General features: G+C 40.0%; 3 protein-coding genes and 1 non-coding gene across 14 annotated transcripts; 3 read left to right on the top strand and 1 right to left on the bottom strand.

The window, feature by feature from the left end:
- Positions 1-14,614: 14,614 nt before the first annotated feature.
- Positions 14,615-26,246, top strand: atg9a (ATG9 autophagy related 9 homolog A (S. cerevisiae)). Of its 5 annotated transcripts, none has more exons than XM_035950344.2 (21): positions 14,615-14,815; positions 15,105-15,160; positions 15,233-15,330; positions 16,122-16,273; positions 16,383-16,426; positions 16,948-17,012; positions 17,145-17,321; positions 17,639-17,780; positions 17,911-18,051; positions 18,165-18,285; positions 18,447-18,622; positions 18,707-18,829; positions 19,156-19,343; positions 21,797-21,950; positions 22,526-22,705; positions 22,820-23,032; positions 23,138-23,358; positions 23,535-23,652; positions 23,758-24,028; positions 24,363-24,508; positions 24,598-26,246. In XM_035950344.2, the coding sequence occupies exons 4-21, from the start codon at positions 16,171-16,173 to the stop codon at positions 24,604-24,606; spliced, it is 2,592 nt and encodes an 863-aa protein (XP_035806237.1). In that variant the 5' UTR covers positions 14,615-14,815; positions 15,105-15,160; positions 15,233-15,330; positions 16,122-16,170; the 3' UTR covers positions 24,607-26,246. The 5 variants fall into 5 exon arrangements, with proteins under 5 accessions (XP_035806237.1, XP_035806236.1, XP_023130729.1 ...); XM_035950343.2 differs by having other exon boundaries at positions 14,615-14,963; XM_023274961.3 differs by lacking the exon at positions 15,233-15,330.
- A 371-nt stretch (positions 26,247-26,617) lies between these two features.
- On the top strand, positions 26,618-26,690 carry trnak-uuu (transfer RNA lysine (anticodon UUU)). The gene has a single exon. It is a non-coding gene; the product is annotated as a tRNA-Lys (tRNA).
- Positions 26,691-27,672: 982 nt separating this feature from the next.
- Positions 27,673-30,148, bottom strand: zgc:112416 (uncharacterized protein LOC550509 homolog). 2 transcript variants are annotated; one of them, XM_035950334.2, is made up of 8 exons: positions 30,014-30,148; positions 29,862-29,918; positions 29,697-29,754; positions 29,327-29,400; positions 28,954-29,154; positions 28,369-28,483; positions 28,131-28,276; positions 27,673-28,036 (listed from the first exon to the last, which is right to left on the bottom strand). In XM_035950334.2, exons 1-8 carry the CDS (start codon positions 30,026-30,028, stop codon positions 27,809-27,811), a joined length of 894 nt encoding a protein of 297 aa, XP_035806227.1. In that variant the 5' UTR covers positions 30,029-30,148; the 3' UTR covers positions 27,673-27,808. The 2 variants fall into 2 exon arrangements, with proteins under 2 accessions (XP_035806227.1, XP_035806228.1); XM_035950335.2 differs by lacking the exon at positions 29,697-29,754 and having other exon boundaries at positions 30,014-30,074.
- A 686-nt stretch (positions 30,149-30,834) lies between these two features.
- pcnt (pericentrin) lies at positions 30,835-69,583 on the top strand. Of its 6 annotated transcripts, none has more exons than XM_035950330.2 (61): positions 30,835-31,011; positions 32,096-32,125; positions 34,385-34,561; positions 34,957-35,100; positions 35,995-36,144; positions 36,273-37,222; positions 37,354-37,707; positions 38,325-38,739; positions 38,957-39,373; positions 39,481-39,687; positions 39,829-39,924; positions 40,046-40,189; positions 40,503-40,758; positions 40,976-41,055; positions 41,190-41,487; positions 41,794-41,894; positions 42,104-42,215; positions 42,422-42,548; positions 42,757-42,876; positions 42,969-43,041; positions 43,182-43,286; positions 43,377-43,488; positions 43,576-43,616; positions 43,709-43,843; positions 43,947-44,190; positions 44,329-44,479; positions 44,966-45,419; positions 46,026-46,223; positions 46,895-46,966; positions 47,609-47,713; positions 48,534-48,686; positions 49,407-49,553; positions 51,415-51,575; positions 51,954-52,126; positions 52,302-52,483; positions 52,599-52,761; positions 52,939-53,181; positions 53,630-53,862; positions 54,109-54,216; positions 54,647-54,667; positions 55,050-55,286; positions 55,371-55,544; positions 55,805-55,957; positions 56,378-56,557; positions 56,647-57,672; positions 58,870-59,040; positions 59,158-59,344; positions 59,632-59,966; positions 60,080-60,182; positions 60,688-60,860; positions 60,941-61,216; positions 61,448-61,605; positions 62,160-62,289; positions 62,418-63,209; positions 63,330-63,539; positions 63,681-63,896; positions 64,996-65,222; positions 65,305-65,384; positions 65,474-65,618; positions 66,050-66,177; positions 69,085-69,583. In XM_035950330.2, the coding sequence occupies exons 1-61, from the start codon at positions 30,964-30,966 to the stop codon at positions 69,114-69,116; spliced, it is 12,633 nt and encodes a 4,210-aa protein (XP_035806223.2). In that variant the 5' UTR covers positions 30,835-30,963; the 3' UTR covers positions 69,117-69,583. The 6 variants fall into 6 exon arrangements, with proteins under 6 accessions (XP_035806223.2, XP_054861916.1, XP_035806225.2 ...); XM_055005941.1 differs by having other exon boundaries at positions 42,419-42,548; XM_035950332.2 differs by lacking the exon at positions 32,096-32,125.
- Positions 69,584-70,434: the final 851 nt, after the last annotated feature.

Here is a 70,434-nt window from a genome sequence, read left to right as displayed (position 1 = left end):
TAATATGAGCTGTTCTTTAAAGGGAAAGGAAACCTGTGACTTGCACCTGTGTACAGCACCAACCATGAACATCAGGTTCATTGTTCACAGTCAGAAACATCATCTAGACACAAAGTGGCCACAGGGCTGCTGTATAAACATTATCCTGTATATTACTCCATAAACAGAAAGTCAAATGCTGCATTACGATGACTATTTGAATGGTGAAGGTGACAACAGCGGTGATTGTGTGTGATTGCTAAAAGTTATTATTGCCTATTAAACGGATTAAAACCCCAAAGCACCCTGCAAATAATCAACGAAGAGGGAAAGAAACAAAGAGGCGCTGAACAAAAACATGTTAAGGGTAACATCCCAATACAGAATCCAAACTTCATCATTTCTCAATCTGTGAACGAGCTGAAAAATGAGCCTGAAGAGACAATTTTTTGGTGTTTTTCGGTGATGCAATCCAGGTGCCATAACCAGTTTGTTGACACAGAGCTAACAGAGGTGACAACGCTCTCAGTTTGATTAGGTGGCCTGCAGCAGCGCTTACAAGTTATAATAGACTCTCAAACGATCTCTGTTGTTTTCTCAGAAGTGTTTCTTTTAAAATTTAATGAATCCCTGCTCTGAAGGACACCGACATCATTGGTCATTTTAATAAGACACGAGATGATTCATATTCTGCCTCTATTAAATGGACAGTGCATTTACTGCATGTGCCACCTGTGATATGGAACACATATATCCCAAATGCACTGAACTGTGTTTGAAAATACTTTAAGCATCAGTTTTACACCCAGTGAGTGGTGTTTGTCCCACCAGGACCATTAGGATAGTGTTAAGCAGAGCTGAAATGACTAATCAATTAGTCATTCAACACAAAATTAGCTGACAATTGCTTTAATAATCAACAATCAAAAGGAATTTATCAAGGAATTACCAAGATATGAGAGTTTTATACAGTTTTATATGAATTTAACTCAAGATCTCAATATTGGATTTTGAACTTTCCACTATTTATCAATTAATCATAAAACTTTACCAATAAAATAGGGGGGAAAAATCTGTATTTCCAATTTCCATTCTAATGTTAAGAACATATTACTTTAAGTAAATTATGGTTTATATGGTTACAACATTGGACATACATACACAGTCCTAAGAAAATGCAATACCAAGCATCTGAGGTTACACGACATAGTTGGCTACGTTTTCAGTTACACTTTACCTGATCTGCATTAAATCCCCCCTCAGTGGGACTGCACAGTGCTGAAAACAAATGCTCTGTTTTGGATCTAGGTCTGCATCAAAGTCAACAGACCAAAAGCAACAGCTACAAATTTGCACAGAGAAATCCCTGGAGTGGAAATGTGTGTGTGTGTGGGGGGGGTGTCGCTGCTGTCCGTGATTAAATGACTAAAAGCCATCAACCCAAGAGACCTCTCATCTGACATGCACATGTGTACAGGAGCACACATACACACACATACACACACACACATAGACTGAAATACCCAGACATTAGAAAGTGTGAGCTATTTAATTCTCATTACCATGACAACACCAGGACTGAGTGACCCTCAGCAGTGAATTGTGGGATGGATTTTGTTCCCTGCGAGTCAGGAGCAGAACTCTGCTTACTCATCTGACCACAGCAATCCGTCTCTCTCTCGCTTTCTCCTTGATGTCGCCTTCTCCTCTTACTGTTCCAGTGAATATGTATGTGTGTGTGTGTGTGTGTGTGTGTGTGTGTGTGTGTGTGTGTGTGTGTGAGATGTGGACAGATCATCAATAGATCCTGTGGTGAAAACACACACAGATTACTGAAGAGCTCAGAGCTGAGATCTCCCATCCGTGATGCCAAGTCTTCATCTGCATGCACATATTCATGGAATCATGCAGCCAAATGCGACTAACTAGAAGCATATCATTTAACACATGTATCTAAATGATGTGTGTGCAGGTCGTATGTTGCATGTGCTAATAGGCATCACTCACAATGTCACAGCCAATCAGTTTTACTGCCAGAGCATCCATAAATCTCTCTCCATTTATTACCCTCTTTCTCTTCCAGTCGCTTCTACCTCTGTGACCCTCCTCTCTCACTCCAGACACATCTGTTTATAGCTGTCTGAGAGGACACGCTAAATCAAAGAGATGCAGGGAAACTCAGTGTGAAAAGCCCCGATTGATCATCAACCTAACTTTGTAGGGAATGACTGGTAAAATGGGGCAATCCAAAAGGCCTGGGGGCTAAATTTGGTTCCCAACAGGCTCTGTAAATGTTCCCAGAGAGACAAAGAAGCCTTGTTTGTGCACATTTGGTCAAAACTGTTGCAATATTAGAACATATTTAAATACCAACATTGAAGGCCTAATGCCTTTTACTGTTTCCGTCTATGTAACCATTTCAACATACCTGTGTCTTGCAAAAAAATAAATAAATTTTAAAAAATCAACCAAGTCCCTCCTCTGGCACTCGCTATATTACAATCGATGTATATATTTTAAATAACGGTTTATATAGTTTACAACAATGCAGATGCATGCACCAGCTAACACTCCATCTCAAGGAAATGCAGCATTAAGCATCTGTGGTTACTTAGTCTCTCTAATTTGATTTATTTTGAATTACTTGTCAATATTAAACCTCTGCCCACAGAGGAAAAACACTCATTTCAACATTGATCACTCAGACACTCATCAGCACAACCAGACACACACAATTTATTCAAGATGAGACTAGAAAGAAACCTTGATCTAACTTGGCAAACCCTTTAAGGAACCAGGTTTTCGTTTGGCATCACCTTTTAAAAGAACCTCACCATTACTCCAGCCATGAACACACAGCCGGCTGAATACCTCAAATGGCAATTAGAGATCTCAAAGAATCTCTCCAGGAAAAACTAAGTTTACCTTGCTAACATGTACAGATGGTGATTTATATGCTTTTTATATGCTATATCCTAGAACACAACTGAACTGGTGTGCTTGAGCTGTAGCGAGTGGTGGAGGGGTGCACGGAGAGACTTCATATTCTAGTGTGGATCTAGGAGGTGTTTAGATTGATTCATACGGGAAAAGAGACATTTTCAGGGAATTCAGAAATGCCAGGAGATGGATTTTAAATACACTAAAACTACAAGGAGAATAGCAAAATTGATAAAAGGTTAAACTTAAAAGTGAAAATTGAAAAATGTTTGTTAGTACTTACTAAACTATGAGTATCTGTGAATTGCTCTGATCTGTACAAAGAGGCTTTACAAATAAAGTTTGATTGTTTGGCTGATATGTTATACAGTATTGTCCATTATTTTGTCCAAACTGTGTACAAACAGCCTTTGTCTGTATTCACATGCTACCATCCTTCCATTTCTTTTTATTTTATTGATTATTGACTTCACTGCTGGTGCTGGCCATTAACCTTTCTGTCTGAAGTACATTTGCATGTCTGGCTGCAGAGTATGAATGCATTTGTGTGTACAGCAGAGATAAGTATCTTGTGCAAAGACAAAACTGCACAGAAGAAATTTTGCAGAAAAAAGGCTAAATTTTAAATTGTATATTTTTAGTGAAAAAAGCCACTCTTTAAATGGCTAAGTGGAAGAGGTTAAGTGGAAAAAACTAAATACAAATAGGCTAAACCACTTTTGTAGTGTCTCTGAGGGACCATTTGTGCAGTCTGGTGTCAGAGCTTCGTCCTTGTAGACCACAACACTGGATGATACCACGATTCATGCATTCATGTCTAATGCATGCCTCCCCACAGACACAAACACATAGAGAGCGACATATATGATGTCACCTGATCTGGATGACTCATGCAGACGTGACATGATTCATACACAGTTTGTGGGAAATGAAATGACATTTCTGGTAATAAAGGACAATCAAAGAAGGTCATTTTGGATGGAACGTACCGACCAGGCTTCTTTTTAAATGAACAAAACGTAGGTGTTCAAGTTATAATTGCTATCAGCAGACCGTGTCGTACATTGCTGCTGTGCAGAGACAGCTGACTATTTTAAACAGTGCCATTATCAGCAAATTATAAATGAAAGCTTGACCTCCCTCTCATCTCTCTCCTCCTCTCAGCTGTAAGTCCAGTGTTACATAGATTTATTCCTTTAAATTTTATCTTGACAAATATGATTTTTTTTGGCCTTGTGTGATGTATACCTCTATCTTTCATCACAGCATGCCAGACAAAAAGGCGAATATAGCTCCCTCACTCATCCTCTGCATGGGAAGATGAAGGCAAAGATTAGTCTTGTCTTTGTTCAGGTTGTTTGCCATTATGCACACATACACAAAACAATCTAACCTTGTCAGCTTCCCTACATCACTCATGTAGCTAATCTTGAATAAAAACACAGACAGGAAATTAATATTTAACTGAGCCTTTCTCTGTGACAACACGTTTGTGTTATTTTGTGTCTTCAGGTCTTGTCAAGACAAATAAGGGGGGACATATGGAAATAAGTATGACTCACTAACCCAAAAGACCTCTTTTTAACATCAGCATGTGTCTCAATATTTAGGTTTGGATAACTGCTTGTAAAATTTAACTGATAATCACAGAAAGTTCACAAGTAATTTTACATTTTCATGGATGACTAACTGAGCAGAGCATTAGATAGCATTGATTACACTGAGGTCATATACTCAGCAGGACAGATGCAAAGACAAATGCAGAATGTTTGCATTTTTGCAATAGAAAACCTATATAAACATGTATTTTTTTTTTTAAACAAAAGTATATGAAACGACTAAATACATTAGCGTTAAATAAAAGATTTGCCTAAAATATATTACCTAAAGTTTGAAAATGTTCATAAATATGTAATCGGATGCAACCAGTCATGAATACCAACTTGTGCTATTCTTTAATACTGTTATTTTGTTGGTTTGGTTTGTTTTTTTCATTTCACTTGATTGTAAAGAACTTTATATTTCTTCACCTGAATGTCATTCCTGGCTTTTAGGATAAGGTGTGAAAGTGTTAAAGCCACATTTAAATCATCATTTTGGGAAAAATAATTCACAGAAAATATGACTGAGCAGTTGATTAAATAAAATTACATGAAAGAAATCAATTCAAGAAAAAAAATGAGGAGTGCACCGGAGAGACTCGATCATGATTTGCAATTTTAACAAATAATCTCTCACTATAGTGAAACCACTGGATGAAACCACTAATATTGACTGTATATCCAGCCAACCCCTTAGGGAGTAGGACAGTTATGCTGCCCCAGGGGAACCAGCAACCAGATGAACACAAGCTATGGTTTAAATTTTAAACAGAGATTTGGGGGTGTCATGGAGCCACTCATGTGAAAGCAGGTTTCATCCCTGCTGTGATGGGTTTACATGGGTGCCTGTACAGGAAGGAGCTCCATCTAATTAAGTTGCTCCAGAGAGATGACTTCATCCTGATTCCCCTTTTCCTTCCCCCAGCTCAGCCTCCCCACTCAGGGAGCCCCACCTGCCACACCCCGCCCCCCCGCCCCCACACACCACCCATGGGTTGCATGGCAGCACGTCATTGGACCAAATTAGCTGTCGTTGCCCCCCGTCTAATTCCCAGCAGACAGTGGGGGTAATTTAATCAGTCGGCTGTAGCCTGCAGCAGAGCACACATGATTACAGACACAATCAATCGAAATTATTTTTTTTTTATTAATAATCCATTGTGATCAGGAAAAAGGCAATAATGGTTGACATCTTTTCTATATCAGCTGGAAAAGGTAAAATGTTACCCTTAACTTTTTCTCTACAAATCAGTAAATGAAATAAAGTGAAATTAAGTAGTTGAATACAGTCTAAGCAGAAATTCATCAACATGGTTATGAGATTTTATTTTGAAATTCTCCGTATGCGTCTTCTGGATCTCAGTTACTGTTTGGTGTTCATCTGCACGAGAGCTACGTTGTCAGCAGACTTTTTCTCCTGGATTAAGTTGAATGAAGCCTAATCCTAGTCAGAACACATTAAATTACCCAGATCACTATAATAACTGGATTACACAGGCTCCCCCCTGACTCAAGACACCCCTGCCCCTTTTTAAAATCTCTCTTCATGGGAAATAAATTGAGAAAAGGGAGACTGAATGAGTGAGAATATTATGGTTGGAGATGTAAGGGAAGGAAAGAAGCTGAGATTTAATTTTTGGGGATCTTTCTGCTGTAACTCAACATGGTCCGACCATCCAAAACAGACCCTCACATAGTAATCAGATCCTGTGTGGGGAGTTTAGGTAATGAAATCATCATTACTGGATTTAATGCACCAGGGTACAGACAGACTCAGAGTCACTGGTGTTAACAGTGTAACTAAAGCAGTGACACAGTGAACAAAAGCACAGCTGTCACTCCAGAGGCTTAACAGTCACATTTGAATATTCATCACTGCTGAGAGCAACAGAAGGTGAGCTTGGCTTTGTAGTGTGGAGTCAGCTCCTGCACCTCATCCACTGTATGCTCACTGAAACACAACACGCAGCCAAATAGCAGCTTTAGGACAATATTACTCCCTCAGCATTATTAACAAAGCATATATGCTGCTCTGAGTCTCAGGGTTTGTTCATACTACTGAATCAATAGCAGTTTTTAAAGCCAGAATCTTAATGCATGGCCAAGGAAAGAGGAGAATCTTGCCCTGCTTCATTTAACATTATAGTAGTTGCATTTTCATATAAAAATGATAGTTTTTTGTATGCAGCACCTTTAAAACACTTTACAAAGTGTTTTACAGACCGTGCAAAAAAGCATAATCAAAGACCACTGAACGACAGAAGACTGTCAGTCAAAACATGGGGGAAAAAAGGGGGAAAAAAAGAAAGAAATACTCAAAGTAAATTTGTAGAACACCAGATAAAAGTGCCACATACAAGTAAGGGAAAGAACAAAAGAAAACCATAAACACAAGGCTAAAAAATTATAGTAGCAGTGATTGTAAATACGTAAAATGAATACATAGATAATTTAATAAAGGTGAAAAAATAAGATGAACAATGAATCAAAGTTTTTTTTTAAATTAGATGATACTGGATGACAAGACTAATAAAAAAAGAAATAGAAAATGATATCACATAAAAGGAAGCCTGTAAAAATGAGGTTTGAGAAGCGATTTAAAAGAAGATACTGATTCAGCAAACGGTAGTATGAAAATGTATAATTAAACAGGGGCTGCTTTCATTTTTGGATGACATCTTGTGAGGTCTGAGAAAAAAAAACTCTGAAACATAATCGTGGGAGGCTACACTGATTATAGTGCACTTGGAATTCCCTAATATGGAAATAATACAAAACAGAAAAAAACAATTTGCCAAAGCATCATGTTTAGTGTCTATTTATAATTAAGGTGGTTCTGTTGAGGCTTTTCTTAGATTGTGTTTGACTTGTTTAAGTGACTTAGATTGTTTATGCATTTACTGACGCTTGCCCAGAAGTCGACAGTCATATTCTTTTTACTCCATACCATTTGATACTGTTATGAGTTCAATAAATGAAGCAAAATGAAATGAAAAGGTCTTTCTGGAATGGAGGTTGTAAGAGCTCATACAAGATTTGATTTTTTTAAAACTCATTTTTGTAATTCTTTGGTTTAAGGGTTCACAATTTGTTTATAATGTCCTAATTTCTTTGCAATTCTCAAGCGTGATGGAGTAAAAAGGGCAGGAGAGGAGCTGGTTAGAGCTGTATCTGAACTACTGTACTACTGGACTGTCATCTTGATCAAACACAGGTCACACAAGTCTGTTAACTAAGACATGACCGATTTGGTTCAAATCAGAAGAAAGTAGATTTACTGACTAACTGATTGAATATGGAATGTCTGGAAGTTCCTCCACAGACAGTAGTCTAAAACAAATACAGGAGAACAAACTGAATCTGTGAAAATGTACTAAAAGATTTAATAAAATAATATCATTATGCTTAACAATGCATTTCTTTTAAAAGAAACCCTTCCTGCACAATAAAACAAAGGGAGACAAAGGGAGGGAAAATGGTCAGAAACCAGAAGTAGGGAGGTGGAAGTACCACAAATTACATAACATGATGAAGCAACTGTCAAACAAATGCACTTTAATCACTCTTTACATATGACTACACAAAATATTTAAACAATCCTGATTACTAGTGATGGTCCTCTGATACCCGAGGCTTCGACACATGCGCTGTAGCTCATGAAGCAAACGTATCGAGCCACTGTGCCGAGGCGTGGTTTGGTCACGTGACTTGTGACGTTTGAATCACTTCAGTGACGTTTGAAGCACTCAACTGCTTCGAATCACCTGATTGGTTCGGTTTGTTATGTGAATCACTCAGCGGGATCGAGTGTTCCGGGATAGGAGATCCCTATTTAGTGTTGTTCATTTGAATTGTTTTTCGCAGAATAGATTGTTTTTTTGCTGTTGTTTTTGCTTTGAGAGTTAGTAGTATGTCAGATTTCGTATTTCGTAGAGAATAGATAGATAGATAGATAGATAGATAGATAGATAGATAGATAGATTTTATATATAAATACATACATATATATATATATATATATATATATATATATATATATATATATATATATATATATATATATATATATATATATATATATATATATATATATATACCCCCATGCTACAACACCTGGCACAGAACCTTGTCAGGTGCTTAGCTGACAGACTACAAACTAAAGACTCTGGCTCTGCAGTTCAAAACTTTTGGATTCACCAATCAGAGTGGCAGCCAGTGTGAAAGAACGTTTAATAACAGAATGCACAACAATTAACATAAAGAATACCAAGCAGCAGTCATCTACGTCACAAGCACCACCACAGCCTCGTCCTCCACCACCAGCAGCACCTTCCACAGGTATTTTTTTTTCTCTTCTGAATAGGGAATGACTGACATTTCTGGTGATGATGATGATGATCTTCAATATTTTTCAGTTCAACTGTGGAGCCTATTAGATGAAGACGCAAGTAGAGCCTGGCAAATGCAAAGCGCCACAGCGAATGCAATTGTAGAAAGAACGGCAGACCCACTGGCTTACTGGACAACCCACAAAACCGTTTACCCAAACTTGTACAATGGAGCCAAACATTTCCTGTGTACCTCAGCCTCATCTGTGCTGTGTGAACAGGTTTTTTTTTTCTAAGGCTGGGGAGATAGTGAGTAAAAGAAGGAACTGCTTGAGTCCCAAACAATGTTCCCTGTAATTTTTCATGAGTCTGAGCAAACAGACAAACTCCCTGAGCGTCCCTTGGACCACTGTGAGCAACATCAGACGTGTCACTGTGGTCACACCAGCATCACATCCATTCAAGTTACATGGTTCATTAAAAGAATCAAATTACAGCATTTACATTTCTGTTAAAACACTTTGTCAACAGGAGCCAGTTGAAGGCTGCAGTGATTTTAGTGACACTACAATGTATAAGAGTGAAGTTATTGAATATTTGTCTCTCTTTACTGTTGCAGCGGTTTTGCAAATTGCAGACGGACCCTGTTCACTCCATAGACACCAATGTTATTCCTGTAGCTTGAAAGACAGCTACTTTTGATAAAACTGGGCTTGTAGCACATTGTCTGCCTTGCAACAATGGGAAAGAGGCACCATTTATGTTTTGACAACCTATGTCTAATGAGTTATTGATGCTGGAAGTCCAAATCTGTGAATATCTTTCCAACTTTACTGAACTTGGGGCCACTACCACCTAAGGAGTGATATATTTAATTCTGAAAAAAGCATTTAGCCATACTGAAAGCTTTAAGTGCTTTATTAACACGGACCTAAACATTTTGTATTGTTTTATTATCACAGGTTCTGTCTGAAAAGAGGTGGCATCATTTTAAACAGTGAAATCAAACTAATAAAATGTAATGACCAACCAGTGAGTAATACTGGATTCTGCAAAAACATAAACAACTTTTTTTAAAATCTAAATCTTATCTTAACACAGTTAATGTATTAACTTATTTTTGTGTGTATGCATGTATTTATTGATTTATTTAGTACTGTTAACATATCAGAGTTCTGAGTGAGTTTTTCGTAAGATAGACAAAGGCCATTTATTGATTACATATAGGCTCTTAAATGTTTATTAAAAACTGAAAAGCATTTAAAAAAAAAAAACAACTTAGGCATTTATTGAGTCACTAAAATACTGTAGAGTACAGACCACATCAGCATGATTATAAGCATCCTCTGGTAAATGAACAACCAGATACTGATGTCTCTCACCATATGGACTTCAGGAGATGACTGGGGGATGATAAACTGTGACCTACTGGTTGGATTCTCTCTGTTCTCATGTTTCTTACATGTTTGTCCCTGACAGCCGGGTCCTAATGTTTTTTGAGCAACACACCATACTATGACGTTTTTACAATGATGGTTCTACTATGGAACCAGTTTGACATGTTCAGGTGTTCTTTGTGTGAAAACACAGAGATTTCAGGTATCAGAAGGTGGTTTTCAACTTTCTTTGTTAACTTTCTGCCTCAACTTGAAACTAAATTTCCTTCACTAACCCAGCCCTCTGGACTTCCAGGAAGCTGTGTTCCTATTGGCTGTCCAGGTGGCTGCTTGGTGTTATCAGGAACACCTGAGCAGCTCAGTGTCTTCCTGCTTTATTTAGCTGCAGACAAACATTTCCTCTGCTTCTCTTCACCACTGAACCGGGTTTGGCTCCATTCCTTTAGTTTGTTCTTTAGGCGTCGGCTTGTAGCTTCCAGCAGTAAAATCGTCTTTAATGTGTTTCTTGGTGTGTTTTAGGGCTTTGTACTGGATAGTTGTCTTGGTAAATGTGGTTCTTTAGCCACAGTTAGCACATGGTGCTAATGTGTGCAGTGATTAGTGGATTTGGTGCAGCTGAGTTGTGTCTTTGTCTTGGCTGTAGTGAGTCTTTAGAGATTTTTGGTCAGACACATTCTGTATTCTTGTTTGAGAACAGATGTTGATTGTCCAGAAGGTAAGAGTTCCTGTCCTGATTCTCTGTTCTCAGAGGTTCTCTGGTAGGCTGCAGGAGACTTTAGCGTTTGGGTTGTGCTAGTTTGGTTTTTGTATGGTTTCATTTGGACGACTATCTTGAGGCCCCTCCATGTGGTTTAGTGAGGTTTTCTGCAACAGTTCTACAAAGCAACCTGCAGCAGAAGAGCCTTTGAGAGTTTTTAGGAAGTTCTGGAGACCAGCCTTTAGAGCAGCAGAAACATTTGTCAGCAGTTTGAGCAGGAGAAGGTGAGCTTCAGAGTAGAAATGAGACAGAAACCTTCTTGACCCGTGTGGTGAGGTCCTGTACCAAGAGTTTGAGCAGGTTGTGAAGAGTCTGTAGTTCTTTGGTCTGAAAGCACAAGAAGAGTCGACTCATTAAAGGAGAAAACAGGAGATATTGTTGGTTCTTCTGTCACTCTGCAGTTTCCTTAGACTGAATATCAAGTTTATATTTTAAATGATTTACCATGTGAGCCCAAGAAGACTTCAATAAACTCCCTCCATCCCCTGGACACAACATATTTTATTACCATGTTAAATGTTTTGTTTTTTTTTTTTTTTTAATGTTTTTGAGTTTTAGCATAGTTTTTTCTCTTTGCTTGTTTAGTTTTGTCATCTGTGTAAAAGGTGCTAAACAAATAAAGTTGAATTGATAAACTGAATAATTGACTAACTCATGATTGTGACAACAGAAGTATTTTCATTGTGATTTAAGGGTTTATTTCATTTTTAAGGTTGGGGTTAAAATCTTGACAGAAAAAGAAGATTAAAGAAATAAACTACATAACAAAAAGCAATTAAATCAAACAAAAAAAATTAATACAATAAAACTTTTAAAAAGTTTTATTGTTAAAAAGATTTAAGAAACTTAAGATATAATTTTCTAATTAAACATTTAATTTTTTAATTAAATGTTTTGTCTTTTTAAAGGTTTAATAATCTAATTAAATGTTTTGCATTTTTTAAATGTTTAATATTCTTGTTTAATTTTATTTTTTAAATGTTTAATTATGGAAAATATTTTATCTGTAATTTTTAATATTTGTATTTTTAAAATTTTGTTTAATTTCATAATGACATGTATTGTATGTTGTTGAATTATCCAATTCAATATTTTGTCTGTTTAATAAAGTTAAACATTAAATACAATTAAATTATATGTACATATACCACCTTTTAATGTTTAGTTTTCTTTTTAAATGCTTCATTGTATTTTCTGTTTAATTCCTATTTGAAGTTTTATTGTCTTTATGATGTAATTTTCTAATTAAATATTTAATTTTTTAATTAAATATTTTGTCTTTTTAAGGGTTTAATAATCTGATTAAATGTTTTGCATTTTTAAAAATGTTTAACATTCTTCTTGTTTAATTGTATTTTTTAAATGTTTAATGATGGAAAATACTTTATCTGTAATTTCTAATATTTGTATTTTAAAAATTATGTTTAATTTCATAATGACATGTATTGTATGTTGTTGAATGATCTCATTCAATATTTTGTCTGTTTAATATAATTTAATGTAATTTAATGTTTAACTCTATTAAACAGACAAAATATTGAATGAGATCATTCAACAACATACAATACATGTCATTATGAAATTAAACATAATTTTTAAAATACAAATATTAGAAATTACAGATAAAGTATTTTCCATCATTAAACATTTAAAAAATACAATTAAACAAGAAGAATGTTAAACATTTTTAAAAATGCAAAACATTTAATCAGATTATTAAACCCTTAAAAAGACAAAACATGGGAGCCCATATAGCTCAACGGGTTAAGCGGGTGATCCACGTACAGGGGCTGGTCACTGACGCAGTGTCCCGGGTTCGAGTCCCACTAGTGGCCCTTTGCTGCAAGTTTTCCCCCGACTCTTCTCCTCTGTTTCCTATCTGTCTCTTGCTACACCTATCCAATAAAAAGACAAAACATTTAATTAAAAAATTAAATGTTTAATTAGAAAATTATATCTTAAAGACAATAAAAGTTCAAATAGGAATTACACAGAAAATACAATGAAGGATTTAAAAAGAAAATTAAACATTAAAAGGTGGTAAAACATTTAAAAAGAAAAACCTTAAAGATTTAATCGAAACATTAACAGACTGTCTGAAGGTTCAAACTAACAGAGAACTACTCAAGAACTTTTAAGATTTCAGTCCTCAGACTGTGTGAAGGTTCAAACTAACAGAGAAGTACTCAGGAACTTAGAAGATATCAGTCCTTGGACTGTCTGGAAGTTCAATCTAACAGAGAACTACTGTAGGACTTAGAAAATTTCAGCCCTCAGACTGTGTGAAAGCTCAGGTCCTGAGGACTCGGGAGGTCTGGAGGCTTTGAAAGTCTTGGAACTGAGGGTTCAACCCTCCAGCACAAAGGCTAAAGTCCAACCTCCTGAGAAAAACGATCGAGTCGAGACTCAAGTTAAAAAAAACTCGAAAATGGCAAAAAAATAGATGATAAATGCGCAAAAAAAAAAAAAAAGTATCACGCGCAGCTTTGAGGGAACAGTGGTCCCAAAACTGTTGATAAATTATTTCTCAATAAAACCTCATAACCAGTTACATAAGCACACCCTCTTTACTGACCTCTTTACCAATAAACCCCAAGACATACTTTGCCAAAATCCATAATAATCCATAAAATCTTTATTTGCACCAGCCCCATGTGAAAATGACATCAGTCTGTATTTGTAGAGCATCTCATGAATGTAGCAGCACCGTTTAAATGTTTCATAACACAGAATATAAGCAGAGTATATAGGGATACAGACAAACATGGGAAATAAGAAACGTGCTCTTCAATAGTTATTGTCATTATTACTACTAGTAATATTATTTTTGTGTCCACTACAACCCATACAATCATCTAGTGTAGTCAAACAGGAATGTGTGCATGGCGAATCAAATCCAAAACAATCCATGAACCAACGACCACGTCTTGATTGCACTTCATATTATTGACCACTAGATGTCCTACTCGAGCACTGTGTGTCATTGAGGCCTCGAGTAATGAACCATGTTTTGAATGAAGTGTCGAAGCTTCAACAAAGCCTCGATCAGCCATCACTACTGATTACATCACCTACCTCAGAGTCACAGAGGAGCCCATGTGGCAACCAGGAAGCAAAGACAAAAGGCAGCCATGATGTCACAGGTGCTTTAAATACCTTCAACCATAGGCGGAGTCAACCCAGTTCAATATAGTGGTGTGTTCAGCAGCGACCAGCAAATACTGAATTCACCTGAGCACACATGTTTCTACTACACCAGGAAAGACTTTTGTATCTAATGCAGCACTAATTAGAGGGACAATAGAAAATCTTCTTGTTTTTACTGCACATGTAGAGTCAACATGTGGCAGTATTACTAGAAGTACACTATCAGCATATCAGAGCCTCAGAAAATCCTGTAGCATTTCCAAAAACGTCCAGGCGATGGTAGTAAACACCCATTTCATTAGACAGCTGAGTGGAAATGCAGAGTGGCCCTTCCTGAAGGCTCACACAGGGCGTGTCAGACTGCCCATATCTAAACAACACACCCTTAGAGCCCGCCTCTGCTAGCATATGATTGGCTACCGTTGTGGAAGTTGCCTTCTGATTGGATGCCTTCCCTGTCCCTCAGCGGTGACAGACGACGCTACATTGCTAGCTGTTTCGAAAATGAAACTGGGTGCTGTTTGACTGCGAGGGGAAGAAAAGAAAACGAAAATAAGACGGTTAACGGATAGAATTTCCGGGGCTTCACTGTTTCACACGGACACGGCGGAGGCGGAAGAAGCGGACGGTAACGACTGCGGAGATTTGAGGGGTGACATATTTTTGGTGAGGGAGGCAGGCCTGTGCTGTCAAACCACGACAACAACAACACCTGAATCAGTGCTCCTCGATTGGCTTCAAGCGTTGATTTATCACCGATAATTACCATATTTTAACCACCACCCATCAAGTGTCAGCTATTTGTAACATTTACGTGAGTTTGGCTCTTTCTTGTGTTGTCTCCGATAGGAAATATAATAGAAATCACCGTCATACAGTCGGTACATGAGTCAAGAAGCAGGCAGTTTAAAGGAAAACGGGTCTTCCTTTATCTTATTTTTTGTTGTTGTTACAGTTGGAAATGTTGAGTCAACACCAGAGCTGGATGGGACGTAGTGTACTGGAATGGAGGTAAGAACATTTCTGTAGTAGCTTTGTTTTCTTCAGGTTTCCCTTTATATTTTTCACAGTTTTCTTTTAAAGGGCCTCGTCCTATCTACAGTAGAACCATCTCTGCCTCTACACCACCATGTGTTGTTATTGGTTTGGATAAGCTAAAACCTACATGTACAATAAATAAGGTGTGTCTTCAGTTACTCTTGTTCATGTCAAGTGCTATTGTTTTGTTAAAATTCTGTTTATTTATGGTTCATTTAAGTCTAGAATCATATGCTTGTATGCACATCTACTGCACCTGGAACCTTTTGAATGTTTCTATCATTGCTGTAATAAGCTATGCAGATCTTGAATCTCAAAACTTTAACTTTACTGATGATTTCAATTAAGAACCACGTGGTTGTTTTATTTTCTACTTTGGGCATTTTGGAGGTTTCTATCATCACTGTAACTAAGTGGGCAGATTTTGCTTTTCCTTTCACTTCATTAGTCATTTGTAGTCTAGATTCACACTAGATTACATTACTGCAGAGGGTTTCCCAGGCCGTGTGTTGTCGCAGGAAACTGTGTGCGCTCATTTTATTTGTTGTGTTTACAGTTAAGTCATGTGAAGCTTGTTTAGTGTGTGCAGGCTTCAGCACTGAATAAGAAGAGTGCACTTTGACCAGGATATCTAGTTTGGAATCTCTTCTGTCAGCAAGAATCTGCACAGTTATTACTCTGTTGCTGTCTGTGTCCTTTGACCTCCCTCCAGAAGGGTCAGGCAAAATTGAATTTAACAGTAGAACCAATAATGATCAATAAGGAGTTACATGTAAGGTTGAAGTTGGAAGGCCTAGTGGATGCTTTATCTTGTAGAAGATGTCAAAATGAGTGGATCGTCAACATCTAAATATGTCACTCTCTCCCCCTTCTTCTCTCCATCATCTTTAACACTTTGAATCTCCAACCGTCTTCCATCCCCTCATCTCTCCAGTCTGTAGCAGCAGGTTCGGCTTCGTGGTGAGACTGAAGCGGCTGTCACTATGGCGCACTTTGACACAGAGTACCAGCGCCTGGAGGCGTCCTACAGCGACTCTCCACCTGGAGAGGAGAACCTGCTGATGCATGTGCCTGAAGGAGCCAAATGTATGACACACATACGCAAATCATAAACAAATCATGAACTTTTGCATAAAAACACCCTCTCATCATCTAATAACAGCGTCATTGCTAATGTGAAATTAATCTTTTGCAGCTCAATGGCACCACATAGAAAACCTGGACCTGTTTTTCCAGAGAATATCCTTTTAAACAGCTATCTTGTGTTTCATGTTTTGAATGTTGAAGTAACTAGGGCTGGGGCTGCACAGTGGTGTAGTGGTTAGCACTTTCGCCTTGCAGCGAGAAGATCCCTGGTTCGCGTCCCGGCTTTCCCGGGATCTTTCTGCATGGAGTTTGCATGTTCTCCCTGTGCATGCGTGGGTTCTCTCCGGGTACTCCGGCTTCCTCCCACAGTCCAAAAATATGCTGAGGTTAACTGATCATTCTAAATTGCCCGTAGGTGTGAATGTGTGAGTGCTTGTTTGTCTCTGTATGTAGCCCTGCGACAGACTGATAACCTGTCTAGGGTGTCCCCTGCCTTCACCTGAGTCAGCTGGGATAGACTCCAGCCCCCCGTGACCCTAGTGAGGATTAAGTGGTGTATAGATAATGGATGGATGGAAGTAACTAGGGCTTGTTTTAATATTGCAGTGAATATGTCAACACAAATACAGTTTCTAACCTCAGATGCATTTACAATATTCCTTAATGTCCATTACGTTTATAATCTGCACCAGAAGAATGGATTCACCTGTATGCTGCTGGGAGAAATCTTTGAGCTGGTGTATGTATCCTATCCATCATAAATAGCATTTTTTTAGGCAATCTGGTATCAAACCTCCATCTGTGAAGTTTAATGCGCCACATCTTTATCTCTCTCTCTGTTTTCCACCTGTCTTTTTATTTGTCTGTGCAGTCAGTTGCTGTTTGTGGTTGGCTTCACAGTGTTTCTAGCTAACTGTGTGAATTATGACGTCCTCTTTGCCAACAAGTTTGTACATCACAACAATTCATCTAACGTCACCTTGCCTGATGCGTCATCTAAAATCACCTTGCCTGATGCGTTCCTTGGAATGGAATGCTGCAGTGCCAAGTAAGTCTGAGACTTTGTTTAGTAAATGTACTTGATGGTAAGTTGTGTAGAGACACTACTACTGTAATTGCATTCCAAATGTGATTTAGTTGAGTTCTTAACAGGTTTTAAAACTTAAGAGAGTTAAGATGATAGAGGAAGAGAAATAACAAATTTAAGCAAAATCATATAAGTTTCCCTTTTAAGTCACTACTTTTTTACCCAGGTTAGGTCGTATATGTTTATTTTTCCAGTGAAGAAATATGAAATGCGTCAAGCAGTGACCTTAATACTGTTAAATGTATTGAAGTGATACAAGTAAATGTTTTCTCTTCCAGTATCCGACACAATGCGTTTGTGATCTTTTTGCTGATAATCTCTGGGGTGTTTTGGCTACATCGCCTGGTCAAATTCATCTACAATGTTTGCTGTTACTGGGAGATCCGATCCTTTTACATCAACGCCCTTAAGATGACCATGGTGAGACAAACTAAATTATGTGCTCCAAGGGATGTTGACCATATGAAAGTTACATCCAGTAATTTGTAATATAATATTCACAACGAGTAAAGTCGTACCTCCTTACATTTATTGGGCTTTTGTGCTTCAGTCAGAGCTCCCCTATGCAACATGGCAGGAGGTTCAGGCCCGGATCGTTGAGATCCAGAAGGAACACCAGATCTGCATCCACAAAAAAGAACTGACGGAGCTTGACATTTATCATCGCATCCTCCGTTTTAAAAACTACATGGTGTGGACATTTGTACAGAATTCTACAAATAACACTCTTTGGTAGCTGAACTCGCACAGCTGCATTCAAGCAATGTGACCTCATAATAGACCTGTCTTCCTGTACCTTTGTAGGTTGCCATGGTGAACAAATCACTCCTTCCTGTGCGATTTCGTCTTCCTGCTCTTGGCGAGTGTGTGTTTTACACCCGGGGTCTCAAATACAACTTTGAGCTCATCTTCTTTTGGGGACCAGGTGTGTTTGTAGTGTGTGCACCGATTTATACTTGTGATTGTTCTGCATGTGTAGATAAATTAATCTGTTTGCATATGTACACATGCAATTCCTCCTGTCTGTGTGCTTATGGTAAGAATTACAAAGTCTTGTTTTTGCCCCTGTTGTTTTTCATTCTTTAGGCTCTCTGTTTGAGAATGAGTGGAGTCTGAAACCAGAGTACAAGAGAGGAGGTAACAGGCTTGAGCTTGCTGACAGGCTAGCATCTCGTATTTTGTGGATTGGCATTGCCAATCTGCTGCTGTGTCCTGTCATTCTTGTGTGGCAAATTCTCTACGCCTTCTTCAGTTACACAGAGGTAAATAGTTCACACACACAAATGAAAACTCTAAACAGTTTTCCTTTTGCATCTAACCGTTATGACAGCAGTTATTGTTCCTAGGTGATCAAGCGAGAGCCCGGTTCTCTGGGAGCAAGATGTTGGTCTCTCTATGGTCGATGTTACCTTCGTCATTTCAATGAACTGGATCACGAGCTGATGTCACGCCTCAGCAAAGGATACAAGGTTAGTGCACCACCTCATCTCCTGCCCATTTTTGTTGATCCTAAGTTTTTTTCATCCTACAAAACGTGGTTTACAACAGCTAGACTATAAATCTGACTGTAAATCCTGCTTAACTCTCCAAATTTATTAACATGTGCAAAGAAAAAGATTATCATGTTGTAGGACATTCTGCATTGTACATTGCAGTGCAGAATTGGTTTTGTATTATTATCATGGTCTTAGTACTTACACTGGTGTTTCTCAATCACTGTTTGTAGAGTTAATAATTAAGCCTGTTTCCTCCTTTTGCTTTCCTGTTCTTGCTTCTCTATTTCTGTTTTATTCAGGCTGCATCCAAGTATATGAACTGTTTCCTTTCACCACTGCTGACAGTGGTTGCCAAAAATGTAGCGTTCTTCGCTGGGTCTCTTTTAGCCGTCCTCATCGCCCTGACCATCTATGATGAGGACGTTCTTGCAGTGGAGCATGTTCTCTCATCAATCACACTGCTCGGAGTGTGTGTCACAGTCTGCAGGTAGGCATTTGTTTAAAACATCAGCTATTGTCATCTATTTAAATTTGCATGTTCAAAATCAGTTCAGTGATGTACATAGAGATGAATCAGTTAATGATTCGTCAGAATAACACAACAAAGCCCAAAGGCAATAATAGTTCAGTGGAGTGGCAAAGCACAGGAAGGAGGTAGCATAGCCTGCAGTAGCAAGTCAGTGCAATTTAAAAGGAAAATAGCTAAAATACATAAGTAGTGCCCCTCTTATGCCTCTAATGTATTGCATTCATTGCTCTAAAACAGATGTTTGAATTGCAAATCTGAATTTAAAACACAAGTTTAAAACATCAGTCTCATCTACACACGTGGACAAAATTTTTCGTACCCCTCGGTTAATGAAAGAAAAACCCACAATGGTCACAGAAATAATTTGAATCTGACAAAAGTAATAATAAAGAAAAATTCTATGAAAATCAAGCAATGAATATCAGACATTGCTTTCGAACCCTGGTTTAACAGAATTATTTTAAAAAATAAACTCATGAAACAGGCCTGGACAAAAATGATGGTACCCCTAGAAAAGCCTGAAAATAATGTGACCATAGGGACATGTTCAATCAGGGTGTGTCCTCTAGCATCACAGGTGTCTACAAACTTGTAATCAGTCAGTCGGCCTATTTATAGGGTTACAAGTAGTCACTGTGCTGTTTGGTGACATGGTGTGTACCACACTAAACATGGACCAGAGGAAGCCAAGGAGAGAGTTGTCTCAGGAGAGTAGAAAGAAAATTATAGACAAGCATGTTAAAGGTAAAGGCTATAAGACCATCTCCAAGCAGCTTGATGTTCCTGTGACTACAGTTGCACATATTATTCAGAAATTTAAGATCCATGGGACTGCAGCCAACCTCCCTGGATGTGGCCGCAGGAGGAAAATTGATGACAAATGGAAGAGACGGATAATACGAATGGAAACAAAAGAGCCCAGAACAACCTCTAAAGACATTAAAGGTGAACTCCAAGGTCAAGGTACATCAGTGTCAGATCACACCATCCATCATTGTTTGAGTCAAAGTGGACTTCATGGGAGACGACCAAGGAGGACACCATTGTTGAAAACAAATCATAAAAAAGCCAGACTGGAATTTGCCAAACTGCATGTTGACAAGCCACAAAGCTTCTGGGAGAATGTCCTATGGACAGACGAGACCAAACTGGAACTTTTTGGCACATCAGCTCTATGTTCACAGATGCAAAAATGAAGCATATTAAGAAAAGAACACTGTCCCTACTGTGAAACATGGAGGAGGCTCTGTTATGTTCTGGGGCTGCTTTGCTGCATCTGGCACAGGGTGTCTGGAATCTGTGCAGGTACAATGAAATCTCATGACTATCAAAGTATTCTAGAGAGAAATGTGCTGCCCAGTGTCAGAAAGCTTGGTCTCAGTCGCAGGTCATGGGTCTTGCAACAGGATAATGAGTCAAAACACACAGCTAAAAACACCCAAGAATGGCTAAGAGGAAAACATTGGACTATTTTGAAGTGGCCTTCTATGAGCCCTGATCTAAATCCTACCGAACATCTGTGGAAGGAGCTGAAACATGCTGTCTGGAGAAGGAACCCTTCAAACCTGAGACAACTAGAGCAGTCTGCTCATGAGGAGTGGACCAGAATACCTGCTGAGAGGTGCAGAAGTCTCAGTGACAGTTAGAGAAATGGTTGGATTGCAGTGATTGCCTCAAAAGGTTGTGCAACTAAATATTAAAGGTACCATCATTTTTGTCCAGGCCTGTTTCATGAGTTTATTTTTTAAAATAATTTGTTAAACCATTGTTCAAAAGCAAAGTCTGATTTTCATTGGCTAATTTTCATAGAATTTTTATTTATTATTACTTTTGTCAGATTCAAATTATTTCTGTGACCATTGTGGGTTTTCCTTGCATTAACCGAGGGGTACCACCAATTTTGTCCACGTGTGTACAGGGAATGTTAATCATTAACCACGAGCATTTCTTAATTGCCCTTTTGAAGCTACGCAGGGCTTCTGCTATATATGTGATGCGTGTAAGAGGGTTTCCTTCAATACGCAGCCTGTGACTCCTTAAATCTGTGTTAGCTCCAACATTAAATTCTCAAAAATTGGGGAATATTCAGATGAACTCAGTTTGAACTGTATTAAAGACTAGAAAATCTTTAAAGAATTTCCTAGATTCTGAAGTAGTAGCATACCCTTAATATTACTTAGCAGGATTTCCCAACTTACAGCTGTTGCGTAAACATAATTCCAATGCAGTTAAATCCATTCCTCTGACTTTGTTGTCAGTACTTTCAATCAGGGTGCCTTTTAAGTTTTGTCTAACATAGCATCTGTTTTGCAAAGCTGGAATGGAAACTTGTTATTCTAAAAACATATTGCATTAGTCAGAGCTTTAGTTGTAAAATTAAGTTAATGTCCACCACTTCTTTCTCTCCACAGGTCATTTATTCCTGATAAGCATATGGTGTTCTGTCCTGAGCAGCTGTTGCGGGTCATCCTCGCTCATATCCACTACATGCCTGACCACTGGCAGGGCAATGCACACAGATACGAGACCCGAGACCAGTTCTCCCAGCTCTTCCAGTACAAAGCAGTGAGTACAAATACAGAACAAAGAATAAACGTCTAAATGGACTAACTTGTAGCTTATAAAAACTATGTTCTAAGGCCTTTTTAAAGATAGACATTTAACATGTCATTGCATGAAAATGTAAGGTGTAGTTAGCAAATATACATTGTGTCTGCATTCCATTTTTATATACCATGTATATACTGACTTAAAAAAATCTTGTTATATTGTCTTTTATTTTTTATTACATTTTCTTTAATTTAACTGTTATTTTTCAAGAAGATATTGTCTGAGTACACGCAGCATCTTCACACTCACAGTTATTTGCATTCATATCACATAAAGACTTCAAAAAATTTCTTCTTTCAAATATCCACTGAAGCAGTCTGGCTTTTAGTGTCACGCAGAGAAACAGCTAATTAGAAACAGGAATTTGCTCTACACTCACAGGTTTCTGCAGCTGATAGCAACTTTGAAGCTGAAATCTTGAAGTGTTTAATCAAAATGAATATTTAATTTTAAGTAAGACATTTTAACATGCCTTTGGTGTTCCTGTGAACACTACTCTGCTCTACAATGTACCTTTCATTTGCTTCCAGGTGTTTATTTTAGAGGAGCTCCTAAGTCCAGTGGTGACTCCCATCATCCTCATCTTCTGTCTGAGAAGAAAGTCTCTGGAGATCATTGATTTCTTCAGGAACTTCACTGTGGAGGTGGTCGGGGTGGGAGACACCTGCTCCTTTGCACAGATGGACATCAGGCAGCATGGACACCCTGCGGTGAGGATCTGCCATATCAGATGAAGACACACATGTAGACATGTCTTTAAAGTGCCCATGTACAAACTGTGTTACATGCATTAGACTAACTGATGATTCATCCTCCCTCTGCAGTGGATGTCAGAGGGGAAAACTGAGGCATCCATCTACCAGCAGGCAGAGGATGGGAAAACGGAATTATCTCTGATGCACTTCGCCATCACCAACCCCCAGTGGCAGCCTCCTCAAGAGACCACACACTTCATCAGCCAATTGAAAGAAAGAGTTCACAGAGAAGCCACAGGGGCTCCATGCGACACTCATCCACTGTCCTTGTCAGAGTCTGAAGTACGCTGATAAACTAACATTCATGCATAGGTACCACAGTGGTCATATCTTAGCTTTGAAGTGGTAAAAACTGATTTGCTCTCTTGCTCTTTCTCTCTCTTGTAGCCGAGGAGTCTTGTCGCAAACCTTTTGGCAGGCCCCTCTACATTAGCCTCTGTTCATTTTGGCCGGGACGCCTCTTTGACCAATCATGCAGCAGTTGGTATGAGCGATGGGGCATCTGCATTGCGTTCACTTTCGCCAATCAGCAGTAGTCTTCACCTGAGAGGCAGTTTGAGTGCAGCTCGGGTTGTTGGCCACACTATCAAAACAATGGCAGGCTCAGGGTAAGAAAATACTCCTTCCACATCATCTGAACACCTTTTCAGGCGGCGACTTTCTGATCTGACTTGAGCTGGTGAATAAAGTGTAAAATTTAGGTTCTGTCTTTGTCATTGTCTTTCCCTTATCCCATCCTCTTCATGTCCTATTTCCTCAACATTTTCGCTCTTTCCTTCTATAGGACTGATGCCCGAACTGTGAGTTCAGGCAGCAGTGCGTGGGAGGGTCAGCTTACCAGTCTGATCCTGTCAGAGTATGCCTCCACTGAGATGAGCATTCATGCACTTTACATGCATGAGGTAAATATAGATGTGCATCGATGTTGGGGGGTAACATAAATATTTCACAGAACCTTCTCCATCCAGGAGCCTGGTTCATCTTTGCCCTGTTTTTGTTTCCTTAAGCTCCACAAACAGCAGTCTCGCGGCGAGCTGTCCCGTCACACGTGGCACAGACAGGAGAGTGACGAAAGCAGCGACAGCGTCCCCGACGAAGTGAGGAGTGAACCCAACACTCACTCCAGAAATTTCCCTCGCTCACACACTTTCCCCACCACAGTTCCCAGTCCCAGTGCCATTCCCAGTTCAGCTTCAGCCACCAGCAGTACCACCATGGGCCAGGAGGGAGCGGCATCACAGAGCAGCAATCAGCGGCGCTATAGTGGCCCTCCCACCGGTATCTGTTTTTGATTAGTTTCTATTCTTTTTAACATGAAAATCATTTTAAGTTTATTACACTGAAGCACTCCTTATACACCATAAGAAAATGAATATATTTTTTAAACACATGATCAACTTTGGACAGAAAATACCTTATTCAAAGGCAAGATACAAAGTAAGAAAAGGTAAAAATGAGTAATTTGTCAAATCTGTCTCACTGGTTTAGTGTGAGAACTGCTAGCCTTCCATTATATTTCCTTATTTGTTACAACGGATTGCAGAGTGCAGCAGCTCTACAGGCGCTCGTAATGTCTTTTCAATTACACAATCTATGCCTTTCTGTTTTCCAGACACTTTCGGTGCAGCAGGAAGGGTTGTGAGGTCGGCCCGTGTGCCCATGGGAGGATGGGCAGAGGAGGGTCAAACAGCACAACGACACCATGAGCCACTACCAGAGGAGAGCTCAGAGGATGAGATGCCTCCTCGCATACATAAGGTGAAAGCTGCTTGTGTGGCACAGATAATGTTAAATTCTGTGTATTTGCTTCAAGTTAATCAATATTTCTGTTCTTTCTCTCACTTTAGGTTACATAATCAAGCCAAGTGAATAAGTGTCTGCGTCCTACCCTCTTTAGATACCCAAACACACGTCCTTATCCTTATCCAAACCTTTTACCAGGACTAATCATCTGATCTGACAGATGAAGATGGAAATGTGCAAGAAGGGCAGACCACAATTCATTCAAACTCTCAACTAGTGGAATTATCTGGACAAGTTTAGGCTGATGTCACCATTGCTGTTAAAAGACGCTCTCATAACATCCATGACTTTACTATAAGCCTAAACAGGCAGACAGGATAATCCTGTTTATCAGAAGAGGACTGAAAGGATCAAGTAATTTCTAATAGCCACTGATAACATCAGATTACACTACTGTACACAGTTTTACAATATCAAAAGATTACATAATGAAAGTGCGTGTGTTGTTATGACATGAACAATTTTGACACTCAGCACTGCTGGACGCATCCTTTGCACATTGCAAATTACTAACCAATTAGCCTAAAATGTGACCACAATAATCCAGATTGTGCATTCTGTATTGTTCCCGCTTTAACAAATCAGATGGCATGAGAAGGAAATTGAAGAATGTATGGTGTCTCTATAACAAGGCAAGCATTCACCAAAATGTGTTAACAAAAATGCTGGTAACATGCAGACTTTCACTGTGTATATCTGTTGTACAACTAGCAGGAGGCTGTGTTTTCAACCAAGTGTTCTGTATTTCAGCTTGCATTTTGCCTCTTTGCAAAGCATATGAAGGCCACAACTAGTTACCATCTGATATTTTTAATATGTTGTAGAATTTTTTCTGCATTTACAACAGATTTTTCTTAAGTGCTCGGAAACTTCTCCCAAAATCTGGCGTCATTTGCACAGACAGATGTTGGTTTAAAAGGTAAATTGTGCAGAGCGACACGGTAATCTGCATGCAGACAGGCACTGTGTAAATAAATGTTATCAGGTTACTTCACTGCAACCGTGAATATTGAATTCATTAGATTTACACAAGTGTCAGGCAAGCGTTGTGTGATGTGCAACTAGAAATACTGTATTTGAGCACATTGTAATCTGATGTCAACCAACTTTTGTTCCTTTACTGTTTGTCCATTTCACAACAGACTTGCTAAAGGGTTCAGCAAACAAACAAGGCTGCTTTAGGCATGTAATATTGAATTTTCTGGCATACAAATAGGACCCAGGCTCATGTGCATGAACATCACCCCACTTATTCATCAAGAGTTGAAAGTAGATCACCCCACAGCAAGCAAACTGTCCTATGTACCACATCTTGCTTAGTCACAGCATGGCAGTTTCCCTGTCATTAAGCCAATTCTGTAAATCAAGATTAATGCACTTTAATAATTTGTTAATGCAGAAGAGGGTGTCACTTAACTCGGATTGTGTGTTTGTGTCTATTTTCGTATGCATATTTTTAAATTATTTTATTTATCAAAGGGATGTGCCATTATGATCGACAGCTGTGAGTCCAGGTTGGGTTTTTTTCTGTTGGATCGGGATGAAGAAGCGCAGCCACACACTGTTGGACGGGTATCACGATGAAGGATGCAGGGATTAAAATTGATAACTGTTGTTTTTGTTTTGTTTTGTAGATCCTGTAAAATACCATTTTGTACAGCTGTATATTCATCTATTAAAGACAAGGCAATGAGTTTGTGTGCAGACTGAAAACACAAGTAAATATTGATGATGAATCCGTTATCGATAACAAACTTTTGACACAAATTATTAAGTAGTAAAGTCGCTTTAACCTACATGATGTACATTTGACTCAGTCGCCTCAGCGCGTGCGACTCAGTTGACTCACACGCACTTCAGCAGCAACAAGCAACTTTAGCAGCAGTTAGCTAAAACTCAGTACTTAGCTTGCTAGCGCGGCTACAGTAGTTAGCTACAAACATTAGCTTTGGTATTAAAATGGTAGCGAGAAATGTTAAACGTACAAAACCAACCGAACAAAAACAAAACGTTCCTCCGGGGTGTGTTGTCTTTTTATTTGATATTCAAAACCACCTTCGCAGAGCCCGGATAGCTCAGTCGGTAGAGCATCAGACTTTTAATCTGAGGGTCCAGGGTTCAAGTCCCTGTTCGGGCGACGTTTCTTTTCGCTTTCGTCGCAACTCTGTTCCAAGGAGCAAAGGTGTCTCATGTTGTCCATAAGGCCAATGCTAAATACATTTCGCAGCTAACTAATGTTTTACGTATTTTTATGTTATCAGTTGTAGATATAGCACATACAATGACACATTTCCAGTTATTTTTGAGCAAAGAAGCTAAAAAGTACCTGCAAGGAGTTAGGCCGTTTTAGGGGTTCCCAATGTTCGGTAATCAGTGGCGTCATTCTAATACTAAAAAGAGCCTCCCTTCGCTCTCCAAAAAAACCCCGTTCTTAGAGGCGTGAATTCTGCAAGATGTTAGTAACTTTTTTTTAAGCTGTTGGCCATGTATACATGAATGCATCACATAATTTCTGCAGCTTTGTCTGTTCTACTACAACCCAAAAGAAAAGGTAGGCGATTTGGTTCCTTTTGGCCCAGTAGGCGCACCTCCTTGCTTCCATACTGCCAAACAACACACATACTTAGGCACCTAGAGGATAGCAGGTTAACAATGGGGATGCATTTTGGTGATTTTGCTAACAAGGATGATGGCATCTCCCCTCTTTCTTCTTAAAATACCTACTGTGTGTAATAACTCCCTTGCAAAAAATAAGAAGTAAATCCAAATATATTTTGGGGATATTACTTAAATAGTTTGTAACCTTAGTTTTACCTACCTCAGGTGGACTTTCTTTTGTTTTCTAGCTCTATATTTTGGAAAATGAGTAGCTTTAGAAGTGGACCATACTGCCTCCATGTGTCTGGTTGGTTCCTTTTAGGCTTCAATCACTGCTTTAATGCTTGACCAGTAGTCAGCGTGACATCCAAATTAATATATAATTGTTTTCCATTGTGCTTTAAAAAAAATCATAGACGGGGGGCTCTGAGAAATTAGAGTCCTGTTAAGACACATACACACATAACCTGTATTTAAAAAGTATTCTCAGAAAGTAATCATACCACCTTAATTTTCTGCACATTTTATTTTGTTTAAATGACTAAAACTGCCATTTTTCCACATCAATCCACTGTACAATTTGTCAATATAGATCAGTGAGTGTAGATTGATGGGGGAATTGTGTGTGTATATAGTGAGTGTGTACTGTATGGCATATCAAAGTGGTGGGAGGGTAACAGGTGCTGTTGGGTGTAATGATGGTATGTGTCCCTCTGCATGTTCTGCTGGGGCAGATGACACCCCTGGCGGCCATGTAGGGTAGCTGATCAGAGGCAGCTGTGGTGCTGTGGGGGTGAGACCATGGTGATGATGATGATGATGGACAGTACTTCCCCCTGTTTTGACATCTGGCCTTACATAAGGGAAGTTTCCTTGGTAACTGTCCTGGAAACACAGATGTGAGACTTTGTTGAGAGAGAGAAATGACAATTTTGTGAAGGGTCAGAGTTTTTTTCTGAGTCAGAGTGTGTGTGTTTACCTGCCTATGATATGTAGAGTGAGGGACACAGTGATGGGAACCTCCAGGTGGTGACAGGACAATAGAAGGCATGGCTTTCAGCATCATATTGTGCATTATGATCTGGTGCATCTGGGCATTTTGCATCAGCATCAGTTCCACCATGTCTAATGCACAAAAAATACAAAACAAAAAAATCCAAACATGCAGATACAGGAATGCTCAGTTAATGAATTAATTACTGTTTGTTTTCACATACCTTCTTTGATGCTACCCGACCGTAGTGCAGGGTGGGATTGAGGTGGAGGAATCTGAGTTACTGCAGGCTGCTGCTGTGGCAGCTGTTTTATGATGGTGGCAGGGTATTGGGGTAGCTGCAGATGGAGTGGGAAATTATTGTTTTTGGTACATTTAATTTGTGCAAATCTGTTCATACAAAAGTCTTGAAAAGTAATATATTATGCATTGTCATATTCTCTTCCACAAACACTTTTTTTCAGGTTTTTGGAAAGGACATTGCAAGCACAATTCCAAATCCTAACACTGTCATGTTTTCTTTTCCTGATTATATTTAGTGAAGCCCAAATATAACAAATCAAACTGCACATATGCAAATTAATATGGTATATAGGGACACCAGAATGTCAGAAAACAAAACTTTCCTGAAGGGATTTCACCAGAGCACTTTAACTGATCCCTCCAAGCATACGCTTTTCTTTTACTCATGGTAGGTTAGTTTGGGTCAGGGATCAGGAGGAGGAAAAGAAGATTAAATATACTTAACAGACCACATTGAAAAAGAGAAATAGATTTGGGAGATTGGGATATTTTTAGATCATCTCACAGTCTGTTGGATGATGTGAGGAGGTTGCGGCATGGCAGGTGGTGGAGGGGGAAGGAAGGCTGGACCGGTGGCTGGCTGGTAGATGTGGGTGGGTGCCATGGGTGCAGGCTGCTGAGGGGGAGTTATGAAGCGCCACCGGTACTGTCTTGGTGACCCTCCCCAGGTGTGAGGTCTGTTGAGGTCCTCTAACATATGCAGCTCCTGCATATGTTAGAGGAAACACCTTAAACATCTTACGCTGTTTCTTACAATCACAGTAAATGCTGCTTAAATGTTCTAAGTTCTACCTCTGGACTCATTTTTATGTATGAAAGTCGGGAGATAATGTGTGAATGAAATCTCGAAAAAGAAAGATAAAAGATTTATCACTGACTTTCAGTCTTTGAAGCAGGTCTTGCTTTCTTCTCAGTGCCCGGTGGAGTGCATCCATTTGCCCATCATAGCTCCCTGAACAGATAAAATCATGAGCTTAGAAGCTAATCATCACCATGTTGGATGTAAATACAATTATTTCATCAAATATAGATATTTCAATGCAAATCAGTGCATCTCTCCATCCAGTAATTTCTTGTTGTCCAGTGTTAATGATAAACTTGGAATCTGCTTACTACCAGATACATTAAAGTGTATGTCACCAAAGCATATTATATTTTAATGTCAGCTACATAAATGAAAATGGAAATGCTTTTGAAGGCAGGCCAAGTTGATGCCTTCAGCTGTCAACAAAATAATTTCTATCTTACTTGCAGACTGGGCAGACTCTACTCTGTCTTCCATAATGTCCTTTTTGCTCTCCAGTCTCTGTAAATGTCAGCAAGAATTTTAATGGCTTATTCCCAAGGAATGCAGAAAAAAGCTAACACAACTATATGGACTTGAAAGTCTAAATGACTCTGCATCTCACCCACCTTCTCAAGCAGCTTGAATCTGAGTCTTGTCATCTGATCAGCCACAGAACTGCCATCCTTCAAGATGACACAATGGAAGAAATAAACAGAATTGTTTGAAACGCTACATCCAGACATCTAAATAAATACTTTTACTGTAATATCAGTTTTACCTGAAATCTTGGCATTTGGAGGAACACAGACGCTATGTGTACCTGTGTGTTTGAGTCAAACTATAGCCACACAGTGGTTGCCATGGGACACACCTGTTTACAACTTAACCATGACTTGCATTCCTGCCTAGTTTGCTTTCTGTCCTGCAACAGAAAGGGAGACATAAATAAGATCACCTTACAAGGTATACATTTTTATGTGTTCTATTGATTTGGGGTTTTAATAATTGTTGCAAAGGCCTAAAACTTGACACTGTCTGTTTGCAGGGCACTCACACTGTAAACGTGCACTGCTTGGATACATTAGGTGCCAGTTTCATCTACATGTACTGGTAAATAAATATTTCTTTCCCTACAGACAACCGAAAAAACAAAAAGAATACAGCAGTTGCTTTGGTTTTGAATATACAATCTATAGGTCTAGTGGTGGAAAAGTCAACCGCCCTTTCATCAGGTTAGGTTGCTGTGTTGTCCTAGAAACCATGCTGGAATTTCCTCAGCCACTGGAGGGTTCTGTACATTCAAAACAATGAGGTAGGCAAGGGTTGGTTTCCATTATCCTGCTCTGATTGGCTACAAGAGCCGTCAATCCAAAATAGGCGGCTCGACGCGGCCACCTAATTGGTCAGCTTGTTTTCAGTTTTGAGTGATGTACAAAAATGGGCGGTGGTTTTAAGTTATGCTGGGTGTATTTAAGGTACGCGAATCCCATTGGCTGAAGACGTAGAACGTAGCCATTTGATTGGACGGTTATTTCAAGGAAACTCGTTAAGGGCGGAGTTGAACTGACTTGGCGGCCATATTGAATATTATCTGTTGACAGTTGTATGTAAAGGAAGCTCAAAGATTTTGTTTTAGCTAACTTATTTTACAAGCGGAGGTCTGCTGGGCGTTTTAGATGACTCAGGACGTATGTCCTAAAGCTTTAACGGTTGCATTTAAACCAAGTCATGGATGAAGATGAACGCCGGAGGAAACTAGAAGCTGGGAAAGCTAAGGTTTGTTGCTAACATTTAACGCATGCTAATACTGAATGCTAGCAGTTAGCAAACTCTTTTGTCATAGCTTTGCGTGTGTCCACTGCTAACTACACCCACCGCGCAAATTATTGTATATTTGTCGTTGCTTGGATTCCAGTTGCCCGGTAAAATACACGCTTTCGCCGTGCAATTTGCCGCCGGCGGACTATTATCTGATGTGGCATAGAGCAAACGATATCAATAACATTTGTGATGTAGGTTACTCGGTTAATGAATCAATTCTCAGAAAAATTAGAGTATATACTTAAGTTAGTTTGTTCTACTTTGTAAAGCTGCGTTTTTGTATATATTTCAAAGTCCTGCCTTTCAACCGTGCCCAGCCACTGTGCAGGTGCTGCTGATGTTGTCATTTGAAAGTGTTTGGCACATGGTTAGATAAACTACTCATGCATTAATTTCGTAGTCTGTTTTTTTTTTTTTTGTAAATATGTTTCTTGCTACTAAATATATACATTGTGCATTACCCAACAACCATTACAACTCTCACCAACATAGAGAAACATTTTTTACAGCTACGTGCTCAGTAAAAGCAGGTTATACGTGTGCACGAGTTATAAGGCAGCCTCAGTCTTAAAAACAATATGATGGTTTCCTCAGAGCTCTCATTTTAGATGTGCTCCTTTTCCAAGCTGTCTGAACTGGTAGTATTAAATTATATCTATGTGACATATACAACAGCTTACTGTGTGGTCATAAGAGATGGAATATCCCATATGACATCTTTTTTCACTTTTTGTGAAATGGCTATTGTGATATTGCCAATAGTAGAAAATGAAAGCAGCTGTTTTTACGTCAATGGGAGCCTATATTAGTAATGGGCCAATAATCAAGAATGGCCTGACCGGTATTGACAATGAGCCACGTTGACTGAAAACTACATTTTAACTAGGTCACGTGTTCAGAGTAGCTAATTATATTGCATTTTTTGATGTTGTAGTCCACTCCTAGCTCATGTGGAACTCAGTCAGAGGATTTTGGGCAGTACATTAGTATGATGCTTTGACAGTAACTCAACTGAAAACATTTATATTCCTTATGACAGAAGTCTATCAGCATGCCTCGAAGCCATTCGGTAAGTATAGAAAGTGGTGGCTGGTAGAGACGTTTGATATTGTCATGGGAATGTGGGTGTGTGCACATGATTTATTTGGGATTTCTCGCTCTTTGTTTTTTATTTTGTTTCTCAATATTGACTTTCTTGTGCTTTTCTGCACCAGGACTCACCTGTTCTTTAAATAATGATTCACAAAGCAGATGATCAAGAATGTCAACCTGAAAGAAAATAGTTTTGCAATAATCATTTGAATGCTTACAATAGCCATGCGTGTTAAACACACTGTCATGCTGGTTGCAGGCCATCAGGTGGTGCAGTGAGCCCATGAGATTTAATGAGGTTGAATATGTTGCGCTTGTGTCTCACATGGATGATGTTGCTATGGTAATGCAGTCCTCTCAGCTGCCTTTACTGTATTTGCTGCATCAAAAGCTCTGATTTCTCAGCCACATTGAAAGCACGGCCCTCCTTTACGAAAGCTGCATGCAGACAAACACAAATTCGGACATAATAGTTGACCAACATTAGACACAGCAGAGAGCATTGAACCTGTCTTGGTGATGACATTGTTGAGAACGCAGCAGCAGCATTCAGCAGCCTAGTTACATCAGATTTGGCTACATTAAGCTTCAGCAAGCCAGTTAGTCAGGTCTCAGTTGTGTGGAAGTGGCCTTGGGCTAAACACAGCTCATCTGCCTGATGTCTTTCTGTGATGTGAAGTGTTTTGTGGCAGGAGGAGGCAGTGAAGTGGGTGACAGGAGGATGGGTGGGGATTTCAGTGGCTAATGAAAAAGATAGGAAACAGTTTGAGGTGAGAAGACATGCAAGTGTGGCGAGTTGATGAAATGATGGTTTAAACAAAGCTTTTACCTTGTTCAGGAGTGATAAGAGGAAAGTCATACAACGTTCATTCATGGATTTAATGGTACAAAATGGGAATACAAAGCAAAACCTACAATGTGGTTATATGATTAGGCATGTAACATGTCATCAGAATAGACATCAGTGCACATGCACACTGAATGTTACCATGCATAACGCATGTGACTCATTGCACAAAGCAACAAGTAGGTCTCCTGGAGCCATGTAATCTCAAATTGAATTGAGCATGCACACTCTGATGCAGCTCGCCACACACAGAGCTCTGTCTCCTCCTCTCAGTGTGAATGCATCTCCTAGTCTCCACCCTCTTTCCTTAGTCTAGACGCATGCCATCCTCTATCCAGAGTTTGTGGATGTTTCTGCTCTGTACGTTGGCTGTGGATGTGAGTTTTAGGATAAGGGGTTGAGCCGATCATGCTGTTGCCTGCTTACTGCAAGACCTTCATCTGGACAGTAGAACAGCTGCCCCGATCAGAAGAATTGACAGGTCTGGCTACCAGCAAGAGAAGAAGTCAATGATTGACTGTCAGATATTGATGGAGAGCTTTATGAGGGTCTCTGTCACAATGTGAACCACTGTAATCTGACTTAAGCTGCTTAAAGAAGAGAGGGACAGGCCAGGAGAGAGGCAGCGATAAAAAGAGGAGGAGTCTGTTGCAAAGAGAAACGGCCTGAGGTTTTTGTACAAAAGCCACCCCTCTGGAAGTCAAGCTAAATATTGTGGCTTGATCGGGGATTATGTTTTTTTTACTATGGATGAACTTCTCAGGTTCACATTCTTGATAGTTTTGTCCTTTTTCAGCTTCAGAGAAGACTTTGAGATGCTTTAAAAAGCCACGGTCCGCCAGTCTGCATCTGTCTGATTTTGACTTTCTACAAGCTGAAGAATGCAAAGTGACTGAGATGTGTACCTCTTTTAACCTTGCTCTGTTTGTGGTCTGCTGAGAGATTGTCCAATGTGTGTCACTAAAATCTGCACTTCTCATGGGCCTGCTACAGCTCTCTGGAGATTTGAGAATATTTAGCATCCTCACCTCGTTTTGAACTGGGATAACCTGTCAGGCTATGGTGCTGTCTATTCTGGATTTGAGTTTGGGATTTCTTCTTGCTTCGGTGGCACAACTGACTCATCAAAATAAGGGCTTTCGATCTATTTTCCTTTCTACACTGTGGACTGTCAAAAACTTGTACACAGATGCATTTATGCTCTGTGTAAAGACTTCAGAATAATGTTTGAATACTTTTATATATATATTTTTTAATATTGAAGAGATAAATCTGGACTCTTGTCCTGTTTCACCTTCGACCCCTGAGCTCCACCATGCTGATAGTGTGGTGGTGCTCGGTGGTCCTGACTTACGTGTCCGTCTACCTGTCACTGTCATTCCTGCGCAGCTTGCTAGCTACAGACAGAAGCGGGCGAAAAGCAACGGTGTGGGGGCGACGAAAAAGACGCAGAAGAGGAAGGGCCAGACTGTCACGCAGAATGACAGCTCGCCGCAAGACCCCAACGTAGAACCTGCTCTTCCATCCACCAGCGCCACAGAGCTGAACAGCAAGGCCAACCATGAGGTACACCACTTAATGCATTATCAGCCACGCTTCAATGGATTTACGTAGCAGACTGAAATGGAGACAGATTTCTTTGCATCACACTAGTATATTCAAAGGTCAAACTATGTGACCTCCAGTACTTGTCTAGTTTTGTTTGCTCACTGTATGCTTCAAGAAGTGGTCCATGCCCCTTGTCTGGTAAACATACATTAGAGAAATGGGTCACTAACCATCACGTTGCCTGTAGGGCATGTTGTCATAGCAACCTGGTCAGGATTAACCGAGGCACCGTTTACTGCCTTTTTAAAGGGAAGTTCACTAACAACTTTAAATATGTGGCACTTGGTTTGTAGGGACTTTTTCGTTGACACCGTTGGAATGAGACCTAATTCTGACATGGTTCGATCCTCTAGGAAACCGAAAAGTCAGAGAAATCAGAGGTTCAGCAAAACGAAGGACAGAAGGATGAGCCCCCTACCAGGGAGCAGAGCCCATCTCCTGTGGAAGACCTGAAAGAAGAGGAGTTGGCTGCACTGACTGGGAAAGAGCAGCTCCAGGTATTTAAATTCAGTAATTGGGACATTTACATCAGGATCAAATTCTTGTTATTTTCTTTTTTTTTAAAGAATAGAATATGTTAATTTTTATGTGTATGTTTAAGGGCTGATTAATATACAGTTTTATGTGGCATAGCTCACACTTTTAAGTACTTCCTTTTGACTTCATTTTAGTATTGCTGTTAAAAACTCAGCTGAGCTTAGGTACGAATGGAGATGACAAGCAAAATGGGCTTAATGTCACGAATACTGTCATGTACTTGGCATCATAATCCTAAGCTCTGTATTTACATACTGAAAACCAACCTCTACCACTGTTCTTTAAGTCTGTTTAAATATACATCAGTTTGTTAGATGCTGTGTTTTATAGCAACTCTATGTGTTTGGTCATCTGGTTTGATTTGTCGTCAATGCTTTGTTTACCCACTAAGACAATGTAGGTCTTGTTAGCGTATTTGCTCAGTGTGTAAGTAAGAAGATTTGTGAATTTCTGTGTCATCACCAACCCATGGGGAGTATAATGCTCTCCCCTTCTGCATGGCTGCTCAAATCTGAAAATGCAGAATAATTCCTCTATGATGTGACTATATGTGTGCAGAGCAATAAGGCAACAGGGTGTCTTCAGGAAAATATTACACAATGTCTTAAATTATGCTAGCATAAATTTAGGACCTTAAGTGGGCTTGACTTAGTATCACATACTGTTTAAACTGAGGTTTAAAGCTACAGCTGTTTCTTTTTATATAATGCCTTTTTGTTATTGTAGATAATTGCTTTTGCATATTTTATTTCAACCAGGAAGTTAGCCCTATATTCTATTTCATTTTGTTACACTACAGTATGAGTGCGCTGTTGTCTTGTTTGCATAAATTTGACATTTTGTTTTCCTTGCAGCAACTACAACAGGCTGTGGAGAAGCGTAATGAAATAATTGCCAAATTAAGCTCCAACCTGCAAGAGGCCCTGGCAAGTAGAGATCAGGTACAGCTGGAGGCACAGTCACTAGCTGTGCAGATTCAGGCGCTGCAGAGACAGCTCCAGCAGGTAAGTGCCACTTAAAGCTAAATATGTTGGCAGCACTTCAGGATTATTGTTACCTTCAAAAAACATGCACTTCATTACTTATGCACAGCAACTGTGCTTGAATATTCTCTGTATTATCTTTCCCACAGACCAGTGTAGAGTTTCTACGAATCAAAAGTCAATCGGGGCCTGAAGTCCTTAACGTTCCTCGGCAGCAGTGGCATGGCCATGGTGATGGTGATGGCCATTCCTCCCAAGATGCTAACATCAATCAAAAGGAGACACCATCAGAGGGATCAGGAGATGCAAGCCCTGGTCCACAGTCAGGGGCTGAAGATTTCAGCACTGGAAGCGACTCTGAGACAGAGACTATTCTACACAAGCTGAGGGCTGAGCTAGAGGAGGAAAAGAAGAAGAACCAGCGCATTTGTGCCGAACTAGCAGAGGAGATGGAGAAAAACCAACGTGTGCTTTCTTTGCTGGAGAAGGAGAAGCAAAAGAATGAAGAGGAGCGAAAAGATAGGGAGGCGCAGCTTCAAAACGTCCAAACCCAGTTAAGCCAAGTCCAAACTCAGTGCCTTGAATTGCAGCAGTACAAAGAGGAGAAGGAGAAGCTAAACAGAGAAGTGCTGGAGCTGAAGAAAAGGCTTCAGGAGGAAGAAGATTCAGAGAGGAGATTTAGTGAGGAAGTTGCTAGCTTTAACCTTCGTCTCCAGAATCTTGAGGGTGAAAAACTGAGACAAGAGGAGGAAATGAAGAGGCTTAAAGAAGAGCACAGAGAGGAGGTTGAACAAGTCAGGCAGCTGTTGGATGAAAGAGAGAAAGAACTAAAGTTTAGAGAGGAGGAGGTCATAGGACTCAAAGCTTCTAAGAATCGTCAGAACCAAGCGAAAGCTGGGTTTAGCTGTGCTGACAGGATTAGTATAGAAGAGCCGAATCTGGAAAGTGGACCTGATCTGGACAATGTGAATACGTCAGACCCTGGTGATATTCTGATGGAGCGCTACTTGTCTTCAGTTCCCATTGCACGCTCACAGTCTTCACTGGTAAATGAAAGCTTTGAACAGCATAGTCAGCTGGACATTTCTGCAGACTTGAGGTGAGAGAAATTATTCTTGCATTATTGTTGCAATATCTACATGTGTGTTATTTTGCATACAGACTTCGTCACTTCTGTTCATGTTACAGGCTATTAATTAAATCCCCATATTTGTCTGTGTCTCTCCACAGTTTTGAGCTAAACAGTGAAGTGTTTGGAGATCAGCCTCTCTTGTCAATTTCAAACCGTCCTCCTGAAGAACATGACAGCCTCCAAAACACCTCTGACTCACAGCACTTTGTCCCTGTGGCTGAAGATTCCCATCCTCAGTCTCTGTGTCAGTTGCTTCACAACTCTGCTTGTGGTGAGCTGGAGATGAGCAAAATGTCTGAGCAGTACTTTGAGGAGACAGACTTGGAAAAGGAGCTGCTAAATCAGCAGTGTGGGGAGCTCCGTGAGGAGCTGGTTCTTAAGGACCGAGACTTGAATGTGTTAAGGGAGGAAGTCATCAAGAGTGCAGAAGAGCTGGAGGAGGCAAGGAGCAGGTACTGAAGTTAGTTATGTCACTTTAGGTAGCTTAATCTGTACAAGTAGATCCCTTGATTTATTTCATTTGGTTAGTTTTGCACGATGTTCTAAACTGATCAAAATTATTAACATTTTTTCTTTGTACGCAATTTAGTTATGACGGACTCACTTTAAGTTTGAGGGGAAAATGTTTCTAATCTCCTAAATGTTTCTTTTCTCAAACAAGTGAAACAATGTGTTTTGTTTTTAAAGAAAAACTCCACTAAGTGAAATACAACTGCTTTTTACATACTGTAAACTATCTCTGATTAACAATGATGGTGATGTTGTTTAAAGAGTGATATTTATCCTTATGGAAAACATTCAGTTATTTAAATAATATGACTAATGTTGCCACTGCATTAAATTTGTTGGCGATAGATTTAGTCTCTCCCATATTGTGATGCACAATGTGGAATAGTATATCAAGTAAAAACATGTATGATAGCAACGTTTTTACTGGATTACTGCATAAGCAAAAACCTTATTTACCATTTTATATACTACTGTTAATTCTTTTTTTTGATTGGTTATTAAAAGCTATTCTTTGAATCTCTGAATCTGTTAAACATTTTAAATTGATCTGTCTTTTCAGGTGGGCCCAAGTTACAGAAGAGCTCAAGGAAGCTCTCTGGGAACTTGAAGAGGAGAAGGAGAAGAGGAGACATGTTGAGGAGGAGATGAACCTGAAAGCCAATGAACAAGACAACCTCAAGAACAAACTTGGTGCCTTATTGGAAGAAAGAGAAAAGGAGAACGTGGTAATGCTGACAGACGAGGAAGCTGAAATCACTACTGAAACCTCCCTACTCGTTCCTGCTACCTTGTCTTCAGAAGAGGAGGATAAAGTTGTAGGGGAGCTAAAGAAGGAGCAGGAGAAAAAGGCTGTGCTCTCGTCTCATCAAAAACAGCAGGAGCTGCTGGTATCGTCTCTACAGGAGATAAAACAGACTGCAGTCTCTGTCAAAGAGAGCCCGAAAAGAGATGAAAGCCAGCTTCAAAAGCTACAGGTATGCCTGTATAATACCTGCGATTGTGGTAGCAACTTAAGGATACAAATATGCTAGTCTCTGTACACCTTTATTTACTGAACTTGGTCCAGATAAATGTGAATAATACCCTACAGCAGCAGTAATCGTGCCAAAACACGTCAAAAAGCTATTAATTGATAAGAAAATGTGTTTTGTATGAAAAGTTGAAGTCCTTTCCCTGTTTTTCTTTCTCAAGGCCGATTGTGAGCTGCTAATGTCAGAGCTAGAGGAGACAAAAATGGAGCATAAGACCACAACAACCTTATTAAATGAAAGGACTATGGAACTCGACACAGTATTAAAGGAGCTTGAAACCACACGTGTGCAGATTCTAAATGTCCAAACAGAAGTGGAGAGACTGCAGAAAGAACTGCGAAACAGCCAAGACGGTTTTGACTTTGCAGAAAAAGAGAAGAATGAACTGGAATCCCAGATCTCCTGTCTGAGACAAAACCTGGCCTGTTTGGAGGAGGTCCAGGTTCAGTCTGTGCAGGAGAGGGAGGAGCACAGGAGAAAAGAAGAAGAGATGGATGAACAGATTAAAAAAATGGAACAAGTCCTAGAGGAGGAACTTGAGCAGTTTGAGAACATGCTGAAAGCCAAAGATGTTGAGGTTAGATATATGTAATGTAACAAAACAAGATTTACTTTCCTGTTTATTGTAAATCTGTTTGTCTTACTGTAGTCCAGCAATTAACATGTTCATGATCATTTTTACAGATGGCTGAAGAGAAGGAGAAATGGGAAGAGGAGAGACAGGAGAAGGCGAAAGAGTTCCATGATGTGACCCATCTTTTGAAGAAGAAAGAAGAGGAGGTAAAGGCCCTCATGGAGAAGCAGGAGTTGGCTTTGAAGGAGGCTACAGAGAAGCTCACGGCATCATATCAGCAGGAGATAAAAAACCTGATTGAAAAACATGAACAAGAGGTGGGATTAAAAAAAATCCACAAATGTCTTCATGTATTTTCATTCACATTCAGACAGCTTTTATCATTACAGTAAAAGAGAGAATTATGCAGTCATTGTGATAGGTTGTAATTTCTTTCACATGTCTCCATGAATGTGTAGATTTCAGAGTCGAACACTCACCTGGAGACGGAGCTGCTGAAGCAACAGGCCAGTATGGAGGAGGAACAGAAGCGACAGATCAGCCTAATCAAGCAGGTATCTGGAATGGATGTTTCACTATACTGCATCCTACCAAGAGTAATGTGCTTGCCTGCTTCTACCATTTTCTGTACATTTAAAAAAAATAAATTCTCTTACTTCTCTGTCTCCCTCTCAGGTAACTGAACGTGAGCATGAGAGAATGGTGTCAGCGCTGAATGCCAAACACAGTGAGGAGATTAGTCAGCTGAGAACAGAGGTGACTTTGGAGCTGAGGGAGAGCATGGAGGCTGCCCACCAGGCTGAACTGCAGCAGGCACAGGTATAAAATATACAAACAAATGTGCATGCTAACATCCACAGTGTGCTGCAAAATATCACTTCTATTTTTCTTACCACTTTTTCCTACATTGCAGGACAATTTCATCATCACAGAAATGTTTCACTCTTAATAGTTTTCTGTAACTTTGGAGATTAAGGTTTGCTCTACTTTGAACCAGTTAGAAATAGCTATGGAAGAACCTGTGTCGACTATAAAGTAAATGCAACCCACAACTGTCTCTGCCTGCATATGTTATTAATAAACTGAGAAAAAGCTCTTGCATAAGCTGCATCTTGTGGTTTCCTTCATTTAGGCTCAAAAGACCGTTGAGCTTGAAGCCTTGCGTCTGAGCCTGAGCACGGTCCACTTGTCCCAGCTGGAGCACTCCCAGGTAAACTTGCAGCAGGAACAGGAGTCTGCTCTAATCAAGGTCCAGGCCTCCATGAGGGAGACGTTTGCCCAGGAAAGTGCCCTCCTGCAGGCCCGCCATCAGTCTCAGCTCAACCAGCTCAAGCAGCAGAACCAGGAGCAGCAGGAGAGACTGCGTGAGGTGCATCAGCAAGACATGGGTGAGTGCAGACTAGAGAGCTTCTCAGTTGTTCAGCCAGTCTTCTTTTTCATGTCTTCCATTCAGTGCACTCAACGTGTGCACCATTACAGCTGTGAGTGGATCGTCCTCATTGTTTATGAGGTTGTTTGGTGAAAGTAGAACATAATGACAGATGCAACCTTCAGATTCTTGGATTGAGTCAATCTTTTTGTTTGTGTGTATATATGTCTGTTCAGATGAGTTGAAGAAGGAGTGGGAGACTCGTGTTGCTCAAGAGGGAGCTTCAATGGAGGAAAAGCAGGCCAAAGAGGTTCAGGTAAAGCTTTAGGACATTTTTATACACAGGATTTCTTTGATTTAACAGGCTAACGGGGCCCTTAAACACATGTACTGGCTTTTAATTGCACATTTAATTATATTTCAGTTCATCTTGTCTTCATCTTTTCTCAGGTGCTAAGGGCACAATGGGAGAAAGAGGTTGAGACCACACAGGCAAACTTTCAAACGTCTCTCTCAGAAATCCAGAACAACGTCACGGCCACCCAGACAGAACTCTCAAGCACTCAGGACTCCCTCAGAGAGACCAACAAAGCTCTAACTGAAGCCCAGGCAGCTCTGTCCCAAACCCTGTCAGAGCTGCAGGGGACACAGGCCAGACTGGAGGAACTCCAAACCTCTAGTAAAGAGCAGACCCAGAAACTGGAGGAGGAGCTGAAACAAGCCTGGGCTGACAGAGATGCCGCTGCCTGTGAGTTCAGTCCTTCTACTTCAATAAAAGCTGCACAGTCTTCTAAATTCATAATTTGGCCAACTGTTTTTTTTAAATCTGTGTTTACTGACAGACTGGCCAGCTGATGCCATGTTTTTTTTTTTTTTTTCCAGGGTACCTTATTTTAATTTGTAAATATTAGGGTTTTATGAGGTGTTTTGTGTTTTCAAATTATAATCATTTGTATTCCAAATGTCGCTTTTTGATTTTTGCATGCCATCTGTGTTGTCTCTATCTGTTACAAATAGTTAATTCATTGCTTCCTGTGTTGTGAATGCTGAATAGGTTCTTTGGAGGAGTTGATCTCCAGTCATAAGAGAGTGCTGCAGGAGAAAGAGCAGCAAGCACTCCTCCTAGAGGAGAAAGAGCAGCAACTGCAGCAAGAGGTTAGTTCACTGTGAATGCATAGCATACAGTTAAATTGCAGCATATTTCTTGCTTAAGAGCACCCCACACACATTCCCTGGTATTCAAAAGGTTCTTTCTTTTAAAAATTGAGTTTGTTCCCACTTTATGGACATTTCAATCATTAGGTCCTGAAATGTACAAATGCTCAAATCTAATTTTTAAAATTATTTCCATTGTTGTCAACCAGGTTTTGCACCTGCAGGAAGAGAAGACCTTGCTCAGAAAGAGCTCAGAAGAGGAAGTAGGTCAACTGTGGACACAGCTGGAGAGCATGAGGACTAGTCGTCAAGAGCTGGGAGGTGAGATTATTAAACCAGCTTGACATCTGCTTGACAATGTGACGAAATTCACTTTTTACCTTGTCTAGGAATGGCTGCTTGTAGTGATGGGACTTGATACAGAAGAAACAAAACTAAAAGTCAATTTTCAGACATCAAATGAATGTAGACATTTACAGTTATTGTGTCTTACCTTATTCAGTTTTGTTTGCTTTATTGCCCAGCAGAGCTTAAAGAGCAGCTGCTAGCTCGTTCATCTCGTGTTGATGACATCGAATGCCTGAAGAAAGAGTTTAATGAACAAAAACGAGAAATTAAAGAGCAGAATGAGGCTGAGCTGGAAAATCTGAGGAGGTATTTGAACACGAGACGCTTAAGAGCACATATAAAGTCTTGGTGCATTTATTCTCACAGTGTTTTATATTTGAAATATAACAATTAGAATATAAGCTGATATCTGAATTATGGCCATTGTCACTGAAAAATTTTTCTTTGTATCGGACACAGTCAACTCTTTCAGTGCTCCACAAAGTATGCCTGTTTTGTCTTCATCCTATCTCAGGTATTTTGAGAAACGATTGCGTGCTACAGAGGAGAGCCACAAAGAGGAAATTGCTCTGCTCCAGCTGAGGCTGGTAGAAAGTGCCTTGGAGGAATCTGTGCTTAAAACCACAGATGACAAGTATGTCAGTTTGTCTCTATGAAAGATAAGATTCAAGTACTCCAGTCCTACATAAGTGTTTTTAAATATCTACGTCTTTCATCTCTATTCAGTGCTATGTCTCAAGGTCAAGCTGAAAAGGAAAAAGATGTTCTTTCTGATACTGACAAACCAGAGAAACAGAAGGTAAGAGATGAAATTTGGAACCTGCTGCCTGCACAGAGTGTTTGAAAGTAACTGATTTCAAGCAAGTGTTTGCCTAAGTTACTTTGTTGTTATTTATCATATGGGTAATGAAGTGTCACTTTACTGTACGCCTTATCCAGGAAATGCTTGACATTCTGAGGCTTCAGCTGGAGGAGAAACACACAATGGACCTTTCTGATCTGCAGTCGTCTTTAACTCTCTCCTTCAAGGAAGAGCTTCAGCAGGTCAGACGCTAACGATTACATTTCTGTGGTTATTGGCACATAGTGCCTTTACTCTTTGGTTTACTTGTTTTCTGTTTATTTGTCTATCAGGTGCGCTCAGACCTCACTGACCATTACTATGAAGAGCTGCAAGAGATGAAGACTCGTCATGCCATGGACCTGGAGCAACTCAGAGCCAAACTTTCTGATAGTCATCTACGAGGTGCAACACCTTTATGAAATAGAAACGTTCAGTTTGGTATTGCAAATTTGTTAACATAAAAAATAACAGCAAATGTCTTTATTGTAGAGCTTACCGAAGTCCATTTGGAGGCAGCAAGGCAGGTTGAGGTGAGAGAACAGAATTGGATGATACAGACAGTAAATTAAGTGCTGAGATTATTGGCAATTAATGCATTTTTTTTATTATTATTTCTAATTAGAGTGAGGTTGAACAGAGGATATGGTGTCACAGTGAAGAGCTGCAGACAAGAATGACCATCATTCACACACTGGAGAACAGACTGGCTGCCTTGAGTCAGCAGCATGATGCAGAAATGCAGAAGAGCATGCAAAAGGTACATTTATATCCCTGTCTAGTATCCTATACACAAAAACACAAATTCAAAAATACAGTGTGGGACTTTCATAACATGTTAATGTTTCTTCCAATTGCTGCAGTTGAAACAGGAGTTTGCTGTTGAACTTGCCCATCTTGAGGAAGCTCTAAAACAAGAGAGGGAGCATGTGCAGGAGAGCATGAAGAGGCTAAGAGAAGAACTTCAAGAGAAGCATGAAACTGAGATCGCTGCACTGAAGTCACACCTTGACAAAGAGATGCAGGACAAGACCTACTTTGAAAAAGCACTTCATGAGGAGAAAGACAAGTCAAAGTCTCTACAGGCTGCACTGGACAACAATGAGAGTAAGAATTTTTTTGAAAGACTCATGCGACTTGTTGATAAAATGTTCTAGAATAGAATTAGATCTTCTTGTCAGATTAAATGTTTTGTAAACTGAGTACATTGATTCTCCATCAGTGCCTGATTTGTTGCTCTTTTAGATCCACAGCACATACTGGTGAGACAGTGGCTGGAGGCACCGTATGATAGTGAGCTGCAAGAGGCAAAGAGCTGCATGTCTTCAGAAATCAAGGAAGTCACTGTTCTGCTTCAGGAGCAGAGTGAGGAGCGGCTACACCAAGCCCAAGAAAGGTGAGATCTGTCTGAGATCAAGATCTTCAAAATCTTGATTTTACCTGGAGGTTGAGGCAATTGTCAAGGATTACACCTTAGACCTCCAGAGTAGCATTTGTATTGCAATTTTGCCTTTATAGATGGTTATCATACAGAATGTGTAGATATGTTTTTTTCATTAAAAAAAAGCATAACTTACACTTAAAAAGTACTGATTCCATTGCTGATTAATTATTTTGCAATAAAGGAACAATCAGCAAGTTTTATTAGACATCAAATTGTTATTATTATTTTGGATTCATTGCTGCTTCATCAGTATTGCCCCCTTCCATAAAGTTTGACATTGATTATACAGACAAATTTTAGGTAGCGTGCTGCTCATGGTCTTGAAATAAAATGATGTGCAGTACAGTAAGTCACTGGAGACGCTGGAAACCATAACAGGATCACTGTATTTCTTACTGATTGTCTTGAATGATTTTGTGTGCTTATTTGTGTGTTCAGATTCCAAGAGGAGAAAGCAGCTTTGGAGCAGCATTTGGTCCAGCAGTATGAAGAGTCAGCGGCAGAGTTGAAGAACAAACTTGAGGCCGAGCTGGAACATGAGAGAGCAACACTGCTGACCAAACACTCCCAAGAGATGGACACACTCGATGCCAAACACAAAGCACAGCTAGAATCACTCGGTGCCAGTCACAGAGATCAGCTTGCAGCTATGGCCGCTGAGCTTGAATCCAAGCACAATGCCGAGCTTGTTGCCTTGGAAGCAGCCCTCAGCTCCAAACGAAAGGAAGATCTTGAAGGCCTGGAGGCCGTTCTTCAGGAGACCAGTCAGGCTCAACTGGAGGCTTTAGAAGCAGAATTGTCTCGCAGGCACCAGGAAGAGAGAGATCAACTGGAAAAGAGGATGCTGGGTAATATGGACACCTTGGAGGCCACTTACTTGAAGGAAGTGCAAGTAAGGAAACACAAGCCATAGAAACTAACAATTACCTAATTCAGGTTGGGTATCAAGCCCTGATATTTAACAAGCTTCGGGTATAAATTCTTAAAGATGGAGGACCAGTAAGCTCTGAAATTGTCTGCTCTGCTATCGGCACTGGAAAAATTAAGAAACTAGATTTCCTCTTTTGTATTACTGCATAAACATTCTCTTGCACATTTTATTTTCATCCTCTTTCTTACAAAATGTTGGTGTTTGCAGTAGTAGAAGTACTTGAGAAGCAATATTAATATTGCACAGTAGATATACTGTAAAAAAAAAAATATCTTGCATTCAATTCAGTGAAGAAAGAACATTTAAAAAAACAGAAATGTTAATTCTCCTATTAATTATATATATTTTTTTCTCTTAGGGCAGTAGCAATACCACTGAAGTACTGCATCGATAAGCAGTATCTATAAGAGTATTAGTACAGTTAAAATCTTAATGATACCCATCCTTTGACATCATGTCTGGTCAATACTTGAAGGGCCTTAAAAATGCAATGCCTTTGTTTGGTTTTCTTAGTTTGTATGTTTTTTGTTTTTGTTTTTTTTAATGCAGTTCTCGTTTTAATCTCAGATGCTGCGGGATCAAATGGTTCAGCTTGAGGACAGACACCGTGAAGACCTGAACTGCCAGAATTCAGAACATAAAGAGCTGATGGAGCGTCACACTGCAGAGCAGCTGTCCATCAGAGAGGATCTGAGGAAAGAGCTGGCTCAGGTACACATGGAGAAGTTTAGAGCCATGGCAACAGAGCTCAGCCACGTTCACAAGGTGAGAAGTAAAGATGGATGGTTGGCCGATATTCCTATTCAATTAATCAATCAAATTGCTATTCTAGTAATACAGGGTTTCTGCAGGGCATTAAAAAGCATTAATAGTCATTATGTTGGTTTTGTGAAAATTAAGGCCTTAAATGGCATTAAAAATCATTAAATTTGATTCTCAGTGGCATTAAAAATTCTTTCTGCAGTTTTGAAGAAAATGGTTAACAATAATAATATATAATTGTAGACTGCGATTCATCAGATATGTGCATCCGCGTAAACATGCCGAAGCATTGCGACAATTGTTCCGGCCGGACGGGTACAGTTGCCAAAAACTGCATGTTTTTAAAGTGGCCGGCAGGCTGGACCAGGAGGAGGAGAGCTGGGAAATGGAGAAATGCAAATTTCACCAAAAATGGCTAGAAAACGTGGATTTCAGAGAATGACTGCAGTCCATGGGTGGTCAGGGGTAGTTTCCACATTCAGAAATAGTGAAATATTAGGACAGTTTTCATATAAAAATCATCTTTTAGCATTAAAGTGTTGCATTGAAATGGCATTAAAAAACATTAAATTTGACTGGCTGATTTCTGCAGAGACCCTGGAATAATTAAGAATACATGTATTTGAAAAATTCTGTAAAAGACTAACTTTTTCTTACATGATTTGTTCTTGTAGAGTGAACTGGCTGCTCAAAAAGAGGCCTTAGATACTGAACACTGCAATGCCCTGGAAACTCTGAAGAAGCAGGTACTTACCCAGTCACCAGTTCATTACATTTGATTTTCTGGTGTCGTTTAAAGGCAAAAATCTGATTTCCTTCTTTTTATAGCACTGGGTTTAATATCACGATCATCTGGGCACGTATCATTTTGGCAGAGTAGTCTGATTCACATGCTGACATTAAGGAAAATATAGATTTTGTCTGTATTGTCAAGTTCAATATCCAGTCATAGCAAAATAGTGTTTTAATAATGGATAATCTATCGTGATGGTTCACTGTAATTCTTAGAGCATTGTGTTCATACAGCATTTAGAAACTCTTAAGTAACTGATATCCAAAAAAAAGCTGAACAAAATGTTTTTGGGAGCACATCCATTCAGCAAAATAACCAAATAAGAACGAGAGAAGAAGCTTGTACAAAGCTAATCTCTGGTATTTGACCTTTCTAGGTAAACCTGCAAATATCTGAGTAATGCTATTCATGACAATAGCATAAATATATTATTACAGCAGAAAATTTCATTACAGATGTCTTTATTATGACACGAATCGTGTTTTTTGACATGCACAAAAAGTTTTGTACTTTATGTTGACTTCACACATTAACTAATAATGTTTTGTTGATGAGCAAGCTTTAATTAATTTTTACATTTTTTCCACTTTATCAGGTTTTAGAACTCGAGCTTCAACACAGCACTGCTCTACAGGAGCTCTCACGTTCTTTCACTGATGAAAAAGAGCAACTCATCGAACAGCACCAACTCCAGCTACAGGTGTGTGTGTGTTACGCATGAGTGAACATCACACTGCCTCAGGGAGTGCGTGTGGGGAATTTGTGCCTTGTACAGGATGAATGAACATCTCAGGCTCTGAATTGTGGAATGCACTCCAAATTCACATCCCTTCTTCTTGGCTGGATTGCTCATGAATTGTTCATATCAAATAAAACTGCACAACTTGACTTTTCCAGTAATGCTAGTTGCTTTTGTGTGCGACTAACAATAATTTTGAATGCACAACAAAAATTTGCTTGGTTTGCCTTTTCTGATGGTGCATCTCTGCAAGTAGGCTGCTGTTTGTGCACAGTTCAGTCAATGGAAAATTGACATTTAGCACTATTAGTCACTAAGCGCACATTTTTGTAAGTCAAAAAAAAGTCAGTGTAATCTATTTTATGCATTTGATGTTGAGACACATGTAATAACAATTTCATAATACAAAATATTTTTTCTTGGATATAAAAGCTGATTTGAAAAATGGTCCACTATTATCATATGAAATGATGAAAGATCCAGACAGCTTAGACTATTCTGAAAAATGAACATGTGCAGCATCCACGGCTAGCCCCTATTATTACCAAGATAGGAGCTTAAGAGCAAAGGTACTTAAATTACCCAAAAACCAGGGTTCATTGGGTTAATGGGTGCTAGTTGCTCTCTTGTGTCACTGAGTCATTGTTAATCCCTTATAATTGTATTTTTTGTAGAAACAAAGAGTATTTATTTGGATTTTTTTCTCTCAGAAGTGCTTAAATTGTTACCGCTTGACTCGTTGTGTACTAGGGCATTAAAGAAATACACATGCCTGTTGCAGGAGCTGAGGGGAGTCTCTGCACGAGAGTTGGAGGCATGTCGCAGAGAGCTTGAAGAGGAGTCGTCAAGGCAACGACAGCACTTCCTAGAAGAGGTGGAGCTCCTCAAAGTCCAATCAGAAGAGCGACTGCAGGACAGGATTAATCAGTTGAAGGTAAAAGAGGAGACACTTGGATGAGATGACGAAAGGATGAGACTGTTGATATCTTAGAAGTATCCGTTTGATGATGATCTTTAGGTAAATTAAAATACTCTGAAGGAACTATATTTTTGTAAATAATCAATTCATTGTATGTGAAAAATAGAATAATCTTTCTCAGTTCATCTTTATAAAGTTGTGTATTTATTGGACTCCGAGTGCTTGTTACATTATTATGTAATAGCTCTGGATTACTGAGAACTGTAGAGTGTGTGGTGGCATTGCCCTCTCTAAGCTCCAGCTGCACCAGTTTGTTCCTAGGGATAGTTCTTTCTCTTGGACTCTCTCCCACTGGAGCTTTATTCAAACCCAGTTTTCTCATAATCCCACCATCATACGTAGAAGTGTTCACGTCCGTCTGTCCCTCTGTCCTCTGAATTTGTGTGCCGTCGGGTCGTGCAGTTGTGCTGCTGCCATCTGAACAGTGGCTAAATGGGATGGGTCTAAGCTTTTTATCCTCTGATGCAGAAGGTTTTAAGGCTGAAGGTAGTTTTTTTTTTTTTTCAGACATTAGCATTTGACCATCTGAAATGTGCAAGCCGGTAGTCAGCTTTAAGCCAGTGAGACATGGCCAGAGATCTGGAGGACGAATAAACCGCCAGTATGCTGCAAGTTGTTTTCTAATTTGGTGGTCTGCATCTCCTAATTCATGCATCCACTTCACTTTCTTTAAAGACTGAGTTTGAAGAGCAGAAGGAGGCAGAGCTTGAAGAACTGAGGCGGAGCTTCACATCTGAACAAGAGGAAAAGGAGCAGAGTTACACAGGCAAAATGAGTCAACTCACTGCTCAGCTGCAGCAACTAGATGCTGTGGTGGCCCAGGTACTAGATACACACACATACATACACAATAATCCACCGAATCCACAATTGTTATGGGGTTTTACATTGGTATGCTCTTACTGCAGAAAGAAAGCTTTAACTGGGTGTCACTTACTGTTTTCCTAGAAACAAGCAAGACTAGACAAGCCAGAAAAACTATTTGTATTATGGGTATTATAATTCAAAGGACAAAATCAGAAAGATGAATGTTACCTAGACACTAAAGGCTCGAAGGAAAGTCTGGGAACTAAAAGTGAGGGATGAATATTTCTGTAAAGGCATAGCATCCATAACCTAGATTTTCTTCTTCCCTTTACATAAGATTACGTCTTGTAAACGACATTATTACATGAATTAATCAGAATATGTTGTGTGTTTATGGATGTGGTATGGTCAAACTATCTTGGTTGTAGAAAGCAGTGGAGTTGAAACAATTAGCTGAATAATTGATTATTCAATGAACAAGCAAATAATCAGTGAGCAATTTCATAATTAAGTCATCTTGTTGGTCATTTTACAAGCCAAAAACCTGAATTTTCCTCAATTCCATCTTCTCAGTTTTGAAGATTTGCTGCTTTTCTTTGTCTTGTTTCATAGTTAAATAATTATCTTTAGGTTTTCTACTGTTTATTTCACAAAACCAGATATTTTGTGATTTCACCTCAGGGTTTAGTCTTTTTTTTTTGGAGGCAGGATTGTTTAGTAGCAGTCAGCAGATTAATGATCGTATTTAAAAAAAGTCTAAGTTAGTAGTCCAGGAAATACAGTCATTTTTGCAGGTCAAACACCTTTCCTCTTTGTATTTATTTTAAAAAGTTTTTTGTGTGGTTGTTGTGGTGTTTTGAAGCATGCTGAAACTTTTATGTCTATTGTTTATTAGTATTTTTTTAGTTAGTAAGAAGGTGGTTGCTTTTCCTTTGCTCATGAATGCATGATTTCCACAGTCCCGCTTTTATACTTCTGCTGATTCTGTATATCGATGATGGTCAGTGTAAATGTCCCATAATGTTGGTACATATTTGTTTTCATGGCACTTGTCCAGCTTGAGTCTTCACAGTGATATATTAATGCCACAGCCACCCTCACCTCCCCATGGGGACAGCAAAGAGCGCTTAAGAGGTTGCTGTTGTCGTGGCAACAGCATTGTTTTGTTGAGGCAGGTGGCTGCATGAGACGTTTTTGTTGGGAGGGAGCTGGAAGGAGAGGGAAAAAGAGAGGGAAGACATGGTGAAAGGAGAGGGAAAGAATGAAGAGGTTGATGAAGGAGAGGTAAGAAAAATGACTGCAGATCTGGAAGGAAACTTTTGCAGTTCTTAAATGTATGGCAGTTCATCCAGAAGCGGGCTTACGTCACGACTGTAGTGACTTGGGACTTCAGCAGAATCTTTTTGCCAAGAGTGCCTGATGATTACAGTCAGTTTGTGTATGTGTGTATTTGCGTTAGGCTGGTTTAAGTGTGTGTTCATGCCTTACAGAGGATGTACTCAATGTGTTTTGGATGTTATTGCTCCTGGATAGGGACAATCAACAGCTGGTTTTGATTTCCTTTTTAATCCAGAGCGTACCTTCTGTGTTTGTCATGCTTTTGGCTCTGATAAGATGTTGGTGACCATGTGATTTTTATTTCTCTTGTTACTAAGAGTTTGTGATGCTTTATGAACAAACAGAAAGAGATGGCAGTAGGGCATTCATATTCCATTTGAGCCTGAACTTGCCTTGTTTCAGTCTGCCACTTCTCTCTTTTCAGGCATTTAGTTGCACATATGGGTAGATTTTAGACAAGCTGTAGCAAATGGGAAAGTAAGGTTTGTCATAGGTGTTGATAGACTCAGCATTTGTTTCCTTTTGCAAACTTTTCCAGCTGCGGGCAGAGGTTGGGTGTCTGCAGGGAGAGTTAGAAGGAAAACGTGCAGAGATGGAAACCCTGGACACCCTCCTTCAACGACGGGAGCGAGAGAGTCAGGAGGGGGGCAACCTCCTGAAGATGCTCACTGATGACTTACAGACAGCCAAAGAAGAAAAGTAAGTGATGTTTTGTATATTTATTTTAGGCTATGTGCATTGATTCATATTTATAGCTGTTGCAAATGGATGAAGTTCATGAAAACTGCAAATATTTTCAGTGGCATATTATAGTTTTTAATATTTTGGATTTAAACTTCTGCCTTCTCAAGCCTTGCTAATACTTCAGTGCACCTTATGTCATAAAAACATGTAAAGCATTTTATTGGAAATAACAGTAAAATTTACTGACAAGGAACACAAAAGGGACATTAGTGTGTTTGGTTTCTAAGTATTTTTTTTTATTTTAGAAACTTGCTAATGTATTAGTACGTCCCCTCATGGTCGTGCACGTGCCTTAATGTGTGTATATGTGACGTATCACTCTTTTTCTGCCAGACGCAACCTACACAATGCAAATGAAAAGCTGAAGAAGGTGCTGATTGAGATGCTTCGCAGCATCATAGCAACAGAAGAACTGATAGGACAAAAGCTCAGTGCCAGAACAAAAACATCTGAGCCGACAGCTCATCAGAGGAGCTCAGTGGGGAACAAAGATGCACAAGAATCAGGTCTGTTAACCTGAGTATTTTTCTGAAGTTTTAAGATGTTAATGACTTAAGTAATGGAGCAAGTTGTTTGTTGGGGATACAGTTGATAAATTAAATTGTTAGGTTTAGTGCTTGCTTTAATGTGTAATTTATATGTAAACCGAAAGAAGTTCATTTTAATTTTCATCTTTCATAGGTATTTCAGTGGCAGACTTGTCATCAGAGGAGCTGGAGCTGACCCACCAGCTCTGTGAGAGTCTGCTGGTTTCAGATACACAAATCAGTCCTGGTGGAGAAGAAGCAGCTCTAAATTCTTGCGGCAGACTTCGTCAAACTGTAGATGCACTGCTGGAGCTGCTCAACCGGGCCAATTCACAGGTAAAGGACATATAGAGACACTGAAACCTCAACAATCATCACAATTAATTTCTTTCTTTGGATTTACATCATAATTAGCCGTCTAATAATTGTGGGGCTTTTCACTTTTCTTCAGCTGGAGCAGACTCATAATGTCCACCAGTCTTTGGAAGAAAAGTTGTCTCAGGGCAGAGAAGACTCCGCCCAGCTCCTTGAACAGCACAAACTCCTGTTGGAGCAGCTCGATCAGGAGGCCAAGATGAAGAGTCAACTCCAGCTGGAGCTCCACAAGGCAGAAGGTGAGCACAATAACCCTGCATCTATTTGGGTGCATCCTGTACTGCCATTCACAATCATCGCACTGCCTTCCTCCGCCTAACTCAAGTCTACTTTGTACAGCTGAGCGTGAGAATCTCAAAACACATTATGTTTTTTCCCTCTCACTTAAACTTGTTGGATTTGCATGACATGTTTAGGCCTCCTGGAGGGCTACGTAGCTGAGAAAGCGGTCCTAGAAGAGTCTCTGCAACAGAAGGAGACTCAAGAGGAGAGGCTAGTGGAGGAGCTGGAGGATCTGAAGTTGAAGCTGCAGCAGATGCAGAGCCTCACCACAGAGCTGGACAGCCTCAGAGTGAAGCATCAGGAGCTCAGTGAGGAACACACACTCGTCCTGCGACAGAAAGAGCATCTCTCTGCTGGACTTGGAGAGAGGGAGAAAGGTGAGTAGATCAAGCACAAAATCGTGAATCCATTTGCGTCTGTGTATAAAAATGTTACACGACCTCTTTAGTGAGCTTGACCATATCATTATGTAAGGCCTGTGCTCAGATGTGTCTTTTCTCCGTAGGCCAATGGCTCAATTTAGATCCTGACGCAGGTTTGTGGGTCAGAGTGGAGTATGAGTGTGTGATGTTGGGGCAGGGATGAATATGCAGTATATTTGCAGTGCTGTGTGAGGCTGCCATTTACAATACTGCCACTGCCAGAAGCTTGTAGCAAAGCTTCTTGAGTGCTGTGTCATTTGTTGTTGTTCTACTTAGAGCTCAATATGTGTAGTTGTAGGTATTTAACTTCTCTCTTATGTTTGCTGCTTTTAATGTTTGAGTGTTTGTATGCATTTGCATGACAATAATTCTTCTAATCTTTTTCTCATTTTATTTTTTAAAGCTTTGCTGGGAGAGACGGAGCGTTTGAACCAAGATAGGCTGGACTTGCAGCGACAGGCAGAGAAGAGCCACAAATCTCTGTCCATGCGCCTCCGGACGCTGGAGAGAGAGCTTGAAGAGCAGGAAACCAAGGGTCTGGAGACAGAGCTGCATCACAAAACCCATACCGAAGACCTCAATCAGCGTGTCCAAGCACTTGAGAAACAGCTGAAACATGATCGGCAGTTTATAGAGGTTAATTTTTACTAAGTGTAATAATGTGACAGTTCCAAAACACAGCCTAGTTCTTCATAAATGTACTTTTTTTAGTTGTCCCATTGATTTTCAGTTGTCTGAATGCCTCACATTTCTATTCTTTTATGTGTATTATTGCACTTCCACTTTATTGTCTTTCTAGGTTATTTGAGAGCATCCATTTCTCATGTTGGTGCTTATGGCAGAGGAAACAGTTGTTCACATAATTTGGTCTTATGCATATAGGAGCAGGCTGTGGAACGTGAACATGAGCGAGATGAGTTCCAGCAGGAAATACGCAGGCTCGAGGCCCAAGTCAGACAGACAGCCAATGTTGACAACAAAGGACACAGGGTGAGGCTCCTTAATGCAATACAAATGTGTGTAAATATACAATGTGAAGTCAATATTACAGTTTTACCGTTATCTAACTTCATTTCTCAGTCTCTATGAATTGTTACCTATGCAAAAATCTGTCCAGCTGCAGGTGTCGTCACATTTAGATTGGTGTTTCTTTTAACATGTGAATCTGAACGCAGGATAATAAATCATTAACTAAACCTTAACATATAAAATATTTCAATGTCTAGATCTAGTACATAAAGATAGTAAAAGAGGGCTGCATTTGGAGTGTGTGTGCTTTTGACATGTGAATGCTTCAGAGCTAAACACCGAAAAGTACGTAGTATTACGACTTACAGAGGTTGAAGTGATGAATGCGTTGTTTGCCAATGAGCCTGACTATTGCCATGTGTTTATCCCTGTGCTGAATGGATTGCTGTAGTTTGAGGACTTGGTTCTGCAGGTATGAAATCTAACTGTAGCGTACTTCTCTTAGCTCCTCTGACTCTTGTGCATGGTGTGTATTTTACATCATTATTTCCATGTAACCATCCATAGGTTCATTTATTTAGTGTTCACTTGTGCTTGTCAAAAGCACTATATTCATTCATATTTCTTCATCCATTTGCTAATACTCATTTGCTTCTTTTTCACACTTCATTTCTTTCATCTCTTCCTCACTTCTCTCTGGAATGGCTTTAACTTCAGTGTCCGTACCAGTGGCTGCAGATCTGGAATGGCTTATTTAGTTTTACATCATGTAGTTTTGCATTTGCAAATCCATTGCTGCTGCTTAAAACTCTGTAGTCTTGTTATCCAAAACAATGTCCCCTCGGTCTCTGCAGGTGGAGAGTCTACAAGCTATTATCAAAGATAAGACGGAGGACCACGCCTCTTTGCTTGCAGCCAATCAGCAAGCCCAGCGCGATCTTACAGAACGTAATGAGGAGATAGATAAGTTAACCGGGCGAATCAGAGAGTTGGAGCAAGCTTTGCTTAACAGTGCTGAGAGTAATGGATCTGTCAGTCACCTGGAACAAGAACTTCACAGAGCAAAATTGAGAGAACAAGAGCTCACACAAGTAAGAACTAAATGCACGCTTTCACTTCAGATATAGTGTCTGTCTGCAACCTCATTCACTGATCCCCTCGCCTCTTTCTGTCAGGATAAGCAGGCACTGGAGCAGCAGCAGCTGTCCAACAGGCTTCAAATCTCAGCCCTTCAGTCCAAATTGGATGAGACAAGACACGGTTACCATGACAACATGCATGACCCCACCCAGGAGCTGAGGAATGCCCTGGACACTGCTCAGCAGACTCTACAGAGCAAAGAGCAGGAGGTCTGTTAGATTTTATGTCAAGCTGGTGTGTGGTCGCTAAGCTGATTTTGGCAGACGAGTGATGGATGTCAAAGGGCGCATTTGGCTGCAGTGCCACCTTTTGGTAGAAATATGTACGAGTGTCCAGATCCATCTTTTAAAACCATCAGTTACTAGTGAGCTATGAAATTTCAGAATGTTTATCCCACTACACAAAACTATGTTGCAACTACAGAGCTTTGAGTGTCTTTTTATTTAATGTATAATGTTTTATCTCTTAGATTGAGGTCTTGTTTGGCCAACTGGAGAATGTACAGAGAGACCTGAGCATCAAAGAAGTTGAACTAAAGCACCTAACACTACAGCTGGAGCTACTGACAAATAAGAATGCAGAGCATGTTAATGAGCTACAAGAGCAGATTGCTGCCCTGATGGTAAAGATTGTCTTCAGTACAAACAATTGACCAGTAATTGAAGTGTATCTCTCTCTCAGATGATTACATTTTTACCTGGATAATTTTATACAGAGCAATTCAAAGCCACTTGAATACAATTGATATCAGATGCAATTAGTATATGATGTTTGTACTTTTTTGTAATGAGTGTGACTAAAAATATATAATATTTAAGTAATAAAATTACAACACAGTATGTGCGCTGCTTTTCAAGATTCTTAATGCCACATTTTTGAACAGGGTAAAAGTTATTTTCACAATTTGGGACAGCTTTATGTTTTAAACCTATAGTTGAGTCATTCTTCAGTCTTTTAGTTCATAATTGAACCACTATGATATATTTGGCTCCAATAAATTATAATTGAATCTTAAATGAAATATGTTCAACACTGCTTCCAGGAGAATGTGTCTGCCCTCACCATCATCAAGGAGGAAAAAGAAGGATGCAGTGAGGTGGAGGAAACTGAAGAAGAGACCTTCACCTCTGCACTTCTTCAAGAGAAAAACCAGGAGATCGACCACCTTAATAGCGAGATCCAAAAACTAGAACAGGAGCTGGAGAATGCCAGGGACAACAAGGTCAGTTTAAGGCCACGCTGAATACTTAAAGATAGCTGGGGAGTGCACAGAAATGTAATTGTTTGTTTTTGATCTCTTTCCTACAACAGGCTCTGGAGGTTGAGCTCGAGGATTTGCACTCACAGGTGGAACATCTTCAGTCTGAAATCACACGAGTGCGCCAGGACAAACAGGAAGAAGAGGAGCGCCTTCATGAGGTCATCAGTACTCTGCAGGCCGAACTCGCCACCTTGGGACCCAACCTGCATGAAGTTAGTGACTCTCAGGATGGAGACAGCATCAATCCTTCCCCTGCTCCCAGCCCTGAACCTCACCACTACGCCATCCAAGAAGAAGAGAGAAGGGGAGGGCCAAACAGCCTGAAGCATGAGCTCAGTCTGACTCATTCTGCCTCCTCTCGTTCTCTCCGATCTCGTCTGAAGGCCCTTCAGAGTCAGCTTGACACTGCAGTGGCAGAGAAAGAGGGACTGGAGCGATTACTGCTCACTCAGGAGGAAGAGTACAGAGGACAGGGGGAAGAGTTTGGAAAGAGGCTCAAAGCTGAGAGAGAAAAGTGTGATGAACTGAAAGGTTTCCTCATCCTGAAGGAAGTTGAGCTGGAGGAGGTCAAAGCCCAGGCAGAAGAAGAGAGGAAGAACAGTAAACAGTCAGAGAGTGACAGGGACAGTTTGAAAGTTAAAGACGAAGAGGCAAACGCTCTACTCAAGGAAAAGGCCCACCTCAACTCTCTGGTTTTGGAATTGCAAAAGAATGAAGAGGAGAGAGCAGGAAATCTTGAGGCTCTAAAAACAAAAGAGCAGGAGATGAAAATAGAAATGGAGGTTCTCAGAGAAACCAGTCTCACTCTTGAGAGACAAGTCCAGGAGGTAAGAGCCGAGGTGTTGGACATGGAGGAACTGGTTGCTGAGGAAAGGACAAAAATTAAAACTCTTGAGACTGTAAAGGGAGAGCTCTCTGCTGAACGTGAGGCACTGAGGAAGAGGGAGGGTCAACTCCAGGAGGAAATTGAAAGGCTAAGACAAGAAGGGACTTCAATGAGAGCCGTCATCCAGGACCTGACAGTTAAGCTCAATGAAAAAGAAACCAGTCAAGAGGAGGCTCAAAAGGAAGTGCTGGTAAGTGTGATTGTCATGGTAGTTTTGTTTTTGTTTATTTTACGTATTTAATTTTTTTTGTTTTTTTAGTTTGTGTGCATCATTAGTTTGAACAGCAGCAAAGCAGAATGGATCTGTCCCTAATGACTTTTTTTTCCTGTCAATTAAGCTATTAACTATATTATCCAAAAATCTATGATTAATTTTTCTCCAAAAAATGTTATTGATTATTTGATTTAAGAGCATTTTATTTTAAAACAAAATAGCAAAGCAAAATGTAAACAACAAAAAGCAGCAGTTATGTAGTGATCAGAAATAATTTAGAAAAAGATCTTTAAACAATTATGCATGAGTAGACGATATTGACACATTTTCAGAATTAATGTAATCGATTATGTTAACTGACCACAGCAGCCCTGAAAACAATCCAGTATATTTATATCATTGTCTTTTTAACTATAGTTACGGCTGTAATGTATATCCCTCAAAGTTTAGATGGTCAAAAAAGCACTGATTTTGTTTTTAAACTCTTTGGAAAGGATGTTTGGTGCAGACAGAAAACTGCTGCTTGTTTCTAACATACAGCTGTAGTAGCACCTACAGCCAAGACCACATCTGGTTATAATTAGGGGCGTTGCTGCGATGACGTGTTACAGCACCGAGACGGCAGAATGTGATTCGCACAGAGGAAGTGACATTAAAATGAGGAAGCGGAGGAAAATCTTTGGTAGCTCTTGGTTTTAAAGCTCTGTTCCATTTTATTTTTCTTTTTTTTTGCTCTATGTTGGCAGGATGTGGTAAGAAAGAGTTGTGTTCTTTGAAAGAAAGCAAGGAAGCTGTAATAGAGTATTTGGGTTGCAGCACGTCTGTGCATTCTGTCGAACTTTGTCTTAACCAGTGTCCAGCTGTAGCTCAGCAAATGTAGTCACTGTCACAATACCCTGGAGGGTTTTTCTAGTAATGGTTGTCAATGATCGCATGGGTTGTAGATGTAAACATTGCTTGTGCTACATATGGCACTCATTAAAATGCTATTACATTGCAAAGCACTTAGTTATCTGATGCTTACTTATAACTTCTGTGGTTTTTGTTGTTGTTTTTCTTTTTTTTAAACTGCAGAACAAAATGAAAAAATAAGGAGTGTGAATGTATTTACTCATCTGTTAAAGTCACTATTATGATACTTATTGTTACTGTGAATGTCAACTTTTTTCTCAGACCCATGCTGAGGCAACCCTGGCTAAAGCAGACGCTACCTTGAGAGAAAAGGAGGCTGAGCTCACCAGGCTGAAGGCAGAACAACAGGCTCTGAGAGCTGAGCTGACTGCAGTGAAACAGGGACTAAGTACCACTACAGAAAGGGCTGAAAAACTCCACGAAGAAGGACAGGTGGGCATATGAGATCTGAGTGCAGAATACCTGATATAAGCTGTATAATATTGCAAATGAGTGAGTTGGTCCTGAGGATTATAAACTGGATTTTACTCACTTATTTCTGTATGCCAGACCAAAGACCGTGCTCTCACTGATCTGGAGACTGACAACCAGCGACTGAATGCAGAACTTCGAACTCTTCAGGAGGACTTGGCTATCCAGGAAGAGGAACTGGCCTATCAGCAAAGAGAACTACAGCAACTCAGACAACAGTGTCATCAGGACACGCTTCCTCACCACCAGAAATACCCACAGAAGGGTGAATACTAAACAAATTCTTTGCATTTGTTCCATCTGTACAGTTTTATGGCATGAGCACAACAACAGCATAAAAGAATTTAGTATTATTTGGATTGGGACTCTCCCTTAATGTTGGTGTTGTAGTAGGTAGTAGTAGCAGCATATAATGGACCTTGTCTGATAGTTTATAAACCAATTAGTTAGTCAGGGTTCAGGTGAAAGACTAATATGTTAAATCTCTTGAAGACAATGGCATTGCAACAGAAACATGTTCTCATGTTGATAAATTTTTCCTTTCACCATCAGATATTTCTCAGAGAGTGTTTGAGGATGCTGTGACTGTCTCTCGAGATGAAGCCTCTCTGAGTTCTCCAGAGGTTTTAAGGAGACTCGAATGCTCTGAGGACAGAATTCCAGAACGGTTCCACAACTCCATTCTCGGTTCTCGCCTGTCTGAGCTCAGTGGTCTGAACAGCACAGGCCTGGATCTCCCCCAAGTCAAATTGTCTCCCAGAGTTATAATGGAGCCTCCACACTCAAGGACCATCACCCCAGATCCAGCCACACAGAGTACCCACTCCCCAGGTTCTTTATCGGTATCTGACAACTTTTCCGTGCTTGATTCACTGGACGCTGACAAAGTATGTTGTTTAATAGTTGCACACTTGCTGTTTAGTGCACTTCTGTAAGATACCCCTAATCTTTTGTTTAGTTTGGATGTGATTAAATATGTATAATTTCTTTAATCTCTTAGGTACGTGACTTGGAAGAACTTGACCTAACCACTCCTCCATCTCCACTTGGCTCCACCTCTTCCTTGTCGGCACCAGAATGGGCCAGTGATGGATATGGCAGCAGTGAGTATTTCCACAGGCAGACTACTGTAGGATCATGATGATACTTTAATTGGGAAATTAATTTGTTTAGAACTGAAAAAGCCTATCAATGACAGGTAAATCATCCTACACAAGTAAATCAGGTTGCTTTGACATCGCCAAAAAAACCCAAAACAAACATGTTCATGCCGTTGTGTTTAGTACTTTATGTTGCAACAAACTTGTCAGATAAGACTTTCCAACTTTCCTAACCTGTGCAAGGCACTCAGCATGAAGATAACTGTTTTCTAGAAGATACAAATATGACGTGTGTTTGTGTTCACAGGAGTAGGATGGTGTGTGTGAGAACTCAAACTATACTAGTGTCCATGTTGGCCAGGAACATGTCACCAGGTGTTTTAGTTTTTGGATGCAGAGGAATAATTAGGCTTTAGCAACATGGACAGCAGTTGTTAGAAGCATCACTTTATAGTTGGTTTTATATAGAATATCACCAGACTAAACTGTCTCTTCTCTTGTGATTCAGATGTGAGTTCAGAACTGGGTGCAAGGCTGAGAGTGGAGCTGGAACAGACTGAAAGGCTGGATGCTCAGTTTATTGAGTATCTCCGCTGCAGAGGAATGAACCCCACTGTTAACACAGACAGTGCTGCAGGCAGCATGAGCTACAGCGACGACCTGTTGTCACCTGAGCTTCAGGTAGGCTTCACACACAGTTGATAGTGATTTTAAAGTAACAATAACCCTGAGTTTTACTTAGTTCCTCTATCTCCCTGCAGGGCCTGCTGAAGAAAGTGTATCAAGAAAGCTGCAGAATTCTCACTTTGTCCCAGCGTCGTGCCACTCCATCAACCCAGCCTCATGTTTTAGACTTGAAAGCCCTCTCAGTGAGTCAGACGCAGCATCATTCTGAAGATAGCGCCGCTCCACTGGACCACCGAGATAAGTCATTATCTAATCCCCCCATGAGCTGGCAGCAGGAGAAGAGAGCACTGCAGGAGACTGTGATCGCTCTCCGAGAGCTGCTCTGTCGAATGGCACAGAGACACACACAAGTGAGTTCCTCAGGTTTTAATTAAACACTTTCAGCTAGTTTAAAGAACAGTTGCTTCAAATCTCAAGTTAGTGACATGAAGCTATGATGTTCAGAGAGGTTGTATATATATGCAAGCTGTTTTACTTTAGTTGTCATCACTTACAAGATGAGACATTCAACTTCATATCACAACCCTGTCCTTTAGTTGTACTTAGTACCTGTGGTGATCATTTTCTTCTTGCTTCCTCAGACTGACTACAGAGGTGAAGACAACTGGCAAAGAGATCAGCTGCAAATTGATGGACGTGTTGAATCCCAGCTGAGGGCTGAGCTGGAGGAGAGCAAGAAACAAGTAAAATGTGCCCACGACACACAACAAGAGCAAAAGAACAAAATACTGTCCTTGAGGTATGTTGCATACTCTGAGTCACAGCACTTAAGTGCACTCTCTCCATAAATTGACACATTATCTGAGTCATATTGGCGAAAATCTGCCTTTTTGTAATTTTTTTTCTTCATTGAATTTATCAAGTGGAAACAAACTGATATTCTTTTTTGTAATAATTGTTTCAATAATTGAAATAACTTATTTCTTAAATTAACAGTCTATGGCTACTTTGTACAAGCGGGTGTGCATGTTTTTAAGGTTGCGTCAACAGAGTTCCTACCAAGTTGTTTAACAGATCACTTCTCTAATACCTAAATAATGACATACATACGTTCTTTTAGTTAAAATATTATTTAAGGCATCTCTCAGTTGCTTTGTTTTAGCTACTATTGATGTTGTTAATGGATAGCCAGACTGAAGACAGTGCTGTATTATTGTGTTGCTTTACACATAAGTCAACAATCAAGTCCTTAACAATTACACTTTACATCAGTTTCTAAAACTCTCAAATAAATTTACAAAAAATGCTCAAGTGGTAAAAAATAAATTAAAAATGTGTTGTGATTTTCATCAGGCTCACGGTAGAAGAGGGTGAGGAAGCTTTGAGGAGGGAGCAGGCGAGAATCCAGGAGCTTCAACAAGAACTGGAGCAGGAGAGAGCGCTGAAGCTCCGTAAAGACATCGAGGAGGAGGATAGGAGAGAGGTAAGACTGTATTAAGTGTACATGATCATAAACACACAAATGTATATGAAAAATCCCCAGTCTGTAGCCAGAATGCGCTTAAGCTTTTCCTTTTAAAGCCTAAAAGATGACCCTCCTTCCCTCTCCAGGCTGTACAGGTATCAACTGAGCAGCAGAGGTCAGAGGTCATGTGTCTGAAGGGTCAGGTGGAGCAGGAGAAGGTGGCCTGCAGCAACCTGAGACGAGAGCTTCAGATTGAACAATCTCGCAGTGGGTTGTTAGAGAAACGCCTTGAGGACACCCAGAAGGAGCTAGAAGATGAACACAAACGTTCAGCCCACCAACAAGAGCTCAGCTTGCAAGAAAAGACTCGTCTTGAGCGTCTCCTGACTGAAGCAGAATCTCGCTTGGCTGAGATTCACTCTAAGCTTGCAGATTCTTACAGGAAGCTTGATGAAGAGAGAGACCGCGGCTCCAGGCAGGTGGATGAGCTCAGCCGCAGACATGAGGCTGATGCAGCCAGAGACAGGAAGTTCATCTCGGATTTGCGCTCCCAGCTAGAACAGGAGCGAAGGCAGGGGGAGGAACTGGCAGCTGTGACGGACAAACTGAGGGCCGAGCTTCTGCAGAGCCGAAGGAAATGGGAAGATGAGGACAGAACGAGGAGGGAGGAGCTTCAGAGGGAGCAGGAGGCCGCCACCCGGCATCGTGTTGCTGTGGAGACTTTGAAAGAGCAGAAACAGGAAGCAAGCCGTGCTTTAGAGGTGGAGCGAGAGCGGTCCAGACGCCAAGGGATGGAACTCACAGAGCTGAAGGAGAGACTCCGACTACTGAAGGACAAAGAGAGGGAGAGGGAGGAACAGTGGGAGCGGGAGAGGAGGAAGGGGAGGCAAGAGCAGATGGAGAGGGAGAGGCGACACGAGAGGACCAAAAGCAAACTGGTAAGATTATAAACCAAGATAAACTCTGATGGACCCACTATCTTTGCAAATGCCATGCTGTTATTTTGTACATATTTAAGATAATGGAACACGCCTCATTATGAGCATTTCTGACTTTAGTGTGACTTGGAGTTGTTGCGGCAGCAGGACCAGCAGCGAATGCAGGAGCTGCAGCGCACTCTGGCAGAGCTGGAAAGAGAGGAGAGACAGATGGCTGCTGAGAGGATGTCTGGACAGGCCACAGGACAGCAACATGAAGCTACATCATCACATCGCCACAGTCACCTCCAGACTGATGGGGCCCAGGCAGGAGTCTCACAAATGCAGCAGGTACTCGCATGCTTACAATGGAAATTATATTTGTGATTTTTGTTGCAAAGTTTGAAATTCTTGGGAAAAACATGTTCCTCATGATTGACTGCTATCTATCCAGATGAATTAATTTTAAAATTCATACCTTTGTCACCACAGATGGCGTCCACATCGTCATCCAACCTATTGGAGACATTACTGAAGGAGAACTCGGAGCTGACGCAGCGTGTGACGTCACTTAGCCAGGAGAGAGCCACCTTCAAACATAGACTAACCTGCCTGGAGCGACAGCTGCGTACCACCGAGAATGAGCTCGCCAAGGTCACCTCAGAAACAGAAAACAGACCCATCAATGATGTGACCAACAGCTCCAAGGTCAGTGGGGAACACAAGCACATACACACACTTATTATGATAGAAACTGTTGCATAATAGGCATTTTTGCAGTAGCTCTCCAAAAATAGATTTAGAAACCAGCTTCGACAAATCCAAACGCAAAGCTCCCAAATAACTTTTCTAGTGGCTGCATTTGTCACTAGTCTTTTCCCTCAGGTTGTCTGATGTCAGTCCTACAAATTGGACACAAGCTACCCTCCTCAGTTGCTGGACATCTGCATATTAATACAAGCTAGAATTTACTCATGTTCTCTAAACATCTCACATGCAGGCTAAGGTACACTCTAGCCAGGCAGCTGTAGTGTACTCAGACAGGTGTGTGACCAGACCTTTGTTGTTAAATAGTGAAATGAGGTGTTCTGACATCAGATTTGGCCAAGTTAAAACCATGTCATTTTGTCTACACAGGCATTTTTTTATGGACAGAGTTTTCTATGTGCAAACTTTCCTACACGTAGAGCATATTTTTATGTTGACTTAACCCTGGGAAGCCAAAATCATAATCGCTGTTAATATTAATTATGTTTTTGGATCCTAGCTCTGTGTTAGCCATTGTAATTGAATGTAGCTAGTCGGCCACTTTTTCTTCCTAAGTGGAGTCAGTGTCTCTTGGCCTAAACCTGCACTCTGATCATCATGTTTGTCTTATTTGGGACTTCTACCTCTCACTCCTGGTTTCATTATTAAAAATAATCAGCTATTGATCATTTCATCATTGGAATATGTTTACTGGGAAATGGATTGTTTCACATGTCAGACAGGGAGAGATTGACACAGGGAAGGAAAAATATATTCAACTACAGTAACTAATGGAGTAGCTGCTAGTGCTGGCCAGAGCGGCTCCAAAACAGCCTCATGATCATCATACACTCACAGTCCAACCATGTGAAATTTTAACTTGCAGACTCAAAATATGGTTGCAGTCTGGAGCCCTAAAAATCTTTAATTACTGTATTTTGGCTTAGCTGTGCAATTGGCATGAGATTATATAATGTAAAGTCACTAAACAAAAAATATACTGTTGTGGTGATAAAACATAATGATGGAATAGTGACAACTTCTCTTTGCTGGTTTGCAGCTGCAGCGTTTGTATGAGCGCTACCTGCGTGCTGAGAGCTTCAGGAAAGCTCTGGTGTACCAGAAGCGTTACCTGCTGCTGCTGATCGGAGGATTCCAGGAGTGTGAGCAGGCCACACTGTGTCTCATTGCTCACATGGGAGCACGACCCTCACCGCCTCTCTCCTCTCAGCGCAGACCATTTGGACGATTTAGGGCTGTGGTACGAGTGGTCATCGCAGTCTCAAGGTAGGGAATATACCAGTATACAAACATCTGATAGTTAGCTCAGCCTTGTTTATGATTAAAACAAACCACACGCTCTTTTCAGAATGAAGTTCCTGACAAGAAAATGGCAGAAAGCTATCAGAAGATTGTCATTATCTGGGACTGTCAATGGGCACGCTCCAGGTCAGCTCCGTGTAGAGTTTATGAAAATTTGCACCTCTTGACTGTGCGTGTATGAGCAGGTGGATTTTTAATCCTAATGTCTCTGACAGGGCCTAAAGCTGAAGTTTTAAGGCAGCAGCAGCAGCCGAGATCAAATCCCAGCTCACCACAGACCAGAGACAGTCATGCCGTCCACAGAGAAACTGTGTCATCTCTCGTTCCACCCAGCAAATCACCTTTTAGGTTGCACAACAGGTTTGAGCTCTTTTTCATCAGATTTTTTTTTTATATCCCACCTCGTAAAGTTACAGTCTTTACACATATTTTGGTTAATTCTGCAGTATGAAATTTTTAAAACACGATTATCAGAGGCTAAAAGAATTCACAATAACAATACTATCATGCTGTCTGTAGAAAATTTAAAATAAAATGCTATCAATCAAATGATTTTGGATGTTTTCTTTTTAAATTTTTTTGAAAATGAAGACGTGTATAAGATGTACCATAATGGTACTCTGTTGTTCCTTTGTTATATTGTTATTCAGATAGTTACTGATGCTGAATTATTTATGATAATATCAAATGTGTATATAACGTTTTTTGAAGATCATCCATGCCAGTATATTGAGACGCCTCTAAACTGAATTCAAGCATTTTTACGTAAACAAGCTGTCGTACCTCTTCAGGTCATACTCCAGTACCACTCTGGCTTCAGTGCATTCAGCTGGAACGTCTCTGGATCCGGAGCGATCCCTGACAGAATATATCCATCATTTGGAAAAAGTCCAGCAGCGGTTGGCAGGAGCCAGACAAGGTGAGTAATGTTAAGTATAGCTTGGTCATAAATGGGAGAATTTCAAGGCAAGAAATTGAGTTGAATGCACCACCAGGGTGGGAATTTGTAAAAGTTGTTATATTTTTGGGATATGCTGCAAACACAAGGTGTATGGTGGTAAACACTAGGCTCTTTGGTGAAAGGATAGGCTCACTGTGGCCTCCTGTCTGTCTGTTCATTGCACTCTGCTCCTTGGTATACTGATTGTTTTACTCTGGGAGATGTTACAGGTCACTGGGTTTATGTGTTATTACTCTAAGGCATCAGACTACACAATAGTAGCCCAGTAATGGCCCATCAAGTGCAACAGTCTATTTTTTTCCCGTCTTAGTGTTGCAGCGTAACACAACAAAGCTAAGGCGGCATTTGGGATTCTTCACAATGTCCCAGATGGGTATTTTTCATTTGTTTTTCTTTAATCAACATACTCTGTGGCATTTCCCCTTGGAATATAGACCACTTTTTGTGTCTGTGAACATGGCAAAGAAAGGAATCATGTCTTTCACTCTTGGGTCAAGAACAATATACCAAATTTACCAGCTATGAGTTTGGCATCATCCTCTGACCACTTTTTTTTTTTTTTTTTTTTTTTTTTTTAACTGCAAAGGAAAAAAAAACACCCTCACTGCCAAGTGACTATATAAAATTCCAGGTTCAATTTCATTTTTACCTCTTGTTGGTGCTCTCAGGTGGAAAAGTGAAGCCATTCCCCAGTGCCTAAGAGATTACTTAAGTAGGTCACACAAGTCAAACTTAGTGCAGGTCAAGTCAGGTCATGTCCTGCATGCAGTGTCCTATGTCTCTCAACCAAGTAATGGGAAGAATTCCTGACTCAATGATCTATCTTAAAGGAAAAATATTGTGTAGTCTGATCCTGGCATTGGATGAATGTTTTTAAGTCGCTATTTTCTGTTTTCCTATTTTCTATGACCAGCAACATATTTCTGTATCAATTTATGGATGCACTTAATGAAAAGTAACGATAGGTTAAATCTGTTGTTTTCTTTTTGACATTTCCTTGGACCTTATCGGACAACCATGCATGTTTCCAAATCCCACAAAGCCTTGTGTGCGCCATCAACTCCCAACCTAGTAAGCAAGACTAATTTAGCCCCGCCCCCTAAAGAGGACAAGAGGATACAGTCAGCCTGTTCCCCAGATATGATTGGTTACCGGCAGCGCTGGCTGCAGGAGAATAGGACGTGGCTGTACCTGAGCTGCTTGTCGCCCCTTTACCTGTACGGTCCAGGTGAGTGTGAGTGTAACATACTCACTCCACCAAACAATAAAGCAGAACAATGCAGTTCTCAGAACTGACTTGTCGGCAGTCACTCAGGGCAGCACATTAGAGGTGATAACACTCTGGACTGGAATGTACACATTCTGCAGTTTTGGTTCATGGTTCATGACATGCTGGCAGGAAAATCAGTTAAACAATTTGAAGCCTGAGATAAGTAGTTATAGACACCACACAAGATAATGATATGGGTTTTTTTGTATTAAAATCCTTCTGTTACTATGTTTGAGCATTCATACTCTTAACAAAACCTTCATGCTCTTCATCTGAAACCAATATAATCCAAAAATGTGCCAGAACTGGTGCAGTAGATATAAAAAGTGGGTCACCAACTGTTACAGTAACAAAACCCTGCAGAACATTTCTTCTCCAAGACCAGAGTGTGACAGCCCTGCAAATAACGATCTGTTCATGTGTCTGGTTTTTCATTACAGTTTGTTTGTTTGCTTGCTCAAAAAAGTGACTATTTTGTTGATGAAGGATCTGTTAGCGTGTTCTTGCAGTGTTGGATTACTGTGAAATATTAAGGCTGTAGATGACACATACCAAATATGTTGTACTCACTGTTTTTTCTGTCAATGCTATTTTCCAATTTGTGTATTGTCATACTGTTTACTGTTTAGAGCACAATATCACCATCTTTCTTTTTAAAAAACTAAAAGAACAGCTAGGGCTGGGCGATATGGCCTAAAAAAAACCTCCGATTTTTTCACAAAAAATCCTCATTCACGATTTATCCGATTTTGTTTTACCCCCCACCTAAAATCAATTTGCAGATGACAAAGAAATTGTTCAAAACAAGTTTCAATTTGAATAAACCCCGGCTTTTCCACGGTGTATATGGGCACCATATCTCTTGCAATATACATCGCGACTGCATCCATGACAGCTTTTCACCGGGCTCCTTTCTTATCATACGGGATACAGTTTGTCAATGTTTCCAAGACGGTAGGTTGTTTTTTGGTGGCGGTGCTTGGGCTGCTGCGGTCTTGTTCCTTTCGTAGGGAGCAACACCTTTCCCACTCGGCAGCATGCCTCTGTTTGAGGTGCTGCAGTAAATTGGTTGTACTGCTACCTTTGGTAGCAACAGCCTTTAAACAGACTTTGCAGCGAGTTGCTGTTTGTTCTGTGTCTGATGCCACAAACCCGAACCAATTCCAAATGACTGAAAATACGTTTCCTTTCTTCGGAGTAAGATCTGCGCCGCCATGTCGTTTGTGTATCATGCGGGGGGGGGGGCGCGCACTCTGAACTACGGGAGCCCAGCAGGCAGGCGTTGGTGGCGGATGTTGATGAGAAAATCAATTTTCATTAAAACAAATCGACATCAAGTACAAAGTCGAATTAATCGATAAAATCGACTTATCGCCCAGCCCTAAGAACAGCTTAAAATTTTTTAATGTTTTAACTAAGTAACTGACAGCTGCGTAGCTAGGTATTAAGATATGTTTTTTCAAAGATAGCAATGAATAAAAACTGCTAAATGCATTAATAGTGGTTTTAACTGTAGCTTGGTTGCTATTTATGCACAATATAAATGTCTAACAATAATCTAATCTTGTTGTTTTTGTGTATTTGTGTCCCATCAGGTCCATCTGCTCTCCAGCCCGACCCAAAGTAGTCCCACCACTGAAAGATTGAACTTTGCCTACCTGCATATTATTCCAAAACTGTCCATGCCTTACCCCATGTAGAAATGTGTAGAAAGGAATATCAAGCATGTTGACTTTTTTGATCACGTCATTTTTATAAGTATATAAATTATTTTTTAATATTTTCCGATGTAAGTTTTATATACTCTGTACCTCCAGATTTTGAAGAACACTCTTGAAATGCTGCAAGAACAAATGTTCTGTTTGTTTTTTTTTTAATATTGCTGTTTGTTATTCTTCTACTGATGTTTTATATGTTTTGTGCTTCGTAAATAGGGCCGATGTTCATTGTACATGTGTCCCAATGTGCACTGTTTTTTTTTATACTGAAACTAAGAACATAACTAGTGGCTTCATAGTTGCTTAAATCTGAACCATATGCATATTTTGTATTATCTCAGTTTCTACCATAAAGTTAATAAATATTTTAAATGTGTGATTACAATCTAAACAGATTGGGTTTCTTTTACACTAGCTCCTAAATGACCTACATAGTTAAATAGATCCATGTTAGATGTTTAATTGGAATGTTCTATGTATTTCACCTTAATTGGAGACACTGTGAAAACTTACTTTTGTCAGCTAAAAGCCTATTAATAATAGGGATGAAATACCGGTAGGAGACTATAGTAGAAAAGACAATGAAAGCAGATATAGAGCTATATACAATCTTAACACACAAATCAGGAACATTGTATCTTGCATATTGATGAACTAACATTTATTTTTCCATTCCAGATTACAATTATTTTCCTGTCCTTTTTCACTGGAATGGAACAGCTCCATTCTTGGCTTCTCAGCCTTCGTTTATTCTGCCCTTGAGTGAGATTAATGCTAATTACAAAAGACCATCTGCGAGGAAAAGAAAGAGGCCCATGTAAAGAGGCATGATTAATATTAAAATAAAGAAATAAAGAAATAAGTGTATATATATATATATATATATATATATATATATATATATATATATATATATATATATATACACACATATATACAAAAAACTCAAAGTTGTGAGTCTGAATTAACGATTTGTGGTAGCCAAGTTTGAAATATTATCAAAATCAAAAATTGCTGCTCTTGAAACGCTGCAAGAACAAATTTCAGATTAAAGATTATTACATAAACTTATCTCTGTCGGGAAAAGAGGAAAATAAATATAAAGAGGCATGATTGAGATGAATAAAAAAACAAGATAACTTAAAATTACGAGTAAATTAAAGATTTGTGGTCGTTAGGTTTGAAATATCAAAATCAAAAATTGTCAAAACTGAGAAAGTCAAAACT

This window comes from Amphiprion ocellaris, chromosome 20 (assembly GCF_022539595.1).
Source record: "Amphiprion ocellaris isolate individual 3 ecotype Okinawa chromosome 20, ASM2253959v1, whole genome shotgun sequence".
NCBI classification, from domain to species: Eukaryota; Metazoa; Chordata; class Actinopteri; family Pomacentridae; genus Amphiprion; species Amphiprion ocellaris.
The sequence above is the reverse complement of the archived record's forward strand: the minus strand, read 5'-3'. Positions and strand labels throughout refer to the sequence as shown.

What these genes read in the sequence shown, in the direction of transcription:
- pcnt (XM_055005941.1), top strand. Translation starts at nt 30,964, where the DNA reads ATGGATGAAGATGAACGCCGGAGGAAACTAGAAGCTGGGAAAGCTAAG. An exon ending in TACAGAGCAAAGAGCAGGAG is followed by an intron (nt 55,545 to 55,804) that starts GTCTGTTAGATT and finishes TTTATCTCTTAG; the next exon opens with ATTGAGGTCTTGTTTGGCCA. An exon ending in AGAGGACCAAAAGCAAACTG is followed by an intron (nt 63,210 to 63,329) that starts GTAAGATTATAA and finishes TTCTGACTTTAG; the next exon opens with TGTGACTTGGAGTTGTTGCG.
- atg9a (XM_023274961.3), top strand. Translation starts at nt 16,171, where the DNA reads ATGGCGCACTTTGACACAGAGTACCAGCGCCTGGAGGCGTCCTACAGC. An exon ending in ATGGAATGCTGCAGTGCCAA is followed by an intron (nt 17,322 to 17,638) that starts GTAAGTCTGAGA and finishes TTTCTCTTCCAG; the next exon opens with TATCCGACACAATGCGTTTG. An exon ending in CATCTTCTTTTGGGGACCAG is followed by an intron (nt 18,286 to 18,446) that starts GTGTGTTTGTAG and finishes TTCATTCTTTAG; the next exon opens with GCTCTCTGTTTGAGAATGAG.
- zgc:112416 (XM_035950334.2), bottom strand. An exon ending in GATTCAAGCTGCTTGAGAAG is followed by an intron (nt 29,755 to 29,861) that starts GTGGGTGAGATG and finishes TGACATTTACAG; the next exon opens with AGACTGGAGAGCAAAAAGGA. An exon ending in CTCACATCATCCAACAGACT is followed by an intron (nt 28,484 to 28,953) that starts GTGAGATGATCT and finishes CTCCATCTGCAG; the next exon opens with CTACCCCAATACCCTGCCAC.